Below are 55,963 nucleotides of genomic sequence, written 5' to 3' on the forward strand. Positions count from 1 at the left end.
AAATTTTATCTTTTTTAAATCAAATTTTTATGTTAATTCCTATGAAGATTTTTACTTTTGATTTTTGGAATTTCCTATTTTGTCCGTATACTTTTATGTTTTGGTGCTTTAATAATTTTCATTATCACAGAAACTGGCTTAAAGAATTTGTCTTCTTGCTTCAGGAAATTTTATTTTTGTATCTTTTTTGGATACGCTTATCTTTTATGTTCGATCAAAAGTCTTTTAATCCTAATTTACGAAATTCTCATTTGCTTCTGGACTTTCTATTTTTGATGCCTGTCTCAATTTTTATTGCATATGATCTTTATGATTCTAGAAACTTTATTCATAAATAAATCATCATCATTTTCAACCGCTTATCCCTATTGTGGTCGCGGGCATTATGACATCAAGGCCCACGCCTGCCGATCCTCCGCCACTTCAGGAAAATGTTCGGGTTCGATCCCAAGGCGCTCCAAGGCAAGATCCTGAATTTGATTTAGCAATCTTGTCCTAGGTCTGCCCTTTAATCCTTCTTTATTCATGCGTTGATCATAAATAAATTTTATTCTAATTTTTTATTCACTTATTATAAAAATCTTTATAAAAGACTTTCTATTTTTAATCCTTGATTTTTTTATTGATTCGTAATATTTTAATGTTCCATCAATCCCAAAAATTAAATAAATGATCTTAGAATTTCAGTTCAATTCAAACAATGCGAGATATCACCCCCTTACCTCTTATAAAAGTATTTGAAATTTTTAAGGTGTCAACCAATGAATTAGGATTTTCTGCATAGAAACAAAATCGATTGACAAAATAACACATGATTTGTGTCTATTCACCCCAAATATGTTTTATCGATAACTTACGAATATGTTTAGCACCTCTGTTAGGACGAAAGACTTGAGTGAGAAGAAAAATAATGGTGAATTGTGCGTTCAAAAAGTGGAAAGGTTCCGTGAGATTCTCCTCAAAAGAATCACAATTGATCCTCAAAAGAAATTTATAACATTCGGTTCATTTATTCAATTGAGGAGGAATCATCCTGGAGGACCACTGTACTTGTCCCTAGCAACAGACTATTTCTGCAATAATCTTCATCCTATCACCGAATCCTGTGACTTGACACTTTCTTCAACGAATTTTCCTTGTGCAAGGAATACTTTTAAGATATGTTCAATGGAAGAAAAATCAGCATTCAGCAACGCGAACCTGAAGTACAATCAAGACTTTCTTCTGCAATGCTTGGGATGGGATGCGGAGCCTCTCTATCTGCTGTGTCCTCCAAAAAGTTGGACAGAGTCAGAAAAGTCTGATATTCAATTGGGTAGGATTGGGGTAAATTCTCTTAGCTACTTTCGTTGGAAATTTGCCCATCCGGATTCTGAACAGAGACTTGAGATGGAAGGAGAGATCATACCATTTGATTCTAGAGCACTTCTGATTCATAGTGCGACCAACCGTGTTGCAACGAATAAAGGAGATTCTGTTCGGACTATTTTTGGTAAGGAAATCTTTATAAAGAAAATTTTTAGTTTGTAATAACAAGAAGCATAACTTTTTTAGTAATGAATTATTTTAATCCGGACATTCATCGTTTTCTCCTCAAATTTCCACATTTTTATTATCTAAATTTTATTTATAAGGATCAGCCAAATTCACAAATTGCACAGTTTAACCGTAAGCTTAATCTAATCTAATTTTTTTTTTTTTAATAATTTACACGCACAATGGTGATTTTAGTGGCGTTCCATTCTTATATGAATTGATACACTGAGAAAATAAAGAGGGTGCGATTAACTTTTTTTCCTCATAACTTTAACACTTATTAGGTGTAAAAATATATCAACATTTTTTAATGTTAATTTTACACCTTTTTAAGTGTAAAATTAACATGAAAAAGGGTAACTTTAACCCCTAATACACCTAAAAAGGGTAATATTTACACCGATTTTGGATCAATACTGCAGGCACTGCAGGGTAAAATTAACATTTCCTGAATGTTATTTTAACTTTTTCGGATTTCTCTCAAGTGAGAAAATTTTAAGTATATTCGGAATTCGGTTTAACCTTAAGAGGCTTGTTTAAGAAAATCTGAAATTCACTGTTTAACTGTTTCTATCTTGAAATACTGAAATTCTCAATGTGTCCCTAAAATAACCGTAGTGCGAATATTACATTTAAATAATAACTCAGAATATAAAATAGGTGAGACTTTGTAAGGATCACACCCAATTAATGAGTGAATCTAATTTTTATAACATTTTTATTAAAAACGTGTGATAGGGGAGGGTAGGGTAGTTTCACGCATGCATTACTTTCGAAAATAAAGTTTTTTTTAAGAAAAATAATTATTTAGGAATTGTCATGTATATTTTTAAAGTAATATTTTTGTAATGTAATATTTTTTTAATGCTGAAGAGAATTGAGTCTTAAAAAAAGTACCGCTCCAGGACACTGCCCTACTGTCCCCCACTAGACTTTAGAATATGTATACTGCTAAAATAAGGGTAAAATGATGTTAATTACAAAGCAGATGCTTCAGAGTTTACGAAATCTCAATTTAAAGGATTGGAAGACTGTTTAGGATGTTTTAATTGAACTTTCTCTTAGTTCTGAAATGGTCTCGACAAATTATCATCTTCTTTCAATTTTACGAAATTTTTGGTTAAATTAAGTCAATACAGAAAAAATATAAAATTATTTAGTTCAGTATTTTTTTTTAATAACAATAAGGACAAGAAATTTTACCAAAAAGAAATAATGAAATTACCTTTAAAATTGTGGCTAAATTTCGAATAAAATGACGCATTATTTAACCAAATTATGTCCCCCTTTTATTTAAAAAAAAAGAAGTGTAGAAAAGTATTTTAAATGGCAGCATAGGTCATTACTTTATAACCATTGTCTTTAGATATAGTCCCGTAAAGACTCAGTTACAGTACAGAAATCTTTATGGCGCTGCGATCGTTTTTTTTCTGCAAGCACATTTTTTACCCCTTCCCTTCAACGATATTTCAACAATGGTCTAGCCCAAACAATACTATAGCCTAATATGAATAAGATTTCTTTTAAGTATAACGTTAACTTTGTTGAATTTATCAAAGCAAATAGGAAAGATTAGTAAGTATAATGATCGCCAGAGTTCAGAGGTAAAAAACGCTTAAAGATATAAGTTTATGATTTAGTAGGGGAAAGTGCCCATGCTTGATACCACTGGAAGCTTCGTAATGACTAAATTTTTCCTAGATGTTTCTCAATAAATGTGACTTAGCAATATATTTTAAAAACTGGTCACTTTCACGTAGTTTTTAAAATTGCGTTACGATTAGTCATAAATATATTGTGAAACATAGAAAATATAGTCATTACGAAGCTTCCAATGGTATCAAGCATGAGCACTTTCTCCTACCAAAATTCAAGGTTTCCCGTTCTGACTTAAAGACTAATGATGACACATACTCTTTCCGTCTTTTTACTCCTAATATTATTTTTATATATGACACCACGGTAAGAGTAAGAAAAGACGGAAAGAGAGAGGTGTAAAGTCTGCAAAATTTCAAATGGAAAAATACGTGTGTTAGAAAGAGTACACTCTTAGTACAGTAATACGATGAGTAGATATTACTAAATCGTATTACAGAAAATTCTAAATTCTCTAAATCGTATTAAATTTCTAGGGTGGAATAACCGGCTATCGCCATGTTTAGGAAAAAATTAAATTCATTTAATCATAACTTTTGAATCCTTGTTACAAGATAAGTCAAATTTGACACAAAGTTACTTAGATGTATTGGCTCTAGATACGTGAAAACAATAATCCTAGAACATAACGCTAGACTACTTAAAAAACTGATTTTTATTAATAATGCAAAAATAACCATTTCGTCGCCACTTTTTACCACTTTTCGCCAGTTTTGTAAAATTTGTAACCATTTCTCGCCACCCACTTGAAAAGAACCACACTCGGTTATTTTAGGCAATGCTATGAAAAGAATACATTCACCATTTCTCTTTCCTTGTGATCACTTTATTATTACTCTCTTTAAATGATTTTTCTTCACTTTTATTTGAGAAATCAAATTATGGGGCTTTTGCACAAAGTAAACAATGCAGATTTGACAACTGAGAATGTACGAAGTGAAGTTAGCGTCGCCTATTGAAAAGATATGGCGACAGGTGGTAAAATCAATTCCAGAATATTACCACTTCTCGCCATGCCTCATTTTTATACAAAAATAATATAAAATGAAATATTAATTGACTAAATACAAATTTTATGTATTCCACAAGTGCAATTAAATATTCAATAGACAAATTATTTACCCAAATAGGTATTTTTGGCCTGATGAAAATTTGACGACACTTAGTACATTTGGTAAGAGATGTTGGATTCGATGCACTTGCTTAAAATATTGCTCTAAAAAGTGATCAAAATCATGAATCCAAAACGAATAATAATTATTTTTCGATTCTATGCGTAGAAGCAGAAACAATACAAAAAATTGCGACTCATTTATTTCATAAATTGCGAAAAATAGCGATTTCAATGTAAGTGGCGAGAAGTGGGGCACTGGCGAGAACTGGTGATTCCACCCTATATCAATGGCGGTGGAATGAAACTGTCAATTTCACATCCTGATTTCACCTTCAAATTTTATATAAATTGTATAAGCTACAAAGATAGGGATATGTTTTATTTAACCAGGATGAACGATTTAACACTTTAGAAAAGCAAAAACTGTTGTGAAAAAAATTGTCTCCTAAAAAATATCCCCGAAAGGAAATAAAAACACGTATTTCAACATTGGAAATTTGTTTATAGTTACCACGACACTTTTCTCTAGACGAAACGCACCCACGCACATTAATTATTATTAAAAAAAAAAAACACTAAAATCACTGAGAATCTTTGCGAGAATTTTAAAAACAAATAAAATGATTGGAAAATATTCCATCTTGTCACTGACAGCAGAGCAACAATGCCAGCAACATAATTTTTGTAGTTCCGCTCCGCTGCTCACCACCATGAACGCAAAACAGTGTCCTTCACATATATTTAGTAAGGGGTATTTTGTATGGGAGCTTCTTAAAAGTAAGGTATAAAAGATAGGGGTTAATTGAGGCTATAATCCACGCTTACTTGGTCAGACGGGAATTGACACGCTCAGAGTAAAAACCGTCTATTTTAAAATTAAGCTAAATCTTTGTATAGAGAATGGCTAAATGTATCTTATTTGATTTTTCAGGTAGAGAGGAAAGAGTCCATTTGGAATATCACAATCTCAAGCGGAAAAATTCCAATCTGGAAAGTCATTGCTGGTGTATTCCATCTTTGTAAGCAGATTTAAGGTTTTTTTTTATAGAAATAAAGAGAACGTTTGTTTCTTTTGTAAATGTTTTGCACACCAACCTATAGCTGCGGCACTTGGTCCAATATGTCGTCTAACGATCAATGTTTGAATTTCTCCCCTGTTTCTCTACATAAGTTCGCAGGTAGGTGGCTTTACCATCGAAATGGAGTGATTGCAGAAAAGTCATGGGTATGCCGACTGTGGTCGAGTGTGTGTGACTCAGTGATTCCCCATTTTTCAGCACTGACAGTTGCTTCGCAGCCCAAGACGAAAAATTGGGGATTGAGAAAAAAAAAGAAAATTAACATATCAAGTGAAGAAGTCACAGTAGTAATCATAATTCCACATAAAACATAGAGCACATATTATAGGTATTGCAATTGTTTAATTTGCTTGTCTAGTAGAGGCCAGTATTTAGGTGAAAAACCTCGAAAGACGTAAGTGAAGTGCATTCCAGAAGAAGATTCAGTGAGTTTATTTGATTTAACAGAGATTACAGTCTGCTAAGTGATTAAATATCATAAAATTTACATTATTGAGTGTGAAGTGAAAAAAAAAAGTAGTTGAAGAAGTGAGTCAAGAGTGATTTTTGGTGCATGTTTGAGAGGTTTTTCGTGTGAGATTAGGGGAAGCTCCTATTGATTTTTCCCTGCTCGCTGGTTACATCAAAATTCAGCAAAAGAATTTGTGAGAAAAATATCAGCAATTTTCTCACATCATTTCTGCCACAAATTTCTCCGTTGGAAAAAAGCACAGGAAATTCCGCCATACAACAAAAGGTAAAATATATATCACCTGAATTGAGAGGTATTATCTGATAATGTTCATGCAGCTTTTCCTTATCAACAAACATTTTCATTTAATGTGATAAGGAGGTGAGAAATAAAAATCTTGTAGAGCAATTACATTAGGCAATCTTCTCAAGGGGAAAAAAACCTTTCCGGTTGAAACTCTATATCACTATTTATGTCGTACCTTCGAAAAAATATGTCTAGGTTATAAAAGAAATGAAAGTCCATTCCTGATCATCTTTCAATTAGAATTCTCCGATTTTTATTTATTTTTTGACATCGACATGAAGTTGAGAAATGGAAATGTATATAAACGAAAATAAAAACAGAAAAAGTGAAATTTGCTATCGTTGGCAGGTTTATTAAATTCATGCTCAAAAAGTCATATTTGAAAGGCTTATTAATTCCTTTCCCACCTCGTGTGTTTCACTAAATTATTAATTAATGAAATGAGAGAAACACAAAAAGAATTTTTAAGCAGATGCACACTCAAAGCTGAAATTAAAATAAATGAAAAACTTTTATAAAACAATGTTTTGGTGAATGCCACAATAAACTAGCTTAACTAATTCGTAATTCTTAAGGCTAAGCCATCTAATTAGTACATTAAGATTAAGATATTGTTAAGTTCATCATAAGGACTTAGTTTTTTCACTTAGAATGTCTATTGTTTTACTCTGAATTTATAGCCCAAAAAAAGTATAATAAACAGTTACAGAAGGACTTCAACATGCTTTGATCGTTTTGTCATTGAAGATGATCTTAGCCATCCAACCAATGTCATACAGATTATTTTGATATTATGGTTCACCTTTTCCGTAAGAAGAATCATTCTACAATGAAGGCCTATACAGAGATTTAAAACCACTCATTCATGCATAGTTTATCAACAATAACTTTAAATTAATACCTTCATCATTATTGGCTCAGGAAGTATTTCTTGGAGAAATGCCAGGTAATTTTGCAAAAGAATACAGATTCACATTACACGTTCACTCATGCAGTAAGATACCGTCAGTCAAATTTTATGCTAATACAATGTTAAGCATCATTGAGCAAAGTGCTACAATTAGTGTGGCTTCTTTAAAAAAGAAAAGTTCAATTGATTTAAATCTTGCGAATCAGACTTCTTTTTGTATAATGTTACGGTGAAAACAGGCCAACATAGCATAACGGCGTTATCACACTTGCACATTAAAATTTTAATGTGATTGACATTAAATGTCGCTTGTGAGCGTCCAAATATGTTATTTGTGTCTTTGAGTCACTTAATATTTGGGGTTTTTCTATTTATTGATAAAGAAGTGGACTTGGCTTGCAAAAATAAGTTTAAATTTACCTACAGCATAAATATTTTTCACATTAAAAAATTAAAGAGAAAATCACATTAATTTTTCGCATTAATGCTATAAATCAATTTATATCAAATTTTGCGGGCCAAGTCTACCTTTTTATCAACAAATAGATCAAATTTTGAATATAAAATGATTCAAACACACAAATTATACATTAGGACTCTCACCAGCGACAATTAATGTGAATTATATTAAAATTTTAATGTGCAAGTGTGATAACTCAGTAAAATTATCTAAATGAAAAGTTTATTGCGTGACACTTGAAACAATAACATAGAACGAAGTTATTACGCTGTACACTTGTAGATTTACTTTAATTGTCGTTAAGATACTGTTAAACTTAAAAAGTAGTACCATTTTGGGCTTTCAGTTGTACAAATTTTTTAACAATGATTCATTAAGGCCGGAAAAGGAAAAAAAGGACAGGCCGAACTTAACCCATAAAAATTGGTTCAAATTTGTTGTTTAGGCCTTAGAGCAGAGTAATCCAGATATAGGAAAATGTGATCTGCCTTTGAACGAAAATTAATTTCAGTTTTTCCTGGTAAGGAAATTGAAAATGTGATGTCGATTTTTCAAACGCAGCCTGCATGGTCTACTTTTGAACGCGATTAAGGCTGCTTTCGAATCTTCATTTTTCCACAGAGAATATTAAGGGAATAACATTAAACGGGCCATAATTGATTAGCCTAAAGCCTAATACAATCACTAAAACCATCACTAAAATATATTATAGAATAACGTTTTGCACACTATTCTGAAGCATTGTTTTTCACGAGAAAAAAATTGAAAGAAAACTGCCATTGAGGTTGTCAGTCTTCATGACTGTCATTTTGACAGATCCCTCAAAAGTACTTTCGCATCATACATTGTTTACCGGTTTCTCAATCGATTTAAACCGATTTGTAAATCACTCGAAAGATCCCACAATATAATTTTAAGAGTAATAAAATTAATATCATTTATCGATTCATAACCGGTTCATTACCGGTTCACAACCGATTTGAACGAACTTATAAATCACTCAAAACATTGCCCAAAATAACTTAGGACTAATATAAATGGATTTCGAATAAAAATTATTTATCGTTTATGAACCGGTTCATTACCAGTTCAGTTTTGTCGGAAATTCCAAGACCTTTCCAATGAGCCGAAATATGACTCGATTCGTCTAATAAATGTTTTTTTTTAACCTCTGACTTTGAAAACCGTTGTACCGTTTTTTACAAAAGGATCAAATTTGGATCAATTTGATCCTTTTAATTTTTCCAGTGTAGGATTTAATTTCAAATAAAGTTTAAAGTAATTTTGTATCTATCAATCTACAAATTAGTACAAATTTTAATCCTTATTCTAAATTCAAGTTTAATCATTTGCGGCTTTTCAGGGTTTTCAAACATTATAGAGTTTATCTCAAAATTGCCTTATAAAATTTCCTTTTGACATTTTGATAAGATAGAAAAATCTAGGTGAAACAGGGGCACCACTAACGTGGGGTAGCACCGAACAGTGATTTTTATTTCTAAACTACTTGGATTATGACGATCATGAACAAGCATCCTTACAGTATCTATTAATTGATATAGGTCTCGTCCTCTGAAGTCTAAATTTAAAAAAAATGCAGAGTTCTGTGGTAGCCTGTGTTCGGTGGTGCCCCACTTTCCCCTATTAGTTGTCGTAGTTGGCTTAAAACTACTAAAACTACATAAAATATAAAAAGCATGAAAATTTCTGGACAGAATATATAAAGCTTTTACTGCATTTTTAAACATAAAAAAAACGATAAGATTTTACTAAACTATATAGGGTGAAAGGAACGTCTATTGACACTTTAAGAACTCGTGTCAGCACCTATTGACACCCTACTCTGTACCATTTGGGATATGAAATTTGAACATCTTTGTATATAGTAAAAGGTATATTACAGAAAAAACGTTATATTACTTATATCTTACTAGATACATTAAATAAATTTTCAACATTTTGATAAAAGTGTCAATAGGGGTTCCCTGTCGAACAGACGTTCCTCCGATCCTAATTTTGGACGAAATACTGAAAGTTATTTTTATTTAATTTTTACTATTGATCTACATTGAGTAAGCTTTACTTTTCCTGAGTTAACTTTAAACATTCTCTTGAAATTTTTATTATTTTGTCAAATATGTGCAAGAAATTGTTGAAAGTTTCAACAGAGTTAAGCATTATCGACATGTAGTTAAATATTTAATTCGCTGAAATATTTTTGTTCCATTCTGTTGTGTGATTTTAGTTCAAACTCTAAATTAGAATTAAAATGTTGATTCCTTGACCGAAGAACCGGAATAACACATCCACTGTCTGATTTCTTAATGGTCTTTGATAAAATAAAATGTTCTGTGCTGCTGTATTTGTTTTGGTATAAGATTGACATATTGAAAAACAATTTAAATTTGTCACATAATATCAGTAATATAAATTATACTTAAGTTGTCATACAGTATAATCCCCTAAAATGCTTTGTCGCATCACGTTCTCTGATTGTTGTCAGAGAAATAAATAAAAAGGAACTATAAATTAATATAAGAATGCAAATTATGTAGTGAATGTGACTTATTAAAAAATCATTTTGTTTCACAGTAATTTATTCAAAATATTTCCTTGAATACTTCTTATCATACAAAAAACTAATTTCAACTTAATGTTGTGTAAAGTAATTTATATTTTAATTAAAATAAAGTGACCATACTAAGTCTTAAAAAATTATTTATTTAATGTGGTGGCAAAGTTTTGCATAAATTGACAATATTTTAGATAAAAAAATATGCAAAATTATTATTATAAAATTGTTTATTTGGAACACTTAGATTTTGATTAAAACGCCCATCCGTACCACCTTCAGTTCGGTAATTAAAATAAAATTGAATAACTTTAGACTTATTTTAGAGATCATTAAAGGCAAATATATAATAAACCGTTTATATCAAAAGCACTTAACCTTTTATTCATGTACTTAATTAGATCCCTTTAATTTTTTAATTCATGTTCCGGCAAATAGTTCTCTAATTGCGAAAAAAAAAGTTTATTTCCGCTCCCATTGCAATATCTGTGACTTGTACAAAAAAAAGGCTCTTGAAGCTACAAAAATGCTAATGAATGGAAAATCTATATCGTTAAAACTGTCGCTATGTTGTTGTCCATTGATGTTTATTTTATTTGATTTTTGTCTGATATTATGTCTGGAACTGAACTGTGAAGCCAAATAGCATAACACGTAATTTCTTCTCAATTCTAAATAGATTTGCATGATAATGTATTATAGTAATTACATATTTGTTCACGCAACAATTTACCTATGTGTATGCTCTGCTCTTTTTTTTAAGAGAAACTTTTTTACACAATAGCCTCTTTGCGCATCAGCCAGATTGGACTATTTTGTTGGTTGTGCTTTTATATTGCTCGTATACTCTACAAATGGAGCAGTATAATCCCGTCAATCTTTCAATACCTTGAAATATTCGTCTCTTACACTCGTTTTGCGAATAACGTCACTAAATATGTTCTTCCGTACGGAAATTAATAGAAATAGAGAGTAAACGGTTATGGATAGCTACTGTTTTCGTTGAGACTGACTATTTATGAATAGCTCTATTCAGTAAACATGAATGATTCTAAAACCAAGTTTAAACATTTTAAAGTTGCACCGCAGGCCTAAGCCCAAAATAGACACAGGATTCGGCTTAAGGATCAGCTCGAAAAATGAGGATTAGTGCCTACACTGAGAAAAAAAAGAGGCTGCGATTAACTTTTTTTCGTCATAACTTTAACACTTTTTCGGTGTAAAAATATATCAACATTTTTTAATGTTAATTTTACACCTTTTAAGGGTAAAATCAACATGAAAAAAGGGTAACTTTAACCCATAATACACCTAAAAAGGGTAATATTTACACCGTTTTCGGATCAATACTGCAGGGTAAAATTGACATTTCCGGAATGTTATTTTGACTTTTTCGGATTTCTCTCAGTGTATACACTCAGTTATTAGTTAGCTAATTATCAAAATTGAAGCACAATTAATGACCTTTCCAACGGACCCACATTTTTTAAGTTCTGTTCACTAGAACCTGTAATATAATGAATAATGTAAGGCAAGGAAGAAAAAAATATAAAAGTATTAACTAAAAAAAAAATTGAGACGTGATTGAGCAAAACCAAAACCATACTCTTAATCAGGGGACTCGACTCTATCAAACGTACCATAAGAGACTTCTGAGACAGTAAAGAGTTGTCAATCTGTTGTGATAGAATGAGCTATTATAAAAAAAATCATTTATTTAAATTAAATACTAAATGGGTCTGTTTGGTAAAATTTACAGACATGTTATGGCTTTTCAACACCTTTTAGATAAGCAAAACTTCATGTAATTGAAATTCACATCCTTTTCTTTCTTAAAAAGCTTGGCATACGTCTGTGCCACTCTTTTGGACTCTTATTCTTCTTTTGAACGTCATATGAAATTCAATTTAGTTGGATCTAATTTCGAGACCGAAAGAGTGGAATAGTCTTATGCAAATCTTTTGAGAAAGAAAGAGACGCAAACTTTGATTTCATGAAATTATACCGAGCTAAGAGATGTGACAGAGGCTTTAAAAATTCAATTCCAAAGCGAGCACAGTTAGCTAAAAAAGCAGAATTTTCAGCGCATTTTTCTAAGTCGATCAGCAAAAATATGCTAACTGATCAGCAGTTCAAAAAGTACTAACCAAATATATGGAAATGGTACTACCTCGTGAGTATCGTCCTAAGGTTGTTAGTATTCAGATAAAAATACATAGGTTTTCAGCTGAATTAATATCGGTTAGCATTTGGTCAGTATTTTCGGTCAGTATTGTCGTTAGTATTATCGGTCAATTGAATTTGGCAAAAGTGTCTCGGATTATGTGGTAATGGTGTGTTGTACAAGATAGGGTAAGTGTGCCAAATTTCGGCATAGTTGCATGCAAGCGCTAAAGTTTCAAGTTTGAAATGTAATATTTTAAATTCAAATTGATTTTTTTTTATTCTTTCTTCTGAAAGAGTGTTGTTTGGAACCTTGTAAAGAGTTTACCGTCTTGATATACTCTAAAATCATTCTTAATACATTTTAAAAAGAGTAAAAATATAGGCATAGCTTTGGTGCCCTATTTCGACCACCTTCATTCTCATAGTTCCTTGCCTTTCGGGAATTCTTCCAATATCTTTTTCACGTCATCTCGTTTGTCGAAGCTACATTTTTTGTTATTGTTTTGCATTGTATAATCTCTAGAGTACGTAAAATCTAAAAGTTCATAAAAATTCGAGGAACAAAAAAGGTGGCCGAAATTGCAAGCTGTCCGGAATTTGGCACACTTACCCTAATTGGTATTTGTCTATGACAACATTTTGGTTTAAATGTAATAACCGAATTTAAGAGACACTGTGGAAAACCTTGTAAAATCTTCAAACTCGTGCATAAAATGATACTTTGACCCATGAGTTGGACAGCTAAAAGCATCGAGCTCTCATAAGCTCGAGCATTGTACAGAATGTTTTCAATCGGGTTACCTATTTAATAATTCATAAAATAGGAGGACGAATGTAGAAAGTTTAGTGGGAAAGATATAATTTTTAAGGACGTTTCCAGAAGAGTATAAACTTTCCAATCAATTATGTACATACCGAGGTAGATTTTTCTTGTATACCACACAACATTCTGTGTCAAATAGAATTAAAGAAGACGAGATTGTGTGTGGAGGAGATTACTTGTGTGCTGCCATAGGTAATAAGTTGATTAACCTGTTTTCAACTGTGGCTCTTCTTCCTCAAGACATCGTCAGCCTCTTCGATTTCAGGTTCCACTCTACTCCTCGCTCTTGATATTTATTTCAGTATCGTACACACTCTGCTCTCTACCTCATTCCACCTTATCTCGCGCATTCTCGCCTCGCTTTCTTGGGATGAAACATCTTCTACTTTGGCCGTTAGTATGACTATAGCATAAGAATGTTTCGGTTTGGTGAATTTGTCCATGTAGGTGTTTCATGTGACCTTTTGCCGCAACAATTGGCACATCTTGGAAGTATTTTGTCTCTGCTGAAAATATTTGTGCTTAGGGAGTATGACCTTAAAATGGATAGTTCAATGCACCATATTCAGTGATCACTACTCAATAGTGTTGCAAAAATAACAGGTTTTCTGCAAAATAAACTCACGGAAAAAAATATCTTCAGACATTCTTAGAGCACATCCTCCAGTTCATAAAAAACCACCAAGAAGCCATTCAAACGTAACAGTAAAAATTACTAGAATGAGTATAGAATATCAATGAATTTCGGATTTGTTCGTGATACAAATTTTCACCCAGTCACTGGTCAAATATTCCCATGTTTAATTTGGGTAAAAGAGAAATATTTTCGAAAATCTAAATTGTGATATGTCAACAATGTTGGCGCACCTTTTGTACTGCTTCAAAGGTCAATTTTTGAGCAGCATTGAAAGAGAATATACCACCAAACAATTTCTAAAGATATATTTTCTTTTGCGTGTTCGATTGATTGAATGAGATATCAGAACAATTGCTTCAAAATGTCGCTCTATATAGGCAAGATAGGATAATCTTCAAAAATTAGGTGGAGTTTTTGGTGAATACCAAAATGAAATATTAATAATGTTGTCTCACAAAGCTCTTCCAACCATTATAAGTCCTTGTTTATTGAAGACAAAATGTGCTATATCTAGCGATGACGTCTTCCACCTATATCAGCATTTGACGCAAATATTCGATAAATTTTATACCTTTATTACTGTTTGGTAAAATTATATTTAGGGTAAATGTACCAAATTCCAGCCAGCTTGCAATTTCGGCCACATTTTTTGTTCCTCGAATTTCCATAATTTTTTTTGGTTTTTGCATACTCTAGAGATTATATAATGCAAAAAATAACAAAAAAATGTCGTTTCAACGAACAAGATCATCTGATAGAGACATTGGAAAAATTCCGGAAGGGCAAGGAACTATGAGAATGAAGGTGGCCGGAATAGGCCACCAATGCTATGTCTACATTTTTATTCATTTTAAAATGTATTAAAAAAGGACATAGAGAAAATGAAGACGATAGACTGTCTACAAGATTCCAAGCACCACTCCTTATAAAAAAAAATAACAAAAAAAATCAATTTGTATTAAAAATATTACATTTTAAACTTGAGACTTTGGCGCTTGCATGCAACTATGCCGAAATTTGGCACACTTACCCTAAGCATGTTTTAGATTTATTAAACTCAAACGATAAGAATTTGCTTAGGAATTTACTCCAGAAGGGCCAATTGAGTTTATTGGTTCAAATATTTTATTTATTTCTTTTTTTTATCAGATAGAATAATTGAATTAAGATAGAATAACATCTGTCTTAAAGTTACATCTTTATCAGAATTCTTATTAACTATTTTGTGTTTCTATCTTATGTATAAATAATAATTAGTTAAGGAGTTGGCAAAGCGTCCCAGCTTTTTGAAGTGATCGAACTCACGAGAAAGAGCTATGCGTTTATTATCTTTTCACATGCTTTTTGGGTACATACCGCTTTACTACTGATTAAATTGATTGGTAAATTTGAAAAACCATTCTGAAATAAGAAATTGTTTAAGAAAAGTAGATTTTACAATAGCATGAGTAACAAGCATACGAACAGATAAGAAAGTAAATCCGAGAAAGGTAAATCATTTACGGGTATATTACCGATTAAGTCCGATGCAGTTGGATTGGAAATTTCAAGATCTTTCAAAAAAGATCTATATTTAAGCAAATCGGTTGAAAAATGAACCCTCCAACGTGATTAAACTTTGATCTTTAAAATTTCGATATCGAAATGGTTTTCGAACATTAAATGTTCAAAGACGAAATATTTTCCTTGACTACATCTAAAACATATTCGAAAATGAAAGAAATCGTAGGATCTGTTTTCGAAATAAACTAAAAAAAACATGGTTTTGAAAGGGAAGGAGAGGGTGGGGGAAAATTCCCACACATCCTGGTGAGTACTGCTTGTCAGTCTGCAGAGAAAAGATCGTTTAACACGACAAAAGACTACACAAAAAGAAAAAGCATTTCCGCCGTTTGGCTTTGGAGGCTGGTCGTCAACGCTAAGACGGCGGCGGACGCTTGGTATGGGGGGCTAATGTAAAGGCACATGTTGGTAATAAAAATACATACATACATACATACATACATACAAAATGTTGACTTATGATATGATGACCTATAGATAATGTTGACTTATGATATGTCGAAGACTTAAAGTTGATATCTCTTACCCTTTGGTCTCTAGCCGTGTCACAAGTTGAAAAAAGTGGATTATATAACTTCTCCCTCTTTGAGTAAAAATCATTCAAGGAATACATAACAAGTAAAAAATTTTCAGCTACCTAACCATAATTTTCATTGTAAATTTTACATAAACAATGTAATCGTGTGCATTGATACACATTTGTGTAATTTGCACACATTTTGTCTGAAAACTGTGTAATTTTACACGAAATATGTAAGTATATATATATAACTATGTAATCATTCGCCGTTGGTTACACAATTTACCATAACATAAAATTTAAATTAACTTTACAAGAATATTCGTGGTAAAAAAAATCAACGATTATCCTTCTAATCGTTTTTTACTGTGGAAAAAATTAAAACAAAATTGTAGAAAACGTTGAAAAAAGTTTAATTGTCCACTAAAGTACGATTACTATTTTGTGTACAAGTTTTGCCGAAGATTTATCATAATTTTGCATTATTTCTTAAAATATTTTCATATCGTTACGAACCTACTTTGAGGCATGCTCTGCCTAGGGAATGCTGCACGGCGCTCTTTAGGGAATGAGTGCCGTGCATTAGTAGATTTTAAAGTTACCCCTATACTTCATGTGAGTAACACATATTCGTGGCGAAGTAAGTCGAGCATATGTGCTTTCTTAAATTAAGTTTGAGCTTGGTTACATCATCCGCGTTCGAGTGAGCGAGAAGAGAGAGAACATTGCTGCAGCTATAGAATTGAATAGAATCTTCAACAATAGAATTGAATTTTTATCAAAAAGTAACTTACGACTGTTTTGTAAGATAAAAGCTAGATTTTAAAAGTTCCTTACTTCAATGCTACAATAATTAAAAGTGTTATAAAAGTGCAAAGTTTATTCTCAAACTCTACAATATGAAATTTATTTCCTATTCTATTTTAACTTTTAGTTCAAAATTCTCAAAGTAATATATAATTTTTGAAATTCCCCCGCTAAACTGAATACAAGCATATTGAACATAATTCAAGCAGAAGACTTTATGGCTCATCTAAAACAGTCGTTAACACAAACATGCATTCCTGCAATTTTCCCTGAAAATTCACTTTTATGAACTATTCAACTGGAACAGGCGTTTAAGCAATTAAAATTTAAATGGTGAAAGTATTTGCAATAAAAATGCTATCGCACCTTAACATGCTTAAGTGATTAATTTAGTGCTATTATCCTCCAATTCATATAATATTTAGAAGATAAGGTTCACTATTCCCAAGTGTATTGTGGGAGTGAAGTCGTTCTATATAATTCATGGCATTAGATCCCTTGATTTATCGGTGCTTCAGTGTTTTTTTTCTGTTTTTGGATAGGCACCTAAAAATGTTTGATGACCCAAATGGACTCATGTGAAATTTCATCTTCAAATTAGCATCAATTTCACCATCATCAGCTTGTTCCACGGAAATGATGGCCAGAAGAAATTTCGAATTGAAACTTTTAGGGTCACATCCAATAAAATTTCTGCCTTGTTCTCTGCATCTTTTCTTTCAAAGAGGAAATTCTTTGTAGAGAAATAATTGCGCCATCTAGGACAATCAGCCCTGGTTTATGAAGAATTAAAAAAAATACTGCAATGTGCGTTTCTTTTAACGCACACTCTGGGTTAATAACACTTCATCCAATATTGGCGTTTTCCGCCACAATCTTTCCATGATAAAATGAAGAAAGTCAATGATGCGAGGAAAATGGTGTTAATAGAATAGATCACGTCTTGACACAGCTTTGGATGATCTCGTGGAGCAATTTACTGGTTCATATTGCATCCAATTTGAAATTGCTGATTGAGCAATAAATAATGCAATATTTCGTTGGAGGACTAATTTTTTTTTTTTGAGAAATCTCTCCCGAAAATCAACCTTTCAACATTGATTTTTCATTGAATTTCTCAATGTTTTGCCAATGAGAGGGAAATGAGGCGCAAAATTTCTCAGATCAATTAAAAAAAAAACATATACATAAACTTTCACAATTGCTTCTGGTGCAATGACGGAAATCAAAATAAAATGGTAATTTAGATCATTAATGGTGGAGAGATTGCTTCACAATTTTCACAATTTTCTTGTTTGACGAATGACATGGGGACTTTAATATTTTGCGATATTGGCAGATAAAATTATGACCCAAGCAACATATTGTTTTCTAAATTGTTTCGTTGAAATGTCTTTATGTGAAATGATGAAGAACTGTTCAAAATAAATTTTCTTCTGTAAATATTCTTGTCGGAAAATTAAATAAGACTTTTTAGAAGCAGGAATTAAAAAAAAACCTTTATAAGAAAAATTTAAGTCGAGTGATACTTTAAAATTTTTAGTTTTAAAAAAGGTTTGAGTTTCTTGAACACAGTGTTTATATATTTTTTTTTAGGTTTACTTGTAAGATTCTCTCTTTTATCACCAGTTCTCCTTATTTTTAAAAGAAGTGCCAATAATAACAGCTTAATAATTAATGGGCATTTTTCTTAAGAAGGACCATAAGGATTCTATAAAACTATTATAAAATCATAAACTTTTAGGAAGAATTCTTTAAAAGAAATCCTTAAAAGTACCTATGTTTGCTATAATTGTTATTGTACTCCATAGGCGTGCAAGAACTGTTGAAACCGAATAAACGTCAAATGAAACATGTATGTCAATGGCCAAAACGCTACAAGAACAAACTTATTTTGACGTTTATTCGGTTTCAACGGTTCTTGCACACCTCTGTTGTACACGTACAGTAGAGTCTCGCTATAGGCCATCGCTCTATAGTCCACAATTTATCGACCGTTGATTTCAAAACACTGATTTTAAGTTAGGTTATGTTTTTTAGTATGCGAAATTCATAATTATTTTAATATTTTTGGCAAACTTTATTAAGTAGTTGTGATAATTGTGATCCATAATGAAGAGAGCAAAGACAAGTACCACAATCGCAAAGAAAGTGGAAGCCGTCGAGCAATTTCAATACTAAAAATCGTTGATAATTTTAAAAAATTACATGGACTATAGTGCGACCCAAGTGTCAAATTTGAAACCAAATATGGACTATAGCGAGACTCTACTGTATGTTCAAAAAACTTTTCGATATCGAATTTTCGAAGGTCGAGGTTTAACCACTTTGGAGGATCTATTTTTCAACCGATTTGCTTAAAATGGTTTTTTTTTTAAAGGTCTTGAAATTTCCAACCCAACTGCATCGAACTGGTAATGAATCAGTCATATACCCGTAAATTTCTCGGATTTACGGGTAATAATATTTAATATATTTAATATTTTAATACCTACTTTTCTTAAACAAATTCTTATTTCAGAATGGTTTTTTAGATTTATCAATCAATTTAATCGGTAGTAAAGCGGTATGTACCTAAAAAGCATGCAAAAAAATAATACACGGACAGCTCTTTCTTGTGAGTTCAATAACTCTGCAAAGCGAGGACGCTTTTCCATCTTTTTTTTAGAAGAAAGAAACAACCAAGTTATTAAAATTTTTATTATATATTTTTACATATTTAAAGTATACTTAAATAATTTTCTTCAGAAAAAAAAAACAAAATAGCAGAATAATGAGTAGTTCACTGAAGCATCTAGTCGTAGCACTCCCTAATTGGCGGGAAATGTGCAGCTCATAATTCTTGAATAATGTAAAAAAGTCAGTTTTCATATGTGTGGTTAAACCTAGAAAAACCGGAGAAAATCGTCAAATCGAACCTTTTAAGTCAATAAGTTTTTTCTTAATCCTACCCTAGTCCCCGACGAGTGGCCTTCAAAGTTGAGACCAATTTCTTACTTTCACATATAAATGCGTATGGGAATTTTTCTGCACTCGTGATCGTTATGCTAAATATTTAAAAAGTGAGAAGTTTTTCCTTATTATAAGATACCTTTCCGTATGGAGGGATAAATATACTAAATTTTTGTTTAAATAAATTTTTTTTCTTGGAGCACTGTGAGCTGAGTCCGAGATCAATATAGGAATCGGCTTCAAATAGCTCCATATAAAAAGGCCAACTTGCCAGGTGCTTGATCCTACCCTTCTTAAAAATAAAATTTTTATTTTATATTCTTAGATAGTTTATCTATATGAATTTATTCAATAAAAATAAATGAACTTCTCTTGACTTTGCAATTTAGACTCCCCTTTAAGCTAATTGATACAATAACATTTTGTAAAAATATTTGTGAAAAAAACATGTTCAATGTTTTTTAAAAATTATGTTTACAACTGAAAAAGAACAATTTTGTGTTGCTTACTAATATTTTCAAAACACGAATATGATACGATATAAATCAACACCTTCCTAACTAGTTTTCGAAAGCTTGTTTACTGTCTAAAGTCTAAAGAGCATAAACATTTTACATCAACTTGAGACTTCCGCAGTTGATCTTCAAATTGACTTTCGTTCACAATTACTTTTGAATACAATGTTATAAGTTTTTTAAAATCTTTTATGTTTCTGTAAGACTGTCTTTTTGTTTCTTGGGTGACTTTCTGCTGAATTTCAATTGCGGAAGATGTTTGATGTTAGTGCACATTCACAAATCTTCCTGATGCTTTTCAGCTGAAGATGTGTTAAAGAAATCCGTAAAATAATGAACATCTTGCGATAATGACAAAGATTTTTCAAAGGTTTTTAAAAAATTTCCTGTTGCTGCATTTAATGATTTCAAGAAACTTGATGGCCAATCTTCGTTTTTTTTGCCCATTAGGTTTTTTTTATAAGGATCCGATAGCTTTTACATCAATTAACTTTGAGCTTCTTTTCTGTTAATTGATCATTATGCTGATTTGTTGATGAAACCATTGACGTTTTTCAATTTTTTTAATAGATTTAATAGGAAGAAGAGTGGAAGAGAAAGATGAAACTAGGAGAAAAAGGTGTTATGCAATTTGTATGGAAGTTCACAGAAATTGCTATGCATTCACTCTGGGGCAAAATTGATGCGAAAATCCAAACCAATGAAGATGAACAATAATTGTGAAAGAAAGTAAAAGTTGAATGTGTCTATGAGGGAAAGAAAAAATAAAAGTGTTCGTGATAAGAGGTGCAATGAATAGAGAATTGCAAAACACATCGTGAATATGCTGCAACATCTTATCACTCTCAATACTTTCTCACACAGTCTCTATTTTTCCTGTAAAAAAAAAGAAGAAAAAAAACTGTCTATGAGGGAAATTATGACGTGGGAGAGATGGTACATTCTTTAGAAAATGTAGGAGTATACTAGGTTTAAGAGATATTGCAGAGTGCTCGAAATTGAAAGAAGTTTTCAAAGTTCGTTTAAAACCAGTCTGAAAGTGAATGGAAAAGAAGAATCCTTAGAATAGGTATCCTTAAGTTTTCAAGATTTCGTTGAAGCCGAAGGAAGATGATAGGTACATGACCTGAATTGTAAATAGAACATCCATACAGGATCTAATTCTTGGAAATCTTTCTTTCATGTACACAATAGAGAAAATGTACAAAGAAAATTATAAAATGACACAAAAATATTTATATTTCAAATTAAAACGTATGCATAAAACGTTAATAGTTAATAACAGGGGGTTCTGAGATTAACAACATGCACAATTAGCAACATGGAATAATTACACTCGCGTAGGAGATATCATTCGAAATGCAAAAAAATAGTAGAAATAGTCGGAATAAAAAAAACTTTTTAAGATAATGTGAAAATAATGAAATATTTCTTGCCCTAAGTTCTTTAATAAAGTGTTATGATATTCAAAAAATACTATTTTTTATTTTTTAGAAAGTTTTTAATATTCTTAATATAATATCCGGTCAAAACTTCATGGAATCGAAGGCTAAAATTCTGCGCTTGTTTCCACGCTAACACTAGGTGAGACTGGGGCAAAATTAGTCAAGGTTTTGGTCACGACTGGTATTAGATATTGGGATGTTATTGTTTGCCTTACAAGGAATATTGAAGAAACCATAATTTTATCAAAGTAAACACCTCCCTTCCTATTCTTTAAAATATTTATAAGCCTGATACTAACATTTTTTTGTGAATTATGCTCAACGCACAATAACTTTTGTTTGTAAACACATTTTCAGCAATTTTTATGAGAGTGAGCAAGATGACTAGACCTAGATTTCATTCACTCTCACTGATATGTCAAAAACATATTTACAAAACAAAACATATTGTGCGTTGGGTATTATACGTAATGTAAAATTTCATTTGCTGACTAATTTTGCACCAGTCTCTCCTGTAATTCTTGTGAGTAACACAAATGGACGATATGGTAGCAGTGTAATTATTGATGATGAAACTGGCGCAATGTACTTTGAGAGGGACTTTCCGGTGTTCGCCAGTGAAAAAGGGTCACCCTAAGATGAAAACACTTTTTTCGTCATGCCCAAAGTGTTTTCAAAAACGAAAAAAGTGTTTTCATCTTAGGGTGACCCTTTTTCACTGGCGAACACCGGAAAGTCCCTCTCAAAGATATGGTAGCATTACTTTCAACTCAAAATTAGCATAACTGAACGTCTGTCTGAAAGATAAACACATACACTCCCTGAGTTCCAAGTTACCACTTGGCACCTGATCTTCCATTTTTTTTGATTTTTTTTAAAGAAATTTTCTTCAAGGATTATTTTGAAGAAAATGTAAAAACCCACTGGAAAAATCGTGGAATTTATTAGTTTTGAAGAAGAAATGTTTTTAAAGTTTTACTAATAAAGATAACACAAAGTGGTTTCAAATTTATCATCTCCAAAATAGTATACAAATCTCAAAAATTTTAATATTTCAAAATTTCTTGTTAATCTCATTAAGTTACTAATCTCGATATCGTTAATCCCGAGACCTCCTTTAATTTTCCGTAAATCGAAATGATTATAAAATTAAGCACATCTTTATAAAGTTTTAAGTTTTTCACTGAAAATTTAATATAATGCTGTTTAATTCCTCAATTCTGAGATAAAAGACGTTTAGAGATTTAAATTCAATGTTTAGTGTCAAATCAAAGATTTCAAATTCTGCATATTGGGTCACAAAGACTAAAAATAGAATATTTTCTGTACGTTTTTAACATAATTAACAAATTATTTAATTGTAACTCTTACGGCGTTATCACACTTGCACTTTAAAATTTTAATGTGATTCACATTAATTGTCGCTTGTGAGTGTCTAAATATGTTATTTGTGTCTTTGAGTCACTTAATATTTGGGGTTTTTCTATTTATTGATAAAGAAGTGGACTTGGCCTGCAAAAATAAGTTTAAATTTACCTAAAGCATAAATATTTTTCACATTAAAAAATTAAAGAGAAAATCGCATTAATTTTTCGCATTAATGCTATAAATCAATTTGTATCAAATTTTGCGGGCCAAGTCTACCTTTTTATTAACAAATAGATCAAATTTCGAATATAAAATGATTCAAACACACAAATTACACATTTGGACTCTCACCAGCGACAATTAATGTGAATCATATTAAAATTTTAATGTGCAAGTGTGATAACACAGTTAACCATATATAAATACAACTTTTTAACTATATTTTTTAAATTTTCATTTACAAATTTTAAAAATTCACCAGTTGAGACCTAATTTTTGGACACCTCTTTTGAAATAAACTCGGTGAACAAGATTACACAGTAGATTAATTATAAATTTAAAAAAAAATATATTTCCTGTTATCAAATGAGTTAAACTAGTCTTCGAACGAAGGATTTTATATTTCCTTGATCACAACTTATTTTTCAAAACGAAACGTGGTATAAAACACGTCGAAAATGTTAATTTTTGTATAGAATTCTCCCAAAAACCTCTTTTTTTGCAAAAATCATTAGTTCAAGTAGGATGGAATAACCGGCTATCGCCATGTTTAGGAAAAAATTAAATTCATTTAATCATAACTTTTGAATCCTTGTTACAAGATAAGTCAAATTTGACACAAAGTTACTTAGATTTATTGGCTCTAGATACGTGAAAACAATAATCCTAGAACATAACGCTGGACTACTTAAAAAACAGATTTTTATTAATAATGCAAAAATAACCATTTCGTCGCCACTTTTTACCACTTTTCGCCAGTTTTGTAAAATTTGTAACCACTTCTCGCCACCCACTTGAAAAGAACCACACTCGGTTATTTTAGGCAATGCTATGAAAAGAATACATTCACCATTTCTCTTTCCTTGTGATCACTTTATTATTACTCTCTTTAAATGATTTTTCTTCACTTTTATTTGAGAAATCAAATTATGGGGCTTTTGCAGAAAGTAAACAATGCAGATTTGACAACTGAGAATGTACGAAGTGAAGTTAGCGTCGCCTATTGAAAAGATATGGCGACAGGTGGTAAAATCAATTCCAGAATATTACCACTTCTCGCCATGCCTCATTTTTATACAAAAATAATATAAAATGAAATATTAATTGACTAAATACAAATTTTATGTATTCCACAAGTGCAATTAAATATTCAATAGACAAATTATTTACCCAAATAGGTATTTTTGGCCTGATGAAAATTTGACGACACTTAGTACATTTCGTAAGAGATGTTGGATTCGATGCACTTGCTTAAAATATTGCTCTAAAAAGTGATCAAAATCATGAATCCAAAACGAATAATTATTATTTTTCGATTCTATGCGTAGAAGCAGAAACAATACAAAAAGATTGCGACTCATTTATTTCATAAATTGCGAAAAATAGCAATTTCAGTGTAAGTGGCGAGAAGTGGGGCACTGGCGAGAACTGGTGATTCCACCCTACGAGTATAACTCATTTACTAAGAGGATATATTTGTTTTAAAGGTTCTATATAAATCTATTTCGAGTAATCTAGTCTACCGCAAAATAAGTTTTTTCAAAGTGGTCTCCGAAAATGAAGAACCAACGGCTGATTTTTTTAAAAGATTTTCTTTAATAAAAATTTCAGATAAAAGTTAAAATGTTTCACTTCTATATGTTTAAGGTTTGAATTATTAAATAAAATTTTAATTTTGTTGAAAAAAATTAGAGAAAAATGCTGTTTCTTAGTCTTTTTAACCCACATAACTCCTTCTTTGAGTCTAATCGTCTAATGACGCTTCATATACTATAATTTCAATTTTACCTCAAATTTTCTTTGTCACTTAAACATTTGGAAGATTCTCGGGACCAGCTTTAAAATTAAAGAGAGTTAAAGAAGTTGGGCATTTTCATTTCAGCTTCGGTTTTGTTAAGTATATTACATTTTAAGTTGACTTTTAACTTTTAAAAAATCTTGAGAATTTAAAGGCCGATTGAGTGCTGTAACTCTTGAAGATTTAACTCAGAATTAATGTATAAATTTATTTTTATATCCTAGAAGAACCAAGCTTTCTCATTTGGTCTGAGTGAATTCACTTTTTCTTACTAAAATTGATCCAGCATAATTATCAAAACGAATCTTTCTTGGATAAAATAAACAAAAATAGTCAAAATTTCAATTACTCAACACCTGTTACATTCCCATATTGTGGCCCTTGGCAGTAAGTAGTGCGAGTTCATGTAATAAAATCCACAAGATATAGTTTAACATACTTATTGTTATTGTTTCTCCCCGACTTCATGGTGCAATAAATAAGCAGTAGCTTCTGTGAAATAACATTGCGTTTTAACACTAAATGAGTTGTTTTTGGCGATGGTTTCAATGAAATGCCTAAAATGTGACCTCAACAATTACAGTGTCCAGTGATTTAATAGCATTAGGCATCGAGCATAAAATAGTTATTTGACCAGTGAAGAAAAAAAAGTATATAAATAATATTTTTTAAAGAGCCCACAAAATGATGCTTAAATAGGCGAAGGTTAGAATTTTTTTTTGTGTATGAAAGCGTGTGAAGACATGGTGTTTCTTTTTTCATAATTCATATCTGCATTTGAAAAAAATAGTATATTAATTATACAAACTCTCATATTTTTCGTCTCTGGCTGAGACTTGAACAGTATAGCTGAGATATCAACAAGTTCTTCTAATGCGATAAACTGTGGAGAAAAAAATGTTGTTCTCCGGAAGGCAAAGAATTTAATTGGCAGTCGACAGAAGGAGGAAATGAAAAAAGGCTTATCTCTGAAAGAAATACAAGAGCACTTTAGCCTTAATGAAGAGGGTTCTTTACTGTAATTTTTCACACATTTATAGCATTTATATATACTAAGAATAATTGATTTGGTTGGAAGGGTTTAAAATAAGCATAAAAAAATTAAATTTTAGCATTTGATGGGTTTGTATCTACTCTACACAGAAAAAATAATAATAATTAACTTAACTTGACACGATCTTAAGCTTCTGACAATTTATGTATACATTGTGTAATGGTATATTTAACACTTATAAAGGTTTAAAACAGGTGTAAAAACCACACTCCAAGGCATAAACCGGTGTCACTGTATTAAGTTTCACTTCAATCTTTATCTTCTCAATATCTTGTATGAAACCTTTAGTCCTATTTGTACATCGTCTAATCAACTGTACAGACACTGCTTATCACCGAATAGTTTCTAGTGTTTATTTAACACATTTTTTTCATATTTTCAATTATACTAGTCTAATTCTAAATAAGGATATTACAGGTGTTGCAAAATTTGTATGCCACGCTTCTAATTTTTTATTTAAAAATATATATTCTGTCACCTGAATATCTGATAATAACTAAATTTTTAGCAGTGATAAACCTTAGTGTTAGAAGTGACAGATTTCAGTTTATGACCAGAACCAAAACTACTGTAAATCGACTTATTAAATATAAAATAGTATAAAAAACCCATTAGATCTTTGATAATTTGGGAAAACAAAATAGAACTGAAAATAAATAGTCTACTGCCAGGCGATTTCACGACACCAATGCCCTCTATTTTCAGTCAATGAAATTTGCTTAATTTGGGGTAGGCGGGGTAAACTTTAAATGTTAAAATTACCCCAAAATTTTAAGCATATTTTACACTTGTATTTTTTCAGTGTATATACATTTTTTTGTGCTTTTATCTTTCCTTCCAGGGCACCATGGAGACGCATCGAATTGAGGTGGAATGATACAAGAGAAATCAAGATGATTTCTGATTAAATTGGAATATACCTTTCAATTTCCTGGAATTCAAACATATCCCCAAAGCATTTCTCATGCGAGAGAAATTGACAATCTTTCTGCACGAAAAAAATCCTAAAATGACACGGAGAAACTTTTTAAGAAGAAACACATAAAATTATAGTACATCAGCCAAAGACTTACGAAAATAGAACGAACAATACTGACGAACAAAATAGTCACAATAATCAACAGGATTTGCAATCATGAAACTCAAACTGACTACTCCAAAAATGTCCTTTCTCTGGCGTAGACGATCGTCTGTACTGAAGATTGCACTCCTACTGACGGCAGTCTGGTTTACCATTGCCTTCCTGATCTATTCAGAGGACAGACATTCCCGTACGAATCAAATACCCAACAATATTCCAGCACCTCAGCATCTGGTGGATGGACATGGAGAAGAGTTTGAGGAGTTCATTCAGGAGAGTCACAATAACATTCATCCACCAGTCCGTGTGATAAAAAATAGTAATTCCCTTATTAAGAGTAGCAGTAGTCAACGGAGGAGTAGCTCCTCAAACTACAAATTCAATGCACAACAGCAAAATGGTGATGATGGTGAGTTAACTATCAATTATTGCAATTAAAATGTTGCCAGGTTCAAGCGAAACATTAATGGACAATACGAGGATTCCAATTTCCGATAAAGCTAGGAATACAAATTTATCTTAAGCAGACTTCGAATAATTTGTGCTCAATTAAATTTGTCATCGCATATTGATTTATTAATTATTTATTCAACACTCTAATTAAGTGCTAATCCTATATTAAAATATTTATTGTTTCGTGAACATAAACATTTCGATTATATCAGTAGAGTTTTTTCACTATCGTATAATTGCAGCAAATTTCATTATCATAACATAACTGCTTGAACTCCACGGAGAGATCAGTATTATGACCAAAGCACAATAACTTTTGTTTTGTAAATATGTTTTTGACTTTTCAGCTAGAGTGAAAGAGATCTAATTCTAGTCATCTCGCTCACTCTCGTAGGAAATTTTAAAACCATGTTTACAAACAATAGTTATTGTGCGCTGGGCATTATAATCCCTATATTTTTTCATCCCTCCAAAATTTCCACCTTCAACCCCCCGAAGACCACTTTTCTCAAGAAATCTTCGCGTTTCAGACGATTTCTGAGAAATGTCGTCACGCTGTTTGTCCGTCTGTCCGTCCGGCTGTCACCAGCTTTAGAGGCCAAACGGTTAGGGATAGCGAATTGGGACCTAAGGGGAACCCCCCATAAGTCGACCCAAGGATCGTTAACATGCCTCCAAAGTACATCCAAAATACCGTTGAAATATTCTTAATAACGGTTATTCAAGGTCAAAGGTTAAAAATGCATTAGAGAGCGCATTTATCAGGCGAATGGGGTTATGTTTGAGCTCGTTGGAAAGGTCTTGGAATTTTCGAAAAAACTGAACCGGTTCTAGTCGGTTTTGAATCGGTAATGAACAAATTCACAATAGATAACTAATTTTTATCTGAAAATTAATTCTATTACTTTTAAAACTATTTTGGGGGATCTTTTGAGTGATTTATGAATCAGTTCAAATCGGTTGGGAACCGGTAAACGGTAAATGATGCGAAAGCACTTTAGCGGTATAGCATCTAAGTCGCGAGTTCGAGCATTCCGCAAAGCCTGGGATGCTTTGCCACCCCTTTTGGATATATTTTAGAGATTACTCAGGCCAACATTTGACCATGTATGAAAATACCGTTGAATAATTCCTAATAACGGATTTTCAAAGTCAAAGGTTAAAAAAATGCTCTAGAGAGCGCATTTATCAGGCGAATGGGGTCATGTTTGAGCTCGTTGGAAAGGTCTTGGAATTTTCGACAAAACAGAACCAGTTCTAGTCGGTTTTGAACCGGTTCATAACCGATAACTAATTTTTATTCGAAAACGGGGATCTCAGTGGCACTATAGGCAAGACCGTTGGTTCTTTGGCGTATAGATCCGCGGCTTGACTCACAGTGTTGTGAGTTCGAGTCCCGCCCGGTGCAAAGATCTAAATGTCTAGAAAAAGACATTTTCACTGTGATATAACGTCACAAAAATGCACCGCATCTGCTTAAAAACACTCCGGGAATATGGAAGAAGCATCCACATTACGAGAAAGGCTTCCCTGGGTGATCTACGATCAGAAGATTCTTTCAACACGGGATATGCGACAACCTGATTGAATTGTAACAAATATATCCCGATATGATTAATAACAATAATTCGAAATGCAATAATATTAGGGTAAAGTGTATAATTTGGAATTCGCCGGTACAAGTTGGGCATGGCTTTTTTCTTAATAAATACAGTATAAAATTTGTTTTTAAGCACAAGGAACCACATTATAAAACTAAAGCATTAAAAATATACAAATAAAAATGAAGTACTAAATTTATCAAGACGAAAAGCCCTGTCCAAATTGTACCATTGTCCAACTTGTACCACTGTCCATTTTGTACCACTTTACCCTAGTCCTGCCTAAGTGTGAACATAAAAAAAACATCATACATTGGATAAAAAGATTGTGAAAAGCTCTAAAATTCGTGAAAACGCAGCTTTTTCTTAGCTTGAGATTCAAAGAAAGATCTAACACTTATAAAGAAATCCTTGATATTTTCTTTGTTATCCTGATTGTTCGTTACACTGAATTTTAATGTATTTTTTGGGGGTGCAGGAAAAGGTGTTTTAGCAGCTCCGGCTGACATTTCACCAGATGCACCAGGTGAAATGGGTCGTCCTGTTGTCCTGCCAACAAATATGTCCAGCGAAATGAAGAAGTCAGTTGATGACGGATGGCTGAAGAATGCCTTCAATCAATATGCATCTGATTTAATATCAGTTCATCGAACACTTCCAGATCCAAGAGATCAATGGTCAGTCCCCTCATGAGATTTTCTGTTTTTTACGACGACATTACAAGCGTTAATTACTTTAATCTGCAGGTGCAAAGACCCCGGCAGATATGGCAATAATCTTCCAGCAACAGCCGTGATAATATGCTTCCACAATGAGGCTTGGTCGGTGCTTCTGAGGACAGTGCACTCAGTTCTAGACAGGTCTCCAGATCATCTCATACAGGAAATTATTCTAGTCGATGATTATTCGGATATGCGTGAGTTAATTGGTTATTTATCTCTGCAGTACTCTGCAGAAAATTAATTATTTGATCATTTGCCACAGCTCACACGAAGAAACAGCTAGAGGACTACTTTCTGCCATATCCCAAAGTCAAGATAATCAGAGCACAGAAGCGCGAAGGATTGATCCGGGCCAGACTCCTTGGAGCAAGTCATACAGATGCACCAGTACTAACATACCTGGATTCCCATTGTGAATGTGCTCCGGGTGAGTGATGTTGACACATTTTCCGGCAAAAATATTTACATATATACGGCAAATCTCTCTGATACTTCCCCAAATTCACCTCATCCGGCACAGAATATGCAAATAGCTAATGAATTATAAATTTATTTAAATGACAGCTTTGGGAATGGATAAAAATGGCAAAGTTTAGTGTTATGTCCTTCACTTGTTGCATTTTTTAAACGATTTCTACCCCCAAATAAATTGTTTAATTTTTATTGAATATTTTTAACACTTCCCATAAACCCCAATCAGGAAAGTTTTATTAAACTGCCAAAATTTTATTTAAAACGTAATTGCATTGGGAAAAATATTGCCAAAAACATCGAAATTATAGGAGAAAAAAGAGTCATATTAATTTTGTGATATATTAAATTAAATTTTCATTATTTATTTCCTGCTTCATTTTTTTTAATCTCTATTGAAATCGATTTATATAATAGAATTTCAGCATTTTAGTATTGCATTTTTTTGTCGTTTTTTTTTGTTAAAAATAAACTTATTAGATTAGAGGGTTCTTTAAGGACCTCAAATCTAAAAAAATCCATCCACTGCGGTCAAGCTTATATCCTAGCCACACTTACGACTTAAACCGAGAGACGGCTTAACGTTTATTATATTCAAAATATTGAACATATTACATTTGCATCAGTTTCTAACTAATCCGTCTCTTAGCTTAATGGCCTCTACACATTGGGAGCAATTTCTGTCAAAAATTGCTTTTTTGAAGGAAATTCCTTGCAGCGTTGTAGGGGGAAACGTCAAATTTCTGTCAAAAACACAATTTTTGACGAAAATTGCTCACAATGTGTAGACGCCTTAAGCCGAAAAACGGCTTAATAGTTGGAAACTAATGGGAATTTAATCAAATCATTATTTTGACTATAACCAGGTTAAGTCGTCTCTCGGCTTAAGTCGTAAGTGTGTCTCGAGAATTAGACTTCTGTTCCATAAACCTCAAAATAATAATAATCTAATATAATATAATCTTCAGCAGTCCTTTTGATTTATGCCAAGTACATAAATATGATAAAAGCATAAGAGATATTTTTTTTCAATGAACTACAAAATGTCCTTCTCTTAACCAAGAAAATGCAATTTTTAGATTTGCAATTTCTAAACGGGGGAATTTGGAGTCGAAATCTCCATTTCGAAGTAAACATCCTTCTTCGAAAGCTCTATTTGTGTTCGAATTATTCGGACATTGAAATTGTTGTAATAATCAGCTCTTATTATTTATCAGGAGATTATTTTCATAGAAATTTAGGATTCATTTCCTAGGACAGTCGTTAAGTGTTCGATGTAGTATTTTCTTCCCAATTACTATTGTTGTGTTGTTGTTCTAAAGTGCTTCTGAATTATCAACCTTTCTTTGTGTTGGTTCCTATCTTAGCTATTTTCCCCAGTTTCCACCTAAGACTAGTCATCATCTAAAACCACCAAATAGTCGTGACAGGAACCAAAGTAAAAACAGTAAAGTGCTAAAACAAACACCTTCATTTTTTAATTGAAATGTCACTTTCAATTTTAAGTAAACTTTACAAAAACTAAACAAATTTTAACGAAAAGAACCTTGTGACACTTTTTACGTTAGTAATTATTGACATACAGTCATACGATATGGGGTAAGCTTTCAATTTGTCGAAAACACCATGTGACTGCACTTCAAAGTTCAAAATGTTTCAAAATGAAATAAAAAATCTACCATACTTTCTATATTAGCTAGGACACACTCAAAGAAATTGTAATACAGTGTGAAAAGTATGTCTTCACTTTCTTGCATGAATCTCTTAAAACTCTGGGCGTTTAACAATGAGTTAGCACAATGTTCCAAAGAGAAACCAGGGAGGGGAATTCTGTAACGCTCTGGCAATGCCATATGACAAATTGGGTTTGAATCTCAGGAGAACTTTTTCGAAAATGCGATTCTGTAGCCGCGGCATTGCCATTTCAGCTCACGTGACATTGTCAGAAGTCACATATTTGAGATTTCTGGCAATCAAAATGACAATGAATGTTGTTAAACAAATCAACCAAGACAGACTGTATTTGCATAATATCACTAAGTAATGGATATTTCATTAAAAAATCAGTGAATTGCATTTTCGAACTCATATGACATGACAAAAGAAAAGCTCCATTGGCATAGTCAGGGTTCGAACTCACGCATGACAATGCCACGAAAATTACAGAATTCCCTTACAGGGGTGATATGATAACATATTTTCGATACTATCGACTGTCGATTCTGAAAAATCTAAACGATAGCACGACGTTTTGTAACTAATATAGATATTTATCAACAGTCACATTCTTTTAAGAATGTCACAATGAATGGGCCAATAATGTTCAAAGCCCAAAAAATGTATCGATATCGATACTAACGATTCGATAGTGTCGAAAAGTCCACCCCAGGTCTTCTCGCAAACGAGATTTTCGGAAAATTCACTATTAATTTTTCTTACATAGGAATGGGGTATCCAGTACCATACCCCGTGAAATCAAGTGCAATGAAGTTCATTGAATGTAATTCGAATACATTCACAGTGATATAAACGGGATTCGAACTTCGAACTTCGAATCTGGAACAATTGCATCATAAAGTGATTACTCTATTACTAAAAGCATTGAGCATTATAAAAAGCATTATAAAAATTTAATAACTTAATCTCCTTCATCTTAAACATTAAAAAAAATATATTTCGTAAAATTTTTTATAAATGTTTGTTAATTCCCCCTGGGGACATACGAAATGCCCGTAAATAGTATGACTTAGTAACAAATTAGTAAAAGGTTGTCCTTTTTCATAAACGTTGTTCGTAAAAAAGATAACTTAACTAGCATTTTTGTTCTTTTACAAACATTTGCTCGCAAATAAACAGAAAAATGTTCGTAAAATTTTGTCATTTGTTCGTAGGGTTTTGCTAGATGAACAAAATTACGAATAAAGTGTAAAAGTTAAAATTTTTACAAATTTTTAGTGTGTTTTTGTGTAGTCGTATTTTTTTCTATGCAGATAGAAGACACCGAATTTTCGAATTTTCGGCTTAGCTATGGAACTTTACTTAAATCTAAAATTAGAGAAAAGATATTCAAATAACATTTTAAATAATTCCCGTAGGGTAAATTAAGCTAATTCAAAACCTGTTCTAAATGGAAACTTTTCGCTACTCCAAATGGAAACATCATTTTTTTCCATGATAAATACAGTATTAAATTTTTATTAATATATTTTCTACACATCAGTCTCATTATTTAGTTAATTTTGCTTCAAATAAAACGAGAATCCGAAGAAATTAAAAGTGTACCTCTCCACCATCGAATTTTTCATCGATCGACCATGTTTTCCAATGAAAAACACAATAAGGTGACTGTTGTTTATTCGTTTTTTCTTACATTTATGTAATATTTCTGGATAATTTTAGTTAAATTAAGTGCTAATCTTTATTAATTACCGGTACGTGAAGTTTTCAAATGAAATAATAACCTATTTCATGAATAAAAAGGGGTTTTCTGAACTATCTGCAAATGCTTCAATAGGAAACACCAGAATTATAATATTTTTTAGAGATTTTCTTATGTTGTCTCAGATGGGAAAGGAGAACAGACCAGAAATAAGAACAAATCCTACTTTGGAATCCTAATTTGGAAGCCTTTCGTCGCACTTTTACTTTCACTGTTTGTCTCCAATTAGGAAATTTTCCTTGTCTCCATTTGGATTAATTTGTTTCCAATAGAAGCATTTTACACTTGTGTATTTTTCTTGTGTTTAACAAGTTTTCCAATTATATTTAAAGAATTTTCACTAAACAGTAACATTCTAGAAGACTCAATGAGCAAATTTATGTAATTTTCATCAGAAAAAAATTAACTTAATGTATTGAATCTTCTGTCAAAGTTAAAGCGTCTGGAAATGGTTTTGAATTAGGACATTTACCCTACTTCGAATAGTAATTTTGAATCAAGAATAATATTAAAAAATGTTTTTTTTTATTAATTTACGATTGGTTTTGAGTGAAACACCAAAAATAGATGAAATTCTTCAGAATTTCTACAAGAAAACACTTCAATAACTTCAATAAACAAAATGGTTTTACAAATCTGTTGTTTCCTAAACGTTAATTACTTGGTAAACAATTTTTGATCACCATAAGAAGAGACATAAAATGTCGCATTGTGTTTTATTATGTTATTTTGGGTAATGAACACAAAAGTTACATTATCATTGCAAACTTTCTGTTTACTTCCATTTTGATTAAATAACAATGTTTTCTACTAAATGTTGCCATGAACTTGAAGTGAAATCCATTTGCTCTGTCTTCAAGGGATTCCAGGAATTGCAATCCGTCTCTCAAGAATCCCACTTAAATTTAATTGAGGCAGTAAACTGAATGCAGAAAAAAAATTATGCCAGAATGATTAGCCATGAGCTAAGTGAACATCAAGTCATAATGGTGCTTCTCTTCTTTATTTTTTTTTCATCTCTGTAGGATGGCTTGAGCCACTCCTCGATCGCATCGCGAGAAATTCCACGACTGTTGTGTGTCCCGTTATTGATGTGATTGACGACACCACGATGGAGTTCCACTGGAGAGATTCTGGCGGCGTGAATGTTGGTGGGTTCGATTGGAATTTACAATTTAATTGGCACGCCGTTCCTGAGCACGAGAAAAAGAGGCATAAGGTGAGAGGGGATGATGTGCATGATTTTCATTCATGATCTCTCAATTGACGATGCTATTTTTTTCCATTGCAGAACTCCGCCGAACCTGTTTGGTCACCCACAATGGCCGGTGGTCTCTTCTCCATTGACCGGAAATTCTTTGAGCGCTTGGGAACCTACGATTCTGGCTTTGACATCTGGGGTGGGGAGAATCTGGAGCTGTCATTTAAAACATGGATGTGCGGTGGAACTCTCGAAATTGTCCCATGCTCCCATGTTGGTCATATCTTCCGAAAAAGATCTCCGTACAAGGTAAGTTCTTCCGGAAAATCACTTCGAAACCTTTTATAAATATTATTCGAACTTAGAATATTTCGATTTTTCGAAATTTACCCCTTTGGCGTCTACGGGGGGATTTCGAAATGCACCCCACTGTGCTATGCATCGGTGAGTCTCGGGAAATCTCCCTTAGTGGTTCATTCCTGAGATAAATTTTCTCCACCATCTGTTATAAATTCTCCAAGTGTGCTCTAACTAAAATAGATAGTCTGGAAGACTTTCTATTTTATTTCGAAACGTTTCAAACGTCAATCACACAGTGTTTTACAATCAAGGAATTTGTTAAAGAGTGGTAAAGTTAATATTTATACCTGATGACAAACACTTTATATGAAAAAGGAGATGCAGCATCCATCCCCATCTTCTATATCAAAACCGCAGGATTTTATGCCAATATTGTTGCTAAATTAAGGAAATATCCTAAGTTTTCATTTTTCTATAAATCAACTTTATTCTATTTAGGGTAGAATAACCGGCTATCGCCATGTTTAGGAAAAATTAAATTCATTTAATCATAACTTTTGAATCCTTGTTACAAGACAAGTCAAATTTGACACAAAGTTACTTAGATGTATTGGCTCTAGATACGTGAAAACAATAATCCTAGAACATAACGCTGGACTACTTAAAAAACAGATTTTTATTAATAATGCAAAAATAACCAATTCGTCGCCACTTTTTACCACTTTTCGCCAGTTTTGTAAAATTTGTAACCACTTCTCGCCACCCACTTGAAAAGAACCACACTCGGTTATTTTAGGCAATGCTATGAAAAGAATACATTCACCATTTCTCTTTCCTTGTGATCACTTTATTATTACTCTCTTTAAATGATTTTTCTTCACTTTTATTTGAGAAATCAAATTATGGGGCTTTTGCAGAAAGTAAACAATGCAGATTTGACAACTGAGAATGTACGAAGTGAAGTTAGCGTCGCCTATTGAAAAGATATGGCGACAGGTGGTAAAATCAATTCCAGAATATTACCACTTCTCGCCATGCCTCATTTTTATACAAAAATAATATAAAATGAAATATTAATTGACTAAATACAAATTTTATGTATTCCACAAGTGCAATTAAATATTCAATAGACAAATTATTTACCCAAATAGGTATTTTTGGCCTGATGAAAATTTGACGACACTTAGTACATTTGGTAAGAGATGTTGGATTCGATGCACTTGCTTAAAATATTGCTCTAAAAAGTGATCAAAATCGTGAATCCAAAACGAATTATTATTATTTTTCGATTCTATGCGTAGAAGCAGAAACAATACAAAAAAATTGCGACTCATTTATTTCATAAATTGCGGAAAATAGCGATTTCAATGTAAGTGGCGAGAAGTGGGGCACTGGCGAGAACTGGTGATTCCACCCTAACTTGTCTTTATTTCTTTTCAAGGATATGTATTTAACAATTCAACCATATTCTAATGAAGATTAAACAATACATTAAGAAGAGTGATCGATACTGTGTTCCTATTTCATCAGCTTTTCGAATCTTGATAATTTTGAAAATAGTTTACGAGAAAAACCTCTCTTGAAAAACAAAAAAAAATTATTTAAAATCGCTTGAAATGTCAAAATATTCGAAAATAAACAAATGGAGCTTTTGAAGAGGGAGATTTTAAGCGCCAAAAGATAGGCAAAAATGCACCGGTCTAAAGCTCGGTGGGGGAACTTTGTTTCAAAATGGCGGTTTCGAAATAAAATCCCTCCGTTTAGATACTCCATTTCTGTGCTTTGCACCAGAAGTGGTTCATTGCTAAGATAAAATTCTCCTGTTGGTTTATAATCCCCTAAAGTGTGTCTCGACTAAAATAGAAAGACAAGCAGACTTTGTATATTCCAAATTTTTAAATTGTAAAATTCTTTTAATGGAATATTCCTATTTTATTTGAAAAACTGAAATGACCTTGCTATGCGAACTTTAGAAGAAAGAGGAAGTGGTGTTACCTATATACATATTTTGCAATTTCGTTTTTATTGTCTATTGCAATTGCTGAGGTATAAAAATTCGAAATGAAATGCCTCTGTAACCCAATTTCAGTGGCGTTCGGGAGTTAATGTCCTGAAACGCAATTCCGTGCGCCTGGCTGAAGTGTGGCTGGATGACTATGCACAGTATTACTATCAGAGAATTGGTAATGACAAGGGAGACTTTGGGGATGTGTCGTCGCGAAAGAAATTGCGACAGGATCTCAACTGTAAATCCTTCAAGTGGTACCTTGACAATATTTATCCGGAAATTTTCATCCCAGGAGAAGCTGTTGCATCAGGCGAGGTAAATTGCAGTTATTTTATTGCCTTCATGTCACTTTGTACTACATATTTCCGCTGAATTTTTCACGGAGAGAAAATCCATTTTCGCAGAAATTTTTTACAAGCATTTCGTGTCAAAAGTTTGGCTCTATTTTGGCGAGGAATAACATATTACCCTAGAGGGAATATGACATTGCTAATGGGAAAATTCATAAGATATTTATTTAAAAAACAATGAATTATGCACGGAAATATTATGATCTTTTGATAGTGAGTTGAGGGAACTGATTATGTTAATGTCGATGGTGTTTTTTTTTTTGCGAATTATTAAAAACTTCGATATTGTTTTTTATCAGATATCGAGAAGATAGTAAGAATAATATGGCGTTATTATTCTTGATCGGTGAATTACTATTTCAGTCAGTATAAATCAAATGTGACCAGTAAATAAATTCGACTTAAAGATTTTCAGTTATTAGTGGGCACTGGTCCCGGAATAGCCAGAAACGAGAGTAAGCGTATTTTGTCGATACTGATATAGTATTAACCCATTCCTTACCATTGTATTATACATCATACGCAAATTGAGTGATTTTAGATGATTTATTTTTGGGCAATTTTTATCTGAATTGCTGTCGGGAATGGATTTTTAGTAACTTTAGTTATTCAATTACTTGAAAAAAATAGTCCGACAGAAATGAAAATACATTTTGTTATTATTTTCTTGTTTCGCGGAAGGTCAAGCAAAATTTTTACTCAAAATAGCGGACGGAAAATACGACATCCCGTCGAATTTGTTAAAATTGGCCTCTTTCCTCTTTCCTGATTTGAATTCTAGTTCCCAATTGGTGTTCTTGGATAGCCACTCTATCTAAAGCAATAGAGTTTGTAATGAATTAATGCACAGAATTCAAATTCAGTGACCGTTAAGACGTGACAGAGACTCCCCACGCCCCCATATGAGATAAAAAATTTTTCCTTTCAAAAAATTCATCTATTAATCTGTAGGAAACTAATCCCAAAATATGAACATTCTATGAACATATATGAACATTCTCAAGTATTTCTGGTACATTGACTGAATGGATTAAAAAATTGCCAGAACCCAGGACGATAAACGCTGGGTGTTCTTGTAAAAAAAGCTTTTATTCTTCCGAAAAATCGCTATTTTGTCAACGAATTATGCAAGAACGGCCAAAGCGATCTTGATGAAAAATCAAGAAATCCAATGAAAAATAAAAAGGGGAAACCCTTCTCCTGAACATTTTTTAGCACATGACTGTTCTAAAGTGCTTCTGTATGATCGACTTTTCTTTGTGTTGGTTTCTGTCACGACTTTTTTGGTGGTTTTGGAACATGGATTTGGAAAAACAGTCAAGACAAGAACCAACCCAAAAAAAAGTCGATAATGCAGAAGCACATGAGAAAAGTCATGTGCTAAAAAATGTTTAGAATAAAGATTTCCCCTTTCATTTTTTTAGAAAGTTAATCTTAAATCGCCAAAAGGGATACTACCTTACATTTTATCACTCAAAATAGAGCCAAATCTCATCTTTGACATTTTAACTAAATATTTTCACCATGTAAATGCATGATGTTATGAATTTAGATCCGCAATCAGGCATTTGGAGGCAGGACATGCCTGGATTCTCCGGCCAGAAAGAAGGACTTGAAGAAGGCCGTTGGTCTCTATCCATGTCACAATCAGGGTGGCAATCAGGTTGAAAATTTTCCTTGTTTTTCTCTCTTCGTTATTTGTCTTTTTGGTTGCAAGAAAAAAAACCACAAAACTCTCATCATACTTCCCCACAGTGTCGCGTTAAGAGTATTGCGCATCAAAAAGAAAAAAAATAATAATAAATCCTTCTGGATGAAGGTTATGACAGGCAAAAAGGAAGAAGTGTTGATTGATTCTGAAGTGAGGAAATTGGATTATTTTGTAGATATCGAACACCTGGAGCAATCTCTGTCTCGATTCTGCAGCAAATCCAGAGGACATGCATGTGCCAATCAATTTGTGGCCTTGTCATCGACAAGGTGGAAATCAGGTACAGGATGTCATACCAAAGATTTTACTGCAACACCAGTTTTATAATGGGGGCAAAAAATAAGAAATCTGTCGAGATTGAGCGACTTTTCTAGTGAACAGGAAACATTCGCCTCTCAAAAACTAACAATTTTTCTTCCCATTTTACTGCTTCAATTTTCTTTTCTATAACACTAGCAGACAAGTTTTATGGCGCAGAAATAAAAGTGGGCAAGTTTGAATATTTAGTCAACTTTATTAACGAATATAGCAATATTTCTTCTTTTTTTTTTTAAATTCTAGTTTGTAAAGTAAATTAATGTTTAATTTTTCCGTTTAGTTGTAAAAAAAATTTAAAGTAATGAACTGAAAATACAATAACGGTTTTCTCAAGGTTAAAGCGGTCAAATGTGGAAAACGTATTTCTCAACCGATTGGGGATCAGTTTGAATCCTCTCGTTCAGTAATAACCTTCCCGATTTGAGAACTCTCTCCGGTTGAGGTTTTTCCTTTACCGATTCGAAAGTATATCAGAGAGAACTTACCTAAAAAACCGTTGGAAGTTCGAACGTTTAAACCGGCGAGTTACACAAAAGTTAGTAAGTTCATGAAATGGACATTTATCTTAATAAAATTGCAATTAAAACGTTCTGTCATCCTGAAATTCCACAAAACTACACAAAATTCACTTTTTGCAGCAAAATTTTGCACACTGTTGTTGACATTGTTGACGATTTAAGTGTCAAGAATATCGAAATTCGAAATGGCAGAACATCAGTGCTAAAGCGGCGGGTAAATAAACTAACTCTTTAGGCTTCCGGTAGATTTTCGAATAGGTTTGGCTTGGCTTTGGAGTGGCTTTGTCTCTTCGAAAGGTTATTACTGAACGGAGCCACGGTTCTCACCCGTTAGACATTAAAAAAAAGTCCAACTACAATTTGTGGAATACACAAACTTGTGAAAACGATGCTTTTTCGTTTGAATTGAAATGTTTTTAAACAGATACAAAACCACTTTTGGATATAGGGGAAAGTACTCTCCCTTCGAACGTTCATGCCTTCGAATAATGTGAATTTATTTTACTTTTCCTAAGAAATTTCGACATGATTGTCACATAATTATCAATAATTGATAATATGCTAACTAATACTTAAATGTTTAAGTCTCTTTAGGAAAACTTAAAAAAATCACATTATTCAAAGGTATGAACGGTCGAAGGGAGAGTACTTTCCTCTAACCATCTAAGTCACAAGTTTAAGCATTTCGCTCCGCAAACGTTGGACACTGAAATCATCAATCAGCAAGTGGGGCAGCTTTGAAATGGCGCAATTTTGAAATTAGTTTTTTTTTACTATTTTCAAATAGAATTGAGCCTTATCATGATATATTTTAGCTTCACAAATGCTTTGTTGATATCATTGCAAGGTCGAGTTTCAATTAAAAATAGGAGAAAGAAGCCCAATTCCAAAGCTGCCCCATTTCAAAGGTGCCAACTTCCCCCTATATTCGATCCACTGAATCTTCAAATCTTCCCGCTTTTATTTCTGTGCCTCTATCTTGGTAAACTTTTGTCTACTAGTGTAATCTCTCCTTGCCCTATGTTTACTCCTTTTTCAATTTGTGCTTTTATCTCAAACCTTGATAGAATATGATACCCATATTTTCCATAACATGGCCGGAATGCATATCCTCTGGAGTTGGATAATACAATTTCTTCCATACTACGACTCTTTCTTTGCCAAAGAATTAATTTTATTCCGCTTGTAACCGTCTGAGGAATGATGCAATGGAACACTTTTTTTTTGGTGAAGTATGGTGACCTTTTGCCAAATATTTAACAGCATTTGTAAATTTTTCCCAATAAATATCTTTGATTGCATGAAAAAAAAATGACCCTCAGAGATATTTAAGCAAAAAAAAATGTGTGCAAGAATGTTCAAGATTAATGTGAAATCTATTTGGATGCATTAGGAAATGTTGGATGGAAAGTTCAACAAGAGCATGGACAATATGAGAAAAATTCGAAAAAGCAGTGTAGGTTGAACTAATCTTTTTTTTAATGCCAGAAATTAAACTGCTACATAATTATTCTAATAAGAAGCCTAGAGGATCTTAATTGAATTAATCAGCCTTTTTGGTTTAAGAAGTTATTTTGGATTGTGAGGTTATCTTAGATCTAACCTCAAAAAAGAGACAAGAAAATGACGGACAATTCATTTTCTTGTCTGAATAACATTATGATGTTTGTACCCTTTGTACCACTACAGAATTTTTGACTTTAAAGTGAGTTAAATCGTAAAGCTTAAAGTTAAACTGTTTAAACTGTTTTTTTCATCTTAGATATCGACGGTCTTATTCCTCCACTGAGAGAAATCCGAAAAAGTTAAAATAACATTCCGGAAATGTTAATTTTACCCTACAGTATTGATCCAAAATCGGTGTAAATATTACCCTTTTTAGGTGTATTGGGGGTTAAAGGTACCCTTTCACATGTTAATTTTACCCTTAAAAAGGTATAAAATTAACATTAAAAAATGTTGATATATTTTTACACCTAAAAAGTGTTAAAGTTCAGAGGAAAAAATATTAATCGCACCCTCTTTTTTTCTCAGTGTCATTTTATCTCAGAATGATACGTTTTCATCAGAGCCATTTGAAGTTGGTGATTTCTTAATACTGCCCGTGAATTTTTTTCAAAAGAGTTTCTAAATGAATACGACTAATCGGAAATTTAAGACAAAACATTAACTCTTTACTATTCGAGATATAGGCTGGCGGCATTACTTTTGGCCTCTGTTTTTACTTATGGCTTCCTCGCAAAAGCCTTACCAAGTCACACAATGAGTTAGAAAACCTTAAAATTAAAATAATGTGATGTGTAATAATAACACATCACATTTGTTGGTTTTCGGAATCATTTTCTAACAAAAATTGCGACGAGGCCACGAGTAATACAGTCTACTTGTTTATTTAAGGTTAGAACCAACATAACCTCATATTTCAAAATAACTTATTAGCGAAATAAGAAAAAGTAGGATTCTCTTTGTAAAAAAAACATCTTTTACAACTCATTGTAAAACACAAACCGACCTAGTTAACGAGGTGGGAATTCCGGCCGGAAATCGTCGGGAAAATACAATTCACTAAGGGAAAATCATCAACTATTTCCAGAGCTTTCGACTCGGTCTCCAAGCCTTTATCGGTGGCTTAGGCTCTTTTCTTTTTGCTCCAGCTACTGATGAAGGCTTGGAGATCGATCCGAAAGCTCTGGAAAAAGTTGATGAGTTTCCCTGAGTGAATTATATTTTCCCGATGATTCTCCGGAATCCCCACCTCGTTATCTTTTACAACATTCTTAGACTTATGCTTTTCGTCCTAAAATATAGAGTTAAAATTTGTCCTTGTTTGTAGAAATTTGTGCTATAATTACTAAAAAAAAAACCTAGTCTTGAACATTACCTTGTGCAAAATAGTATTTTCCAGGAAAATTAGTTCATTTAAGGTATTGGATTGAAATAGGAGTCTGATAGGAGAAATTGTCTATGCCTCGTACGATCCCAAGCTTTGTTATAACTAATTTTTTTCTATGTTTCTCAATAAATGTGAAAGGTGGGAAAAATTTAGTCATTACGAAGCTTCGGATCGTACAAAGCATGAGCACTTACCCCTAGTGAAGTTCACTTTAATTTATCGAATTGATATTTAATATTTTGATATTTAATGAGAAAAGGAATTTAACAAATTACTATTAACGCCTTCCTTATGTCCAATAACAATCATTGGTTTAATTTTATATCAAAATTATTATTCTTAAGGCATATAGAAGACCTGAGAATAAACCAAAAGACGGCTTGGAGTAATTAAACACAGTAGAAATATTTACAATTATTTCTATTATTATTAATTAAATAATAATTTTATTCATCTGAAGACCTTCATTTAATTTATTCATACAATCTCGAAGCCTGAAAAGGTGAAACTCTATATTACCTTTCCAGTTTCAAAAAAAAGCTTAATGCAGTGAAAGGCAACGAAAGTGGCTTTTGAATCCCTAAGGAATTCTTAGGTTAATGATTTATGCAAAGGCTTCTTCATTCACAGCTTTAATGCACAATTTATATTTTAAAATTAAGAATCACATGAAAAAGTTATTCTTCCAAAAGTACATTTACTAAAGTGACATGGCTTGACTTGATGAGGTCTAATAAAGGTCAGCTCAACCATCAGTTGATGCAAAATCAATAATTTATCACTTCGTAAATTAATGAACGTCAATCTATGTAAAAATAAGCCCATTATGAAAGTTTTCTCGCTACATCTTGATGAATAATTGCAGTATCAACTCTAATGCAAACATGTTTTTGCTTTTTCGGGATATTTCCGGCAAGAGGAGTTCGTTTAATTGCGGTCCAAGGATAAATTTAGTCACAGAAAATGGCAAAGTTATGATTTATGAGCTTTTGATATCTTTATTGCAAAACTATCTAACATTTTGCATTATAATCTTTAAATCGTATTTCTGGATCATCTCCAGCCTTATTAGTTATCTTAATTGTTCAATAAATTCACTTTTGGTGCAACACTCAACAGGCAATTCAACTATAACTAAGTGTTCTTAGAAGTTAAAGTGCAGTTCAAATATCTTTCCACGTGTACGATAAGATTAAAGTGATTAAAGATTAGAAAAGTTCAGTAATTGAAATCAGTTAATCAATGAGTTTAAATCACTGAAAATTATTTAAACAGAAATGTTAGTGGAATATGAGATTATTTTTGCAACTATTGCTTAAAGGGTTACGTCGTTACGTGGGTTAAAAAAAAAACTGGAAAACGCCAGATTTTCTGTATTTTTTTAACATAAATAAATTTTTACTTAATTTAAGTTTTTAGGCATATAAAAGTACAACATTTAAACTATATTTTATGATTTTTTTATTTAAAAATTTTAAAAATTCAGCCGTTGGAACCTGAATTTTAGAGACATTTTTTTTTTGAAGAAAAAAAAACATACTTTTCGGTGGACAAGGTTTTTCATAGTATATTTATTTGACGTTAAAAAACAAAATATTTCATGACAGCTGATGAGTTATGCCCAACGTACAATAACTTTTGTATTGTAAACATGTTTTTGACATTTCAATGAGAGTGAATGAAACAGAAATCTAGTTATCTCGTTTCCTCTCATAGGAAATTTTGACAACATATTTACAAACAAAACTTATTGTGCGTTGGGCTTTAAACTTATACTTGAATGGTACAATTTTTTTTATTTTGAATTTTTGTCAGAATTTTATACAAAAAAATACAATTTTCGGAATAATTTACACCACGAAAAAATTCTACCGTTCAAGTACGAGTTTAACTCATCAGCTAACAGGAAATATTTAGTTTTTGACGTCAGAGATGAATATTAAGTACTATGAAGAATCTTGTCTACCGAAAAGTATATTTTTCTGTTCGTCCCAACAACTGAATTTTTGAATGAAAATTTCTGAATATATTGGTAAAATTTTGTGCTTTTATATGCTTAAAAGCTCGAATTAAATAATTTTTTATTTTGTCGAAAAATATGTAAAGAAAATATGTTCTTTTTATACCCAACGCACAATAATTTTTTTGTAAACATGTTTTTGATTTTTCTATGAGAGTGACTGAAACCTAGATCTAGTCATCTCTCTCACTCCCACAGGGAATTTGAAAACATATTTACAAACAAAATTTATTGTGCGTTATGGCCAACGCACAATAACTTTTGTTTACTAAACATATTTTTGACATTTCAATGAGAGTGAATGAAACATATATCTAGTCATCTCGCTCACTCTCATGGGAAATTTTGAAAACATGTTTACAAACAAAAGTTATTGTGCGTTTGTCATTAAGCATTATGCCCCACGCACAATAACTTTTGTTTAGTAAACATGTTTTTGACATTTCAATGAGAATGAGTGAGATCTAGATCTAGTCATCTCTCTCACTCGCACAGGAAATTTGAAAACATATTTACAAACAAAATTTATTGTGCGTTATGCCCAACGCACAATAAATTTTGTTTGCAAACATGTTTACAAAATTTCATATGAGAGAGAGCGAGATGACTAATGACCAGCGCACAATAACTTTTGTTTGTAAACATGTTTTCAAAATTTCCCATGAGAATGAGCGAGATGACTAGATCTAGATCTCATTCACTCTCATTGAAATGTCAAAAACATGTTTACTAAACAAAAGTTATTGTGCGTTGGGCATAAATCTCAGTTTCATTCACTCTCATGGAAATGTCAAAAACATGTTTACAAAACAAAAGTTATTGTGCGTTGGGCATTAGGCATTAGTCTGCGAGACCCACGTAACCCCTTAACTCTTTCGTCTCCTTTGGGACTCTGGATTCTCGTGAAACAGCGATTTCTGAAGCTATTAAAAATTATTAAAAAAAAATTTGTAATTGTGAATTTTTATAAAGTAGAAGGACATCAAAATCTAAAATAATTTTTAAAAGGACCTAGCTAAATCTTGGAACAATTTATGGAAAGTCTTCTTCCGGAGAGGCAAAGTTTTTTCAGTTCTAACGGAGTCTGTCCTAAATCATTCAAATTTCAAGCGGTTTAAACTAAATTTTTCAATAGATTTTTTAAAATCAAATATTCATTCCATAACTCCATAGGAAAAGAATTCGATGTAGGTTAAATCGCGGTATCTTCGGACGACAAAAGCTTCAAACAATTCTTTTTTTTTTCAATTTGTTTTAAATGGATTTGTCCCATTATAACATTATATTTTAATAGCTAGTCCAATTCATCCAATTTCCTAGAAAGAGCCATGGATTAAATCCATTGAGAACATAGAAAAAACATGAGTCATCCGAAGGTAGAGTGCTTTCCCCTCTGAGGACTTTGTAACCCAATCTTATGTAAGACAGAAAAAAAATATTTCGTAAAATTGTTCGTAAAAGTTTGTACATTTTGCTCAAAAATTGTTCGTAAAATAATTACTTGACGAACATTATTCTGTTGGTTTTTTTTATAAACAATTGTTCGTACATTTTTGTTTGTCTGACAAAAGTTTACGAACAAATAAGAAAATTCGAACATATTTTGTGTTTACGAACATTTACGAACAAATGTTTGTAAAAGAACAAAAATTATTCGTAAAGTGATCATTTTACAAACATTATCGAAAAAGTAAAAACTTTTGCGAACTTGTTTGTAGGTTATACGCTTTACGAGCATTTTGTAAGTCATCAGTATAGGAATTCACAAATATTTGCGAACAATTTTACAAAATATTTTTTCTGAGAAGAGCCTTTTGAGATTCTGACGGAACCATGCAAAAATTTTGATCTTTTAGATCGGAAACTTTGTTTCACACCATTGAGAGTACTTTAAAACTTTAAAAGTACTATTTATAGTATTCTAAACCTTTGAAAAAAAAAAACAAAGTGTGAATGAAATTAGCTTGATGGACATCTCACAGTCCGGAAAGAGTTAATAAAAATTTTATTTAGTATTTTTGGATTATACATATCGACCACTCAGAATATAAGTCGAACAACTCGATTTTTTCCAAAAATCGGTTTATTCGCTTTTTGGATACTTCTTTATTCCATCTACCTTCCCTGTGAATATTATACTTAAAAGATAATTATTTTCAAAGTTATAGAGATTTTAAATCTCAAAAATCCTATACTCTGCATGTAAAATCTCAGCTTCAAATCGCTCTCTTGTAAAATTTGCCTACTGCGAGTTATTCGTTTCTTATTCTGAGTGATCAATATTAGAACCTTTTGTCTATTTTTTTTGTTATTGCATTATGTTTAAGTAAAGAAAGCAACTTTAGCTGAACTATATGTCTCCGAATTTCAATTCAATCCATTGATTAACCAGGTAAAAGGTGTAGTTTGTGGTTTTTGTAATGTTAAATGTGCTTATTTGACTCAGAATTAATTTTTATGAAGATGAATAAGAGAATAATAAAAAAATTCTTGCAACCCTTCCCAATAGTACTGGATGATGAGCAAAACAGGAGAGATTCGCAGAGACGAGGCTTGTCTCGATTATGCTGGTCAGGATGTTATTCTCTACCCCTGTCACGGTTCTAAAGGCAATCAATTCTGGACATACGTCCAAGATACCAAACAAATCCGCCATGGCTCGTCAGAGAAATGCATAGCCATCAATGAGGCCAAGAATAAGGTGATCATGGAGGAATGTGATCCTATGAAAGAGCAACAGAAATGGCAGATGCAGAACTACGATCCTAGCAAGTATTGAACTAAGAAAATAGGTAAAAGTAGGTAAATAAAAACAAAACCTTTTATATCATTTTGGGAGAAAGGAGTCATCTCCCTTTTTGCCATTTTAGTGCATATATAGAATGTGAAGATGGGAATCCCGACAAGGATTTCTTATTTTCAATATGCCAAGATATCCTATTGTTGTGAGATAATCATTTGGAATTATCGTGAATTAGGTAATTGAGAAAATAAGTAAAAATTTCCCCGATTTACATATTTTATGAGCAACACTGAATAATTTTTGTTTTGTAAGCATGTGTTTGATATTGAGCAGAGAGTGAGCGAAACCTACTCTGAAAAGGTTTGTAAATCTTTTGTTGGATGTTTGCCAAGAGGATGTAGGTCTACCTTTCTTAAATTGAGAAATAAACCTTTGACAAACTTTTGTCATCCTTGCCATCTCGTGTCTTAAAAATGAAATAGAAGAGTTTCATTTTGAGGAGAAAATCCGTCATTCAAATAACAAACTATTTTGCAAGAAAACGTTCTCATTGAGAAATACAGAAATCATTGTACTTCCTTGTCAGTAAGTTGGTTAAACCTTTTTGGAGTTTTAATTGAATAAAAAACATCCTTCCTTCTATAAATAAATTATTTTTTTTGAAAAACTTTGCTAACTTTTCAGATACTGTAATAGAAGTATCGAATACTTTCTAAAAGTTTGTCAGAAAGTTCTTCCTAACAGAATTTTAAAGTACACAGAAAAAAAATATTTTAAAAAATTGTTCGTAAATGTTTGTAAATTCCTATTGGGGACTTACGAAATGTTCGTAAATCATATGGGGTAAATGTCCTAATTCAAAACCATTTCCAGACGCTTTAACTTTGTCAGAAGATTCAACACATTAAGTTCATATTATTTCTGAAAAGAATTACATATATTTACTCCTTGACTCTTCTAGAATGCCAGTGTTTAGTGAAAATTCTTTAGATATAATTTGGAAACTTCTTAAATACAAGAAAAATACGCGAGCGTAAAATGCTTCTATTGGAAACATATTAATTCAAATGGAGACAAGGGAAAGTTTCTAATTGGAGACAAACAATGTAAGTGAAACCGCAGCGAAAGGCTTCCAAAACCTTGTTGAGTTGCTCTTGAGTGCAGGATTTGTTCTTATTCCTGGTATTTTCTCCTTTTCCATCTAAAACAATAAGAAAATCTCTCCAAAAAAATCTTATTTCCGGGGTTTCCTATTGAAGCATTTGCAGACACTTCAGAAAAAACCTTTTTGTTCACGAAATAGGTAATTATTTCATTTGAAAACTTCACGTACCGTTAACAATAAAGATTAGCACTGAATTTAACTAAAATTAGCCAGAAATATGACATAAATGTTAAACAAAACGAATAAACAACAGTCACCTTATTGTGTTTTTCATTGGAAAACATGGTCGATCGATAAAAAATTCGATGGTGAAAAGGTACACTTTTAATTTTTCTGAGAAATTAACAAAGTAAAATTTGTGAATATGAATGGATTTTCGCTTTATTTGGAGCAAAATTAACTAAATAATGAAATTGTGGTATAGAAAATATATGAATATAATAATTTAGTACTGTATTTATCATAAAAACAATGACGTTTCCATTTGGAGTAGCGAAAAATTTCCATTTGGAGCAGGTTTTGAATTAACTTAATTTACCCTAACCCATAAACAAGTTCGTAAAAGTTTGTACTTTTTTCACAAACATTGTTCGAAAGATGATCATTTCTAGATTTTTGTTTGTAGATTTGTAGATTTTTTTGTCTAGCAAAAATGTACGAGCAAATGACAAAATTTAACAATTTTTTTGTGTTTTTACGAACATTTACAAACAAATCTTTGTAAAAGTACATAAAATGCTCGTCAAATGATCAAGTTACAAACAATATTTGTGAAAAAGATACAAACTTTTACAAACTTTTTTGTGGGTTATACGATTTACGAACATTTCGTAAATCCCCAGTAGGAATTCACGAACATTTACGAACAATTTTCCAATTTATTTTTTCTGTATAGGTAGAATAGCATCCATTTCACAAACTTTTAACAAACAACTTTAAAAGCCTTTGCGAAATATTTTCAAATTGTGAAATATTTGTCACTTTAATACAAATAACAAAATATTTGGTAAAAGAAATTTTTCGACATCATGGTATTACAGAAAAGCGTTGTACTTTCTTATCGATTGTTTTTAAAAGTTGTTCAAAAGTGTATTGAAGTTGCAAATGAACAAACAAACCAAACAAACAATCTCGATTCAACAAATATCTTTGTTTTTCTATTTTACATTCAAAATTAAACTTTTCTTTAGAAAACTTTGCTTACTTTTTATATAGTCTGATAGTAAAAGTTTCTGATGTTATGTTTAAAGTTTGTCAAAAAAAAAGTCTGCCAAAGAGGATTTTAATATACTCTGAAAAAATTTTCTTGTTAAACGGACAAATGGATCTTATACAAATTTTGTCAAGAAGATGTTGTTTAATATGGAAAAACATCGTATTGACAAACTTTTAACAAAATGCAGTAGGCCGTCGATTTGACAAAATTTCTCTATATTTTGTATGGAAGAACATTCTTTTGACAAACTTATTTTTTGTTAATTTGGCAAGATGTTTTTTTTTGTTCAGAGTAGGTAGAATGGCGTCCTTTTGACAAACTTTTAACAAACAACTTTAGCAACTTTTCTTTCAGTGTTGCAAAATTAAAAATAAAGGTTGCTAATTGAGAATTTCGAAATGATAGTCTCTTTATAATACAAATAACAAAATATTTTGTAAAAGAACCGTCGATTTCATATTGTCGCTTGGGTCAGCAATTGTTGTAACTTGCTCATCATTTAAATCAGCCATTTTTGTGTAGTCTGTGCATTACCTTACTATTACAAGAGTTGTTGTTGTAGATGATGAGGAAATTACGGAAATTGCTAATCATTGTAATATAATTGTTCGTAAAAGTACGTTAAAAAAATTTTTTAAAGTTGGAATTGAACAAAAGACACATCCCTTCAAAAAACATTTCTGTCTCTTTATAGTTTATATTCAAAATTAAACTTTTTTTGGAAATCTTTTTAAATTTTCCAAGTAGTCTAGTAATTTCTAATAATTCTTAGTCAAAAAGTTCTTCAAAACATAATGCTAATATCGGTAGAATAGCATTCTTTTGATAAACTTTTAACAAACAACTTTAAAACCTTTTTTTTTAGAGTAAAACTTTCGGAAATTCTCATAAGCAATTTAAAAAAAAAACATGTTCACAAAACAAAAGTAGTAATGCGTAAGCCAATATGCTGGAAAAAAAATATTTTAATTGTGATTTTAAACCCGTAAATATTGTATGTATATAATATTAAGACAAATGGACCTAAATACTTATAATGCAATATATTTTATATTTTTGTTAGTCTTTTTTTGTGTAATTGCGTGAGATCATTTTTTAATGTATATTTATTTGTCTTTTTTTAAAAATATAGTATTAACTACTGCCGAGTAATTTTATCAAATAAAAAGACATCTTTATAAAAGAAATTATATCATTAATTGAGCTTCCTAGTAGTTAAAAAAAAAAGTATTTTTGGGAGGGTTTGAAAAAAAATAGACGCTCAATGAAAGCAGCAATTACAGGTTCTTATTTTCCTTAAAAAAATACTAAAAAAGCTCAATAAATTTTAGGACAAAAAAAAATGTTACAAAAGACCCCAAGTATTAATCATAATCATTTTAAAACAACATATCCGTATTGAAGTATACATCAGTGTAAATGTGATAAGATTGCGAACAAAAATATCAATTCCTAATCACAAATTGAGATTTATCTTTCCAAAATTTAGAAGAAATAACAAAAAAAAAACTAAATAACTATAAATACAAAATTTCTTTTGGAATAATAGACTGAGACAGAAAATATTGCAGAATAACGACGCAGTTGAGATACAAAGAACAAAAAATAAATAAATTGAATAAATAAATGTAGAAACCTCTATAATAATCCGTACTTACTTAGTGGCTGTATTGAAATATCATAGTTATAATACATTTAAGTTGTGCATTTAAGAACTGCATTAGAAAAAAAGACAAGTAAATTCCATCTTCAATTGTTGACATGAAAATTAACACAAAAAGAAATATTTGTAGCTATTGAATATACGAATTTTGAAGACATAAAAAATAACATTCCTATAGAGTTTGAGGTGTAAATAGAAAATACAACTCAAAAGTAAAAGTTTTAGATTAGCGAGTATGGGAATGAGAGATTATTTTGTAAGGATTCAGTCACGATCATTGAGAAAATGTGCCTTGTAGCCATGTAAGAATTATTGTAAATACTTTCTCATCGAGAATAAATTGTGTATTTCATTTCGATAAATATAAAAATATGCTTTTTTTTATTCTCTCTTCGCTTACTGTTTCTTGAAGAAAAGGATAATATTTGCACATTTTGTTTATGGCCTTATTTTAGGTTTTTAGATTAAAAATAGATGACAAAGTGTCCCAGAACTTATGAAATTTTCGAACAAAGCTCTGCATTATCTTTCGCAAATCAACCCCTCATTGAAAACTAATAAGAAAACACAGTTTTTTACTGTGTTATCACACTTGCACATTAAAATTTTAATATGATTCACATTAATTGTCGCTGGTGAGAGTCCAAATGTGTAATTTGTGTGTTTGAATCATTTTATATTCAAAATTTGATCTATTTGTTGATAAAAAGATAGACTTGGCCCGCAAAATTTGATATAAATTGATTTATAGCATTAATGCGAAAAATTAATGCGATTTTCTCTTTAATTTTTTAATGTGAAAAAATATTTATGCTTTAGGTAAATTTAAACTTATTTTTGCAGGCCAAGTCCACTTCTTTATCAATAAATAGAAAAACCCCAAATATTAAGTGACTCAAAGACACAAATAACATATTTGGACGCTCATAAGCGACATTTAAGGTGAATCACATTAAAATTTTAATGTGCAAGTGTGATAACGCCGTTAAGGATATAACTTGCAAACTTAAAACAACCTTAACAATTTGACACTGAAGAATCAGTAGAAAGAACAAATAGAGGTCAGTGGTATGAACAAAATCTTCATCTAAACACTTCTTAAATCATAACCGAAAATAAAAAAAAATATACTGGAGCAGCTTTCGAAATTAAATCCAGATTTAAGCAAAACGGTTGAGAAATAGGCCCTACAGATTTAATTCAACCAATTGAGCCATTTGTTCTGAACCAGTATAATGGCTTTTCTTTATAAAACAGCTTTTGGAAAATGACTTGAAAAACATATTTTTCTTGTGACCTACGTGCACATGCATGGTTATTAATTATACAAGCAACAAAGGGATTTTTCATCCCGGAGGTTGGAATCGACGATAAGACGGAAATGGCCGCATGGGGTGGGGAAAACAGAGGTAAAAATAAATCAAATCAAATGCTCTGCGACGAAGTTGTAAGTCAATTTCTCTAAAACAAAAAGATTTTATTTTAATAAGAAATAAAAATGTCACAAATTACCCCATTCCTGAATATTTCTTCCAACATTTATATTAAATGTTTACGAAGTCAACATTTACAAAATAGCTAATAAAAAAAAGAAGAAATTTCCATTCAAAATAGGGGAAAATGGTATTTGTCAAAATTGAGAGAGGTAAATTTTCTACGACAATATGACCCTTATACGGGCTTCAGACCTAAGGCTTAGCCATATGGCTTAACTTCTCTAATTTCTTCTTATTCAAGATTTTTTGGAAAATTTTCACTTAAGATTGGTCAACATGGGTTAGTGATCGATTGAATTTTGAAAAACCAATAAAATTTGTTGCTATTTTGAATTTTGAGACCATCGGAAACTGGGCTAAACCTTAGGTCTGAAGCCGGCCTTACGGCCCATTGTCACTTATGGTTTAAAGGTAGTGCCAATGACCCAAGCTGAAGAGCAATCGCTATCAGGACAAACCATGAGCTGGAACTCATTTATGAGGAGTCATACTTTATGGCCACTATCATAGTACGCCAAATCAGCTGGCTGAGACACATCCAGTGAATGCTTATTGAAAGGATGGCTAAAAGACTACTAAACAGTGAGCCTAAAGGGACAAAGATGACAAAAATGAGAGGACGTCCCAGGAAACGATGGAAGGAACTATTGGAAATATCATGGAGAGTCGCCAGGACTGGAGGAGGCTAGTGCGAGAGGCCCTGTCCCTTGAAGGAACGTTGCAGCCACCTAAGTAAGTGTAATATGATCATTATAAGATTTCTTCGATTTACTGAGAGCTTGTGGAAAAATTAAATATCCCTTTTGCAACATTTTTCCCCAAGTTTTTCTATATTCTATCTCAACCATTTGCGATATTTTTAAATAGTAAAATAAGTAAGAAAGAAAAAAAGAAAGAAAAAAGAAAGATAAAAAACGTTTGGAGATATTGTTCTTTTATTGGAAGTCATCGAAGATCGGAAGTCGATATCTTTTACCGTTTAAGAAGCTCCAGCACGGTGACACGTTGAGAAAAAGACAACTGCTCATCTTGAAAAAACTTGCATACAAATTGGTAGGAATTTTTGACAAGAACAGAATTGACGAGAATTTTAGAATCGCTATTGGAACAAAATATATCAAAATCATTTTTGATAAAATTTTTGAAAAAAAAACACGATTCGAGATTATTTTTCATACTTTCGTACTGGTTGACTGTTGAAAGAAGTGGAAAAAAATGTTTGTAGGGATAATATTTACTGAATTTTCGTGGAAAATTTCCGAAAAATTCGAATGAAATTATTTTTCTGAAAATATTGTTCCTAGTGGAATCCAATGCAGTTTTGAAGGACTTCTTAACCCATTCAGTCAATGTACCAGAAATACTTGAGATAGAATGTTCATATTTTGGGATTAGTTTTCTACAGATTAATAGATGAATTTTTTGAAAAGAAATAAATTTTATCTATTATGGGGGCGCGGGGATTCGCCCTCAAACACACGTTTTAACGGTCACTGAATTTAAATTCTGTGCATTAATTTATTAAAAACTCTATTGCTTTAGATAGAGTAACTATCCAAGAAAACAAATTGGCAACCAAAATTCAAATCAAGAAAGAGGAAAGACGCCAATTTGAATAAATTCGACGGGATGTCGAATTTTCCATCCGCCATTTTGAGCAAAAATTTTGCATGACCTTCCGCGAAGCAAGAAAATAATAACAAAATGTATTTTCATCTCTGTCGGACTATTTTTGTCAAGTAATTGAAGAACTAAAGTTACTAAAAATCCATTCCCGATAGAAATTCGAGTATCAGTTGCTCAGGAATATATCATCTAAAATCACTCAATTTGCGTATGATGTATAATACCATGGTAAGGAATGGGTTAATTAAGTGCTTAGATAGATAGATAGATTTAAATTGGGGGCAGCAGGCGGCGTCCATCCTCCTCATGCTGCTTCAGCTCCATTCCCGACTCCATCCTCAGCTAAAGCCACTCCACCCTCCAAATTCGTGTCCACGCCAACCTGTCCGCTGCATCCAGGCCTCCGATTGGGCCCCTTATGCATCCCCTCTTATAATAGTCCCTAAATTTAGGGTGTTGTGAATTGAGCCAGCCAGTCTTACGGATAAATTCCATTAGACTGGCCGGTTTCAATTTTGGGAGGTCATTCCAGTCTAGCACCACTTTTCCAAGTAGCGCTCGCCTGGTGTTGTAAAGGCTGGGACAGTCACATACATAATGTAGGACCGTTTCCTCAGCGTTGTCACAACCTCTACAGATTGGATTACACTCAACACCCAATCTGTTGAGGTGTTTGTTTAGACAGTGTCCAGTGAGAAGATCAGCAAATTGCCGCGCTTTGCAGCGGTTACTGCTCACCAGGTACTCCGTCCTTTTCCTGTCCACAAGTGGCATGAACAGTCTGGACACGCGACAGTTGCCTGTAGCCGCCCAGATCGCTTGATGTTGTGCGAGTAAATCCTCCCCAATGATGGTTTTCTTCATTTGGGGCGACACTCCCACGGCAGGTTCGGGACCGATGAATTCGGTCTTCGCTCCTGCCACTGCGAGGCGATCAGCCTCTTCATTACCCACAATACCACAGTGCCCAGGTACCCAATGTAGACTGATCTCACAGTTAAGTGAGGCCGTTTCTAA

The 55,963-nt window shown here is 32.1% G+C and overlaps 2 protein-coding genes across 2 annotated transcripts; both read left to right on the forward strand.

Annotated features, from left to right (window-relative positions):
- The first annotated feature begins 861 nt into the window (after positions 1-861).
- Positions 862-5,353, forward strand: LOC129805070 (cilia- and flagella-associated protein 161-like). The gene is made up of 2 exons (XM_055852891.1): positions 862-1,492; positions 5,238-5,353. Exons 1-2 carry the CDS (start codon positions 862-864, stop codon positions 5,327-5,329), a joined length of 723 nt encoding a protein of 240 aa, XP_055708866.1. The 3' UTR covers positions 5,330-5,353.
- Positions 5,354-5,542: 189 nt separating this feature from the next.
- LOC129803767 (putative polypeptide N-acetylgalactosaminyltransferase 9) lies at positions 5,543-52,194 on the forward strand. Its single transcript, XM_055850548.1, has 10 exons — positions 5,543-6,121; positions 26,793-27,441; positions 29,565-29,763; positions 29,833-30,002; positions 30,071-30,235; positions 34,744-34,937; positions 35,010-35,228; positions 37,309-37,542; positions 39,130-39,240; positions 47,547-52,194. Exons 2-10 carry the CDS (start codon positions 27,087-27,089, stop codon positions 47,814-47,816), a joined length of 1,917 nt encoding a protein of 638 aa, XP_055706523.1. The 5' UTR covers positions 5,543-6,121; positions 26,793-27,086; the 3' UTR covers positions 47,817-52,194.
- The last annotated feature ends 3,769 nt before the right edge of the window (positions 52,195-55,963 follow it).

Source organism: Phlebotomus papatasi, chromosome 2 (assembly GCF_024763615.1).
Source record: "Phlebotomus papatasi isolate M1 chromosome 2, Ppap_2.1, whole genome shotgun sequence".
NCBI lineage: Eukaryota > Metazoa > Arthropoda > Insecta > Diptera > Psychodidae > Phlebotomus > Phlebotomus papatasi.

Bases quoted from the DNA above. Each gene is read 5' to 3' on its own strand.
- LOC129805070 (XM_055852891.1), top strand. From the start codon at position 862: ATGTTTAGCACCTCTGTTAGGACGAAAGACTTGAGTGAGAAGAAAAAT. The intron at 1,493-5,237 runs GTAAGGAAATCT...TTGATTTTTCAG, and splicing joins TTCTGTTCGGACTATTTTTG to GTAGAGAGGAAAGAGTCCAT.
- LOC129803767 (XM_055850548.1), top strand. From the start codon at position 27,087: ATGAAACTCAAACTGACTACTCCAAAAATGTCCTTTCTCTGGCGTAGA. The intron at 35,229-37,308 runs GTAAGTTCTTCC...ACCCAATTTCAG, and splicing joins GAAAAAGATCTCCGTACAAG to TGGCGTTCGGGAGTTAATGT. The intron at 37,543-39,129 runs GTAAATTGCAGT...TTATGAATTTAG, and splicing joins AAGCTGTTGCATCAGGCGAG to ATCCGCAATCAGGCATTTGG.